The following is a 71097-nucleotide window of genomic DNA, read 5'->3' as shown; positions in this document are numbered from 1 at the left end:
GGTATTTTAACAAGCTCACAGCTGCCTGAAAGGAATATCTTTCAAGTTGTTGTGAAGGAAATGAACGCTACAGAATGTGACCTATTATCCTCTGTAAATATCCATTAGATTTCAATTGAAGGTGAGCTAAAGGTCGAGGCCTAGACTTTCCTCACCACCAAAATCTTCAGTTCTACTGGAGGGATGACAAAGTTCTGGTTCTACCGAGGGGCATCCTCCCAGTTCCCTACTGGCCCAGGACGCATCCTGACAAGCAACAAACCACCTGGACAAACCTCTCTCGTTGTGGTTCAACTGCGAGTCTCTCCTGGATGATTGAGCTACATGTAAGAGTCAGGACACATTCTTACTCCCAAGGTGTCACATATTGACCATTTTCATGTGGAGTTTTGTGTCCAACGTCAAAGGTTTCCCCTGGGGTTCGGACAATCCTGAGGTCCAATTGCTATTATATTATCACGATGTCTCCATGTTTCCAGTCTCCAAAGCGACATGAGTGCCAAGCCCTTTAACTAACTCATCCTCATTCCCATGGCGTCCAATACTGACACTAATGTCAGCCTTCAGCACTCCTTCATGTGTCTAAAATGGTCATAGATCCCAGTGTTTTGGAACCTCATTCTGACTTGACAGTCCCCTGAAAATACATACTCCTAGTGTGGTGATACGTTGGTTATAGGAGGGAAAGTGTAACCCCTAATCTGGCTGTCCTCCTCACTGATGGTCACCATGACTGAAACACACGGCTGTTGAAGCACATAGTATAAAAGGAGCGCCATCTCATGGCTTATCTAACTCCAACCTCCGTCTTTCTTTAGGAGTTGCACAGCTGCTTCCATTGGCTGCCTTCAGTGTCTGCATAGGCCACAAAAGTCCACTTTCCAACGTCAATATACGACGCCATGGGAGTGAGGATGTGTTGCTTAAACATAACTCCAACCTCCGTCTTATATCGCCAGGAAACGGCGTCACGTCCCAGTTTACTTGACGAAAAATAAAGGACCACAAAGAGCTGAAAAGCTGGCGACAGCATCACCTGAGCCCCTTCCCCCGTGCTGATGAACACATGGAAAAATGATTCCACCCATTCTCTTTTCCCTCCTGACACCTCCGATGATATAATTACATGGTTGTACTTAACGTAGCAAACGCACGGCCGCATGAGAACAGAGACATGAGGCCTTGCGGTGTCTCCCATCACTGGCCAGCTCATAAATCATCTTCCTGAGGGAGCCGTTGGGACAGACACGTTGTTGTGCAACACTGTCTGCTCGCCCACACAACTGCTTCAGCTTTGTCCACTTTCTCAAACGTAATTGTTAGCAATGGCGGGTGAAGTCACGGCCTGGTTACGGATCCCGCCTGGCTGGAATTGAATTCCCCCTCTCTGGTTCACATGTGATGACAAAGCGACGAGCGGCGGCAGAGAAGCAGTCGCTCGCACCGGTGGAATGTTTTTTCTTAGCGGACAAGTGTTCATATGACTCCACGCCGACGCAGTTTTATACCCCGGCTCTGCTCTGTAGGGAGCAGGAAGAGGCCCCGTGTGTCCAGAGCGCCGTCTCCTGAGCAGCACTAAGCACTCAGCAGGCTTCAAGGACGAACGTTCATTAGCGAGCCAAGTTTTAATAAGCCTGTAGACAGACGTGCTGCTAAACAGCCTCGAGTGCCAGGAGGGAGAGTTTACTGATCTCACTGAGCCTCATGTCGCTACATGGATACCTGGGTTGCAACTTAACTTTTATTTAACATTCAAGGACAAAGGCGTCCTGAAATGCTGGAGCTAATAGAGTTTTGAGTCTGAGAATTGGAACCGAAAATAAATCTAAGGAGTTAAACGCTGGGCAGACTGTCATCTCTGAGCCTGGCTGGTTTTATCTTTATCATATGCTGACATTTACAATTTCACTGTGGTCACTAGAGTTTCAAGTAGAGTTGAAACGGAGGCTTCCTGTTGGACAACATTACGTGTTATTACTATGTCTACTGTACATGGATTGTAAAACAATATATTTTGCTCACTTGGTGACGACTCTGGAGATACCAGTCATGCCGCTGCAAAACATCCTGACTTGGTCTGTGTTAAATATTTAGGCCAATATCTGATATTCTAGATACATGTTCCAAAACGGTTCGATGCCTTCAAACATTCATTATTAATATTGACAATGAACATCACCATGCACAGCAACATATTCTCACTCCAATGGCATCAAGTCAAACTTTTGTTGGACTGGACTGTGTTGACTCATGGGACAGAAAATCGCAATGGTGCAGTTGCAAATATTAACGCAACTTCAACCAATGTCTGAGAGATCGTGAGGCACTGCAATTTTGTACAATCACCGCAACGTTCGACCGATCACTTTAGTCTCCTTTCGTCCCACCCTCTACACAGCATGTTGTCATATCTACCGCCTAGCTGAGATGAAACGCTCACAAATATTACCACCAAGGTTCATGATTCCAACAACTCTGAATCGATTCATAAATCTCCAAATTCCAATTATTTCAATATTTGATATAAAAACAAATCAGAGGGACAGCACATGTGGTCAGGTGTTTAGGAGGCCAAGTCAGAGAGGCTAGATGGAGATGGTTTGGACATGTACAGAGGAGAGAGAGAGAGAGCCAGTACATTGGTAGATGAAGATGTTGAGATGTTGGAACTGCCAGGCAGAAGGTGGAGAGGAAGGCCAAAGAGGAGATTGATGGAGGTGGTGAAGGAGGAGATGAGGTCTGTAGGTTTGAGAGGAGAGGAAGCAGAGGACAGGGGGAGATGGAGGAAGGTGATCCACTGTGGCCACCACTGAAGGGAGAAGCCGAAGGGAAAAGAAGAAGATATAAAAACTAAAAGAACTCTCTGGTGCAGTCTTCACCTGAACACTAAACTGGGTAGATGTAAACAAACATGGCTGACCATGATAGTCATCTGTGACGCTTTTCACCTCGACCCTGTGTGACATATCACCAGTTACTGTTTTATTTGACAAGCTCATTTGCAAAGGTCCTTATTTCTTCTCATGTTATTCTAAAAACCATGAATGATTGCAACTTTCTCCGCAATGTTATTTAAGAATCTGCCTCAAAATCAGGCATTTTTGGCGGCAAAACAAAGTCTGCCAAATCCTGGAGGGATTGACTCAATAGGTGTTACAATTGAGTCAATTGTTTTCCCTCCTGCATGGCGTTCCAAAGTTTCTCGGGCTGAGGCATGTGAGGGACGCACACATACAGTAAGAACCGTCTGTGACTATGTGTGTTACTCATGGTACCTTCAGGTAGGCCTCATCAGTGGAACACATGGTTTGAGGTGCTATATATATATATATATACTGTATTAAGTGACACAAATGGCCATTCAGAGTGAAAACAGGACCGTCCTCATGGCCGAGCCCCACCCTCCGTCTTTCTTTTACATGGCACGCTACCCACAGGGATCTCAGCTGAAGGTGAAACATAAGCTTCATTTGAACGCCTGATGTGTCAACATGCAACACTGTTGCCCGACTTCTGTGTCACTCTGGCGCACAGATATCAGCAAAAAGTGGGATTAGAAAAATAAAAAATGCACCCACAATAAACATGTAGTAGGAGGCTGCAGAATACTATCCCTCAGTTGACAGTCGCTGTAGCTTTATTCTTGGCAACAGAACCCAGGAAAAAGACATTGATAAGAAGATACATATATGTCAGCATCAGTTTTCTTTGTTTCTAGTCTCAGTCATGGCTTGTGCGGAGCTGTTCAGGGACATTGTGTACAAAATTAAAGAAAACAAATAAATCCGGCCCGGCCCATTGAATTAAAGTGGAATGGCCCGAACAAAGGCGATGCCTTTGAGATGGAATAAGTGTGAACATCTGTCATGCTTTGTCAACAAACTATTCAGTAGGAGTTGCCGGGTAGTTTGGTATTGCATGGCACATTAAGTTCCAGAATCTGAAGATGGTGTCAGGTTTCTCAAGATATGTCACCTGCAGGTTGAAGGGACATCCGACCCACATGTGGGCACCCAACAACACCCAGAGCTTGGGTCTCCACTGCCTCCACACCAGGAAGAAACTGCTCCAGTACCGCGTTATTTCAGCAGCCTTAAGCTCAAGACACATTTTTAGGTCACTGTCCGCAGCGACCTCTGGGCACCTTCCCGATGCCAATGATGCGTGTGTCCTGACCTACTCGTGTACAGCAGAAAATACACCCTTGACTCTTTCCTGAAGTTTAGATCGCTGAGCGATATATTGTTTATGACCAAAGAAGCGTTCCGTGCTCCATAAGAACTTTCATTCGACATCCATACTCATCTCAATATCCGGCAGAGCAATGTACCAGTTACCAGGTTTGGGACAAGACAACTTCAACATCTAAGAGTTGACTCCTCCATTATTCCCCAACACTAATGATTTAATGTTACACAGAGTTCATTACTCAAATATTCCTTCCTCACGTTCTGGAAAACGAGACTAAATGTTGCGGAACTAAAGAGTGTATGTTCTAATTTTCTAATATCTTTGCCATCATTCATCATGAAGGAGAAGGAAGTTGCTAAAATGTGCTTTTAATGTCTTGCTAATTAAAACGTCCTCCTCTTCTGTTCTGGCCGGGCGGCGACTGGGTCATACTTTTCATCAGCCTCCTGGCTCCGCTTGTGTTTTATTAAACAAATTATGGGCCGACTTGACAACTGGAAGATAAGACGGTGCTTTGCATGAGGGCGCTCGCTGCGATTCAATGACAAATGCCGAGAGCCACGACACCCGTAATGCAATAATGAACGAAAATACAACGTTGCGCTCAACCTCGGTGCAGAAACTCGGAAGGTTAATTTTTAAAATGAGTCAAAACAAGCTGATGGCAGAGTAGAAAAACACACTTTGACAGTCTTTACTGAACTGGAAAAAAAGTAATAGAATCATCCATCAACTGGTTCTACTTTAAGGTGTCGGCAGAGAGATTAGATAAGCTGGTGGAATCAGTCAATTTTCGCTAAAACTGGCTTATACTTTCGCACATTGCGTTCTGTACCAGGCTTCGTGTTTGGAAGTCATCCACAGGGATTTCATAAGAACGGATGAGAGGAAAAATTCAAAAACAAGCAAGTCTGTTTGCTGTTAGAGAATATTTTAAGCCTCTGTATTACAAATAAAACCGTTGTTCCGTTGTCCTCTGGCTAATATTAGAGGTTACTCATGGCGCAGAAGTCTCCCTTATTGTTTCCCCTCTCAGTGTTTGGAGGGATTTGCTCATGATTGGCTGTAACTGCTTGTACAGGGCCCAAACCATCTGTCCAACATTTAGCATAAAGAATGAGTTTACAGCCGGTTAGATCACCATGTCGTCTCTTATGATGACAGATAACACTGGTCACTCTCTGCTGAGCCTCAGTTCATTCATCACGGATTCTGTTTGTCGCTACCACAGAGAAATTCCTTCTCTTGCGTAACAGCGTTTATTGAATCGCTTTTATCGTCCGACAGGTGGAAATGAGACTTTTTCTTGAGCTGGTGACACGGTGCAGGGCGTCTGGGCTTGAGGAGTTACACGTGTATTTACTTTCGCGGGACAGGATTTGTCGGTGATGTAATGTTTATTTTGCCACACAAAATGATGGAGCTGTTTCGCACTGGAATCACTGCAACAAGATTTATACAGCCTGGACTGTAGTGTGCCGGCATTTGCTTCCAAAATCTGTGTCCTGAAGTCGCCTCTGGAGAAATGAACAGAAGGTTGTATACATCTGATTGTGTCGGAGTTGGAGTCAGTCAAGGGGATAATAGTGTTGGTGGTGCTCCGGTCATATGGGCTGGTGCTGAACCTGATTTGTGGGACTAGTTTCTAGTGAGGCCTTCTCAGTTTGTAGACAGGGTCTTGGTTACCTCACTGGCTCCCAGTCAGGAATTTTTCTGAGAAGCAGCTGGCGTGGGGGATCAAGTACTCTAAGTCAGAGACCATGGTTCTCCATTGGAAAGGGGTGCAATATCCAGTCCATCTTGTGTTCTGGTTGAGGAATGAGAGAAGGATGGAGAGAGGCAGAAAGTTGGATCGTCTTCACTCATGAGGATTCTGTATTGCTCAGTCGTGGGGAAAAAAGAAGCACAGCCATAAAACCAAGCTCCCAATTCACTGGTTGACTTCTGTAGTCACCAGCGTTGTCATGACAGGATTTTAGATACTGGCTGGAGTCTGGATTCTTTCTTTGGCTGGGTAGGGAGCTGAAACTAGATTTGCTTGGCCATCGTGTCAGTGCATCTGCTTCATGTCTCCAAGAGAGGTGTTCAAGCAAGAGGGAGCCCTTGGGTGCGGGCAGTTTTGGTGAGCTTTTCTTCGGCTGCCCCCTCGATCTCACCTCACCACAGCAGTGGAAAGCAAACCTGAAGAATCCGGCTAAAGGTGTAAAGGTTTTATCAAGATTATTTAATGGGGAAAACACCCTGTCAGAGTGAACACTTTGTTGAATTTATAAAACCGCCTATCCAGGTCAAAGAACACATTGACGTCATGGAACATTCGGAATGGACGCACTAGCGGTGACACGGTTTGTATAACTTGGTACTTCATCACTCAGTTCATTTTTCACTTTATTCAGGGAGGCTTTAGCCCTGACCCTCGTTGGCTGGGCTGCCCGGGAAAACATGGCAGAAGATCTAATGTGAACTCTGCGTGTCCGTGGACGTGCCTTTCACCGAGAGCGAGGCAGTTCTCCAGCCTGGATTGTGTCTTCAATGGGCCTTGAACTTTAACTTAGTCCAACTAAAGCAAACAGATGATCACGATCCTCTAAATAGAGCGAGGCACCAGTATCTATTTTCTTATTGACCTCATTTGGACATTTCAAAGGAACAAGTCTTAAATCCGGAGGCATAAATAGGTCCCCTGTTTTGTCCGCGCCACATGACTCCCATCCTTGCGCAATTACTCTAAAAAGACCACGAAGTGTATTAGTGTGTTGATAGAATTGAGTCCTCTTTGAAATCATTTGAAGAGAATGAGTCATATTCTTCTGTCGTCTAAACAAACCTTCAGTCAAGAAAATTGGGCGAAGCAAAAGGTCCTTAGTTGTTCATGGTTTTCCCGGTGAAGCGGAGCGAAGGTATTTTCCTCCGCCAGGCCTTATGTTAAGCAAAAGAAAAATACACAGACAGATCCGTGCATGGCTCACGACCTTAGAAAAGCAAACATTTGGCGCTATGTCCGTAACCTCTCTTAGGTCCACACTTGTTTCTGCCCTTTAATGTGTTCTCCTGGATCGTCCTGGATGGTATTCTCATCATGCCTTTGGGTGGTTGACACCTGAAACAGGAAAGGACTCCTGCTGTGACCCCCGACGCTAACAGAGAAAGCAGAGCGTGGATGAGTTACATCACATCCACCTCGCATGCTTCCTCGCACCCGGGCGATAACTTTATGAGCCGTTGGCCCCGCGGTGCAGGAGTCTTGGGGAAGATATGTTATATAGCCTTTTCCCACTAATCACGCACGCTGAATCAAACTTTACACGCGGCGGCGGCGGCTGTCAGAAGGAGTCATGTGAATCTGCTATTCATGAGAACATAGCTGGGATGAATTCAAGCTGAAAACATGCGGTCTCTCTTTCAAAAGCGGCCGCATGCCATTATCTAAACTGAACGCCGGGCACGTTCGGAAGCAGCGGCTGATAGGAGGCCGTCGATCTGTTGCGGTGGGGCTCTCCACTTCCTCTCAATCATCAGTTTACAGCAGGTCTGTCATCCACATTTCCGTCTAACTGGCGTCAGTTAGCAGATCTTACTAAATATAAAGTGACTGACCCTCATCTGCTGAGGCTGTGCAGAGCGGAATGTGTCCATATTTTGGAATCTTGGCCGAACAGCCTGCCTTTCGTGCGTCCGTCTCCTTCAGCTCACCTCCTTGCAGAATGGAAAGGTGAAGGCGACGTGTCTCTCTGAGTTGTAAACACACACAATGCTGTACACAACAAGAGCCTGGCACATGTGTGGAGCAGATGTGGCTGCACCCTCCTGGTCACTCTCGCCAACAAAACCCTCTGCCTTTAACTGGAGAAGAGGGATTATTTTGACCAAAACTATGACCAGAGATTAACAACAAGGCTATTGTTGTGGTGCCGTCCAACCACAGACTGGAGTGATTCATTCGCGACTCCCGGCCAGTTTGTTAGGGCAGCACACAGAAGGATGTTAACACATCCAGCACGTTAATAAACACAATTGTGAGCTAAAGACAAACAGAGAGAAGTGTTTTGCACTCGACCCGTGTCGTTTCACCGCGAGATGAGAGTGTCATGAGTCTGGTAGCTGCAGGATAAACCCCAGAACATTCGGCCTCCAGGCTTGTGGTTGGACTCCGAGCCAAAGACTGACCCGCGGCACCTTTTTTCAATTCCTTTTTGAGAGACAATTTGACACTTTGCAGCGTGCCACACTTGATGCAAACCATGAGCGAGGCATAGGAATGGATCGCATGAGGTTGGCACTGTCGTAGATTACTTCAAGTTTAGATCTAACAGGGAGCTTTGGAATTTTTTAAGGGGTCCGCCTGGTTTTACTGGGATGGCTTGAATTTCTTCGTGCAAATCTCCATTTTCTTATAAAAATACGGAGCGATATATAACATGCCTGACCTTGGTGAGTGTGGCTTATTGTTTCTTAAAATAAACAAGTCGCTGACTACATGGGGTCGGGGTCACGGGGTCACAGCGACGTGAGGTGGGAGGTGAGGGACAGGTCACCAGTCCATCCAACAGGCCTTGGTACATGGTGTGCCTTGTCACGTAAGGTAGGAGGAGTGTGGATGTGTTGGACCATCAGAAGACATAACAGCTTTCACTCCACTGGAGTCAACAACCTCAGACTGTGTTTGGACTGTGGGAAGATCAGAACTGAACTTGACCTTTGTCTGATGATAATTTCCACTGCTGGATCTGGTCTCGTGGGTCATGAGCTGCTGTTCTGTCTGTCTCACTGAGTAGCCACCCCTTCCTAGACTGAACCCAGCTCACCTGGGCTTCAACCTGCCCGAATTCTGCCACAAGACACCACGCATCTGCTCGCCTCACGTCCTGCTTAAAACCCTTTGCAGAACCAGCCTCACTTCCCTCACTGTGAGGATCATCCCGCTCTCGGAAGTGTTTGCTGGCTTGACTCCCAAATGATGGAATGAACTCCCCATTGATTCGGAATAAAGATGAACCTCCTGTGACTCCAATGAAACGATAAGCCCTGAAAGGCGAAACAAATTCACTTGGAGCAACACTTCTTGTTGTTCTTAATTTCAACCTCCATGAGTGTGGCTTTCATGGTTATCAGAACTCAGAACTTGTGGGTGTTCTCTTCTTCTGAGCATCACTCAAGGCCTGTCGTTGTGTCATGGATGCTTTTGAGTCTCTCCCCTGCCTGTTTCCTTGAACATGTTCCGCTTTTTCCTGGTTTCTTCTTTGTGTTTCTCAATTGTTTTCTTTGCAGTTCCTTCTTTCCACAAAGCGTGATGGCCGATCATAGTGTGGGCCCCCTCCAAGACTTCAGAGAGAACATTTTAAAACATGAAGGTTTCTAACATGTAGATTGAATATGAATGAGCTTCAGGTCTCAGGAGGACAACTTGTCTTGTGAATCAACAACTTAGATCATCTCCAAACCAGGCAGGCATCAGCAGGGGGACACTTCATCTCAGTGTTTTGAGGCGGCTCGCTTCTGCTCATCCCTTGGTCTGAATGGAAGCTTCCAAAACAGAGCAGGTCTTTTCATCTATGTGTGGTCCTCCTTGAGAGACGGCTCGTGTGAGACTCGTGTTCATGTTAAAAAAATCAACCATCAACCGTTTAAAGTCGCTGCCAGACTGTTGTCGTCACCGTGATGCTCATTTCCAGCAGCAGTTTCCCTCACAATCCACAACAATCCATGTCAAAGACCGGGATGATAAAAGAGACAAACGGAAGACAGAGTCATTGAGAACAATAATGGATCAGCCATCTTGTTTAGATGAAGAGATGCACTGGCCTGTTGGAAGGAGGAAGCATCCAGCCAGAGAGCTGCCCAGACTCTCTGCTCGCCAGTCGCCTCGCCTGCCCTCGATGGGAATGGACCTCTAAACAAGGTCAATCAGCAGAGAGGATAAATACCTGCAGCCAATCCAGTTGGCAGTTAAACGGCGGCGTCCAATCAGGTAATGAGAACCTGCATGCTGGAATGGGAGTCAGACTTCCCCTTGGCCGCGCAGGAGAGGAAGCGCTTTCATGTTTGAGAGGTAGTGCCACACTTCTGTGCCCTGTGAAGACCCGCGTCTGCCGCCGATTATCCCTGATCAGAGGAAGCAGTCACAGCCACGGACATCTCCTCTGAGGCAGAGTCTGACTCAAAGACGGGAAATGGAGCACGGCATTTTTGATCATGGAGCCTCTTTGTTGCAGAAGAACCACCCACAAATCGACTCCCTGGAACCGCTTCAGTACCAGCAGAGCACAAAGCAGTAGGCCTGGACATGTTTATGGAAGATTTGTCGGAGAGAAATGTTTTTTTCCCCGGGAATTAAGAATCATCAGATGTGCATGCAAAAATGTCTTGTTGTTGAGTGATCTCTCGCAGGTTGTCCTGGGGAGCGGTTAACTCCGACATGACTCAAAGTAAGTGCTCGAGGACGACTTCCTCGTTCGCCCTCACAACGGTGAAAACCTCCGGAGGAGAAATTTGAGATTGATCATTATGCAAATGCACAGGTGCAGAAGAGGACCTGCCTCACCAAGTGCTTCAAGATGGCTCCTGGTATGGCTCATAGGAAGTGAGCCAGGAACATGTGCATGCAGACGCTATCAGGAAGCAAACACACAGGCAGGCAAAGTGTTTCCACAACTCTGGGCCAAACCTCTGGTGGCAGGAAACCTCTGAAGATGACTGCATGGTCTGGAACTTCCAAAACACGTCCATGACCGGACTGCAAACCAATGAGGCCTCTCTTTGTTAGTCTTTTATATAGACTTGAAAACATTTAAAATGAACCTCAGCAGAGTCATTGGATCAACCTAAGCAAGCTCCAGACTAGAATATTCTGGCGGCACTGCTGGGTGACGTACTATTTTATGGCATTTTTTTTGTCAATTTTGAAGTAATTTTTATGCTAAGTTCTGCACTGTGATCTGAAAAAGAAACTTAGTGAGCATGGGTAAGAATGAGTTTAGACAGAAGAGATCGTCTCTTAAAATGTTGGTTTTGTTGGGTCGAAAAAAATCTCAAAAGTTGGAACTAAACTCTGGAAACTGTTCCAGCCAAACTGAGTGACACCTTAACCTCACACTATGCCGCCACTAGATGAAGCCGTTTGAGTACAGACTGACTTCTTCTGCTCTGCAACTTTGTTATTCACCTATTTTAATTTAAACTGCTTTAATTTTAAGCGAGACAATGTACATTTTAAGGGCAAAAATAACTATAAACTTAATCATTATGAAACACACACATACACGAAAAAACTTAAAAAAAAACTAGAATGAATTCACAATGTATCAAATACATAATTTGTCATTTTGAAAAGGGGAAAATGGCCTTTGTTTGATGATAAATTATCCCACACAAGCAGTTGTGTTAATCCGAAATGATGGACAGATTTATATTTCATTTTGTTTTGTTGAACCAAAACAAGAATGTATCATCAAAAAAACATGTTGACAGCAGCAGAGAAATGCTGAAAATGTTTGGTATCGTGTATAAACCAAAACCGTAAACAGTCATTCAGGCTCACTCACACAAGTTTGCTCTCGCTCTGCTGTCGATCGATAAACACTTTTTAATGCTTCTCCAAGCGGGTCGATTTTGAGGGCTGCTTTGAAAGCTATCCCTGGTATGTGTGACCAAATGTGCCGTTCTCAGAGGATTTTCAATCTGCATGTTTTTCCAGGAATGAAGTTTTGACTTGAAAAAGATGTGGGAGCTTTTCTTCTTTGTACATTTACCAAAGTTTTCTCTACAGATTAATGTAATACACGGATATAAGAAGAGACAGAATAAAACAGAAAGTTGGGGGTCTCAAATAAACCCGGGCTAATGTCCACCACTTATGTGTATTATAGATGTGTCTCCACAGTTTTAACTTCAGCTCCCAACTACAATGGGACCCAAACTCCTGCGCACGTCTGCCACCTCCTGGACTGTAGAGAATAGTTTTAATAAAATATTTAGTACCTGTAGAAAGGAGTTTTTATAACATTTGAATTAAATTTAAATTATTAAAACGCGGAGTTTAATAACATTTACCAGGGAACGCAACTCCCTGGTGATAAATAACCCAAAGGAGATTCATATATAAAACAAAAACAACATTAACAATTGAACAACAATCGATATTATAGAAATAAGCATCCAACTGTCGATTAAACAGAACACAACAGAAGAGGAACAAGCCAACGTTTGCAAGGAATAGGACGCAACTGGAACGTACGGCAGTGCTTAAAAAAAATAAATAAATAAAATAAAATAAAATGGCGCCTCCATGCGGTGGACTTTAACCACTACCCTAAAAGAAGGAGTCTGAATTACTTAAATATGAAAAAAGTATCTCTGTGATTTTTAATAGTAGTTGTTATGTTATTGAATCTCGGACCATAAAAATGAAATAACATTTATAAATACATTATTTATTACTGCAGGATGTTTGTGTTTGTAGATTATAACAGGATGGCATATTTCAAAGGACAAAATTGTTGTATTTATTTCGTTCGACATTAATGTAAAATGCCCTAAAAAGGTAAAGATTGCCTGCTGTATAAAGCATCAAACATAATTATCAAGCTACTGTCTTCGTAACTTATATATTCAACTTATTTCTAGTGCTGTCATTTTAACACATTAATTCCATTAATTAATTACGCCGCAATTTAACGCGTTAAAAAATGTAACGCAATTAATTATGAGTATCAACGGTTCTTCATTTTGCCTCATTTAGATGTGTGTTATAGTTCTATTATTCATTTTTGAATTGCTATATTGAGCTTAAGTGCCTATTTGAGAAAGCCTTATTTTAATTCAGAATTGTATTTATTTAACTGAATCGCTGTATTTGTGTTACATTTTTGAAAACAGCCTTATTTTATTTATTTAACTGAATCGCTGTATTTGTCTTACATTTTTGAAAACAGCATTATTTTATTTATTTAACTGTATTGCTGTTTGTATTACATTTTTGAAGACAGCTTTATTTTATTTATTTAACTGTATTGCAGTTAAAGTTCTAGAACTCAAATTCTTTACCAGGAGACCTTTGGCAGATATGACATAAAAATGTGATTAATTCGATTAATATTTTTAATCGATTATGGTTAAGATCAAAGCCATATGGAAAAAAAATGCAACACATATCGAGCCTAGAATATTATCAACCACTATGTGGAATAAAACAAACCCTTTTAGGACCTTCTCCAATTCTAAATGAATAACACGGCATGATCACCGACAGATGTCAGTATTTGGGTGTGACTCTAAAGCTGCTGTAATTCACATTATGTTTGTTCCCTGTAGTTGCTGTTTGAATAACGCACTTAAATTACGATGTGTCATATGTGCAAAGAGCGTTTTTTGCAGCGCGTGTTGTCATTTGTCCCAGTTGGGTTGCCATAAAAACATGGTGCGATGCCACAGTTTATTGCGCATGCGCCATTCGCGTAACTTCTGCGCCTCTTGTATTGACAACTGCCACCGTGGTGTCCAGTTTTAGGAACTTTCTGGCTCGTTCAAGGGCTTGTTTTTCATACAAGAAAGCGCACAGGCGCTGCACAGAGCGGTGCTGCAGCAGCCATGTAGCCCCAACTGAAGAATGTCCTGTCAGCAGCCCCAAACACATGGGTCAGACGACCACTGGGCCCAGCAGGAGAACGAACTGGAGGCGCTCTCGTCGATATTCGGGGATGACTTCCAGGATCTGCGCAGCAAGGACCCGTGGAAGGTTTGTGGCAGTGTCGCCGTCACACCCCGCGTCTTTGACCGCGGGACCACTAACCACTCCTCCGTGACCGGAAACCTTCTGTTTACCAGGTTAAAAGACATCCTGAGGTGTATCTATGTCTGCGGCCCAATGGGCTGAACCAGGGCCAAGGGTGCTACGTGACCGTGGACTTGCAGGTGAAATGTCCACCCACGTACCCAGACGTGTGAGTACAGCAAATTCACCGTGTTTTTCTAACTTTACTTTCCAATCGTAAATGGCCCTACAAATGAAACAAACCAAAACAACATTGAACTTTCAGATATTAATATTGACTGTATCAAAACGAATAACTGTTATAAAAGAACAGAGCTGGGCCTTTTAAAGATGAGACAAAGGACAAGCAAGATGATGTAATCTTACCAAGAACTCACTGCTGCTAATATTAGTACTTCACTTCCTTGACTCCTTGTTTTGGGAGTCTCAGCTCAGGCCCATGGTTGACATTGTTTTCCCTCCTCCAGACCTCCAGTGCTGGAGCTTAAGAACGCCAAAGGCCTCTCAAATGAAAACCTCCTGACTCTTCAGAGTGAACTGAATAAGCTGGCGGAAGTACGATGTGGCGAGGTGCGGATTTTCCTCCGATCTGTTATCAAAGCAACGTGATTTGTGTCTTAACCCTCGCTCGCCTCTGCCTCCAGGTCATGATTTACGAGCTGGCCGACCACATCCAGGGCTTCCTCAGCGAACACAACAAACCTCCGCCGCGCTCCTTCCACGAGGAGATGCTGAAGAACCAACAGAGGCAGCAGGAGAAGCGAGACCTGGAGGAGCAGCGAAGGATCGACCAGCGAAGGAAACAGGAAGAGGAGATGGTAAGAAAGAGACAGCAGTCTTCCTTTGTTTACTTGAGTCAAGAAACGTGAATCTAAATCACTTCTGTCTCCTGGATTATGATTTAATCCCATTCAGAGCCAAGTCTATAGATCCGACATCCTTGTTTGTGTTTTGTCTAATATTAACAGCATCTATAAATACAACAGTGTTGTCTATGTAGAAGAAGCAAATCCTCCTGTATGAATACGTTTGTTGTGTTTGTATTTAAACTAGCATTTCAGATGTATTGTTAGTTTATTCATCTGTAAACAGGAATCGGTGCAGATCGATGCACCCCAATTGTTACCTTTTATTTACTTGGCATCTGTCGGCATTTTATCTATATTGGTGTTAAGTATTGAATGTTATTATCTTAGTTCTGTGAGCATGTAAACTAGCGTTATGATTTTGGTGGAATGAATTTCATATTCAGCAGCCTAAATCCTGTTTCAGAATTTGTGATATCCGTGTTTGAGTTTTGTGTGATGTTAATGACCTTTACTAATACAACTGAGCGTCACCTGGGTAGGAGAAACAAATCATGGCTGAAATCCAACGAAGAGAGGAGGAAAAACGAGAAGAGAAGCGGAGAAAGGAAATTGCTAAACAGGTGACGTTACAAAAGTTCCTCCTGCAGAAGCATATGGGGAGTTTTATAAAAGTCACTTTTTGTTGATCACACAGGAGAGACTTGAAAGTATAGAGCAGCCAGTTGTGAACTGCATTGTCGCAAAGAGTCCTCCTACTCCTGGCAACTCGATTCTGGACCAGCCAGAGGCGAAGAGGGGCATCAGCAGCCGACGCCGTACTACCTCTAGCACCCGTCACAGGTAAACAGATCTCAAGTTGAAGGTGGATTTGCACTGAAATGTGTCGGGGTTTTTTTGTGAAGACGTGACACATTGAATGAAGACAACCAGCGTGCACAGGAGCTTCTGCACTTCCACAGCAGCACTTTTGGAGAGCTTGTGGTCCACAGGGGGAAGAGTTTAGGTAGGTTAAGTGCTTCCAAAAGCTAATACATTTTGTTAAGTCTGTTGTTTCACTGACAGGGACCAGTGAAAGACTGGGACGCCATGTTTATTATGGATTTGAGTCCAACACTGGCGACTTTGCCGTGGTGTACGAGTGGTCGCTGTGTTGGAACAAGAGGATGAGCAAGTTCTTCACCAGCCAGGAGAAAGCTAAACTGGACAACTGTCGGAAGCAGGTGAGGAAATGATGGCCGAAATGTCAGATCGATGTCTAACTAAGCTCAGTGGATGCTAGCTTATAGCATCCATTTATGCAGTTCTGTTAGCTGTTTTACTAGCATTTAGCTTTGAATACCTTTGTCTTGTTTGCACTAAAACTAGCATTACAAATGGATGCATTATTCCATCAATGTTTACACTAGAAGTTACGTTTTAGCTCTACAGCTATACTTTATTCATGTTAGCGTACCAAGCAGCATTTAGCTGACGCTGCTGATGTGTAGCCCCCAGGCTAAAATTATAGCTGCATAGATACTGGGTTTACATGGGTTTATTTCAGTAGCATTTTAGCTGAATTAGCATACACATTCTGTCTAGACATTAAGTAATGCTGCGCATTTTGCTAGCATAATAGCTACATCCATGTGTTTTGTTATTAACACAACTCTCAAATCTCACGCATTCAGTGTGTGCAACACGCATTTTAACCGTTTCACACACTCGCACTCAAGAGTGGACTTTTCTCACGCACGAAAACATCGCCCACCGAGTGACGCTGCTAAATAGTAGAACATACAGCAAGGTTTTGAGGTAAACAGCGGTAGCACACTCACATTTGGGAGCCTGTTAAAGTGACACATGATTGGTCAAAATGCGTGTCTATACTGAGCAAGAAGGGAGGAAAGGGTGCCTGAATAGTGTCGTGATCCTGGTGCCATCGTACTGGTTTCCATGAAAGGGTGTTTCTCCCTGGGTATTTCAGTGAATTAGATTGAAAGGAATTGGTCAATGTGCCATGGAAGAGCACTGGAAATGCAGAAAACTGAGTCTCAGTGGGGTTTGAATTTCAAAATTGCCTCAGCAGGCAAGCTTTCATACCTTTGGGCAACTCCATGAATACTGTTGTGGAGTTCTGTTGTGCTGCTGTGATGCCTCGGCCATATTTCCCTCATACTGAGACTTTAAATTATTCGGCTCTTTGTGCTTCTTGTCAAATAAAACGAGATCAATGAAGTTTGCGTTGCTCCTGAACAGCAATACAGTTTATCAGATATGATCTGACGAAGCAAACTTCACTTTGGTTTAGATCCACGCAGCTGAAAACGAGCTGAACTCCCTGCTGAAACTGGAGCACCCGAACCTGGTCCAGTACATGGCTCTGCTGACCACTGAACGAGAGGACTGCATGACGGTCCACCTGCTGTTGGAGCACGTCGCTGGGACCAACTTGAACCAAAGTCTCCTCAGCCAGAGTCCCGTTCCCCTCGACAAGCTCTGCCTCTACGCCTCCCAGCTGCTGGCCGCCCTCGACTACCTGCACTCCAACTCTGTCGTCCACAAACAGCTGGGGGCCTCTAGCGTGCTGCTGGACGTGAATGGTAACGCACGGTTGACTGATTATAGTTTATCCAAGCGGTTCTACGACATCTGCAAGGAGGACATCTTTGAGCACCCGCACGTGCGCTTCTCTGAGGGAACAGTCATGCCTGTGAAAACGGGTAAAAAGGGGGACGTGTGGAACTTGGGGCTGATGCTGCTGGCGCTGAGTCAGGGCAAAGAGGTGAAGGACTATCCAGTGGTGGTGCCTTCCAACCTGCCGACGGACTTCCAGGACTTCCTCCACCAGTATGTCGCTGAATGCAATTTCTGGTGTCACCGAATGTGATTCTCCAATATGATCTGCCTGCAGGTGTCTCTGTCTCGATGATGCCAAACGCTGGACGCCTCAGCAGCTTCTGGAACATTCCTTTCTCAAGCCTCAGTCCCCTAAGAACCTCCTGCAATCCCGGGACACCAGCCCAGATGGTAGAAGCAAAGAAGCACGTGGCTTGGTGCCTTCATTGTGTTGATATATCTTCTGCTTCCACAGATATCGCAGTGGACTTTGCGTCGTCCGTCATCCCTCGCAGTCAAATCCTCAACGCTCCTTTCATCTCCGGGGTTCACCGGCAATTTTCCCGTTATTTCAATGAGTTTGAGGAGCTTCATCTTTTAGGGAAAGGAGCTTTCGGTGCTGTTATTAAGGTTAGCATTGTTTATAGCAATCCGCTAGTGATGGTCTGATGAGGCTTCATGAAACAGTGTCCACATTTTCGGAGCTGAGCAGGTGGCGCTCTCGGTTTAAATTGGAATGGTTGTTTAAAACCAAAGATTTTACAGTAGAGAGTGCGATTTTAGTGGGTTTTGAAAATGATGGCGCTGTTTCATGAAGCCTCATAATCCAACACTACAATCCGCTAACATTCAGGGTTGCATATACTGATAAATGTCTTCTTACTGTCTACCTTATAGGTCCAGAACAAACTTGACGGTTGCTATTACGCTGTGAAACGCATCCAAGTGAACCCAGCCAGTAAGCATTTCCGGCGCATCAAGGGTGAAGTCACGCTGCTGTCTCGCCTGAACCATGAGAACATTGTGCGCTACTACAACGCTTGGATCGAACGGAGTGAGATTCCATCCACGGGGGCGCTGAGCGTCACAGACAGCTCTGAGCCGCCGAGCACCGCGGACAAACCCCCACCTGTCAGAAACCTTCTGCCACGACTCAACGAACTGGGAATCCCCGACAACGTGGAGGACGCCGCTCCGCCTCCCACCCTGTCCAGCTCAGTGGAGTGGTCCACCTCCATCGAAAGGTCCACCAGCGCAAAATGCGCTGCTAATGAATCGAGTGATGAAGATGAGGAGGACGACGATGATGATGATGATGTTTTCGGGGCCTCTTTTATGTAAGCACTTTGTAGTTAATGTAAGTTGTTTCAGCAAAACTCAAACTATAGTGCTGTTCTTTTTATCTCCAGGCCTTCAGATAGTGACTCACTCAGCGGCATCGTATTTGAAAAAGACGAAAGCAACGAGATGTCTCAGGTTCGAGCTTCTGACTAGAGTATAGATGAGAAAGGTTCTCGTGTTGAGGGTCTGTTTTCCTGCAGGTGGAGTCAAACAAAAAGCCTGTTACAGAGACGCCGGAGAGCGCAGACTCGGACCAGTCTCCCTACATAGTTCATTACCTGTACATACAAGTGAGCTGCCATTTCACTCCCCGATCCTACCACTAGATGTCACTGCCACACATGCAATAACTTCTTCTGTTCCCGACAGATGGAATACTGTGAAAAGAGCACTTTAAGAGACACAATAGACAAAGGTCTTTATCAGGACCAGAATCGTTTATGGCGGCTATTCAGGGAAATCCTGGACGGCCTTGCCTACATCCATGAGCAGGTACGATTTAATCATGAACAGTACGTAAGAATAGACCTTGTGTTGAGTGACTGAAAAACTTATCTTTTACAAATAAGCACTCATCTACAGTGCAGTATTAAGATGTCTACTAACTGGTGTTGCTACTGGTGGCCTGTTTTAAGCATAGTGTTTGTCTGGTCTGTTGTTATTGTTTTTATTCGTTGCAGTCATGTCCTTACTCTTTTCTGTCACACAATATCTGTCTAAAATCTGAGCATTTTAGTCTTATTTTCTGATACTTGTATATCAGTCATCCATGGCTGTTTTCATCTAGTTTTGTCAACAAAAAAAAACAATTCTATTCTTTATTCTTTTTGATGACGGTACTAGGAAATTCCAAGTTGCATCACTTCATGTAGAATTTCGTCGGAAAGTGTGAGAATCCTCACCACCCCTAGTACACAATCCAAGTTTCGATTCAATGATATATAATGAGAAATGCTTTGTGACAAAGCGCATGTAAGAATAGCCCTGAATTTGGCTGTGAGATAATTCCCTGATGTTTTTTTAAAAAGAAACATTTAAGATTTATCTTTAAATGAAGTTATCTTAAACTATAGAATATAATTAGTGTCCAGAATAAAAATCAGACACAATACACAGAGACAGAAATGTTTAGGATTATACTTGCTCTTTATTGTTACGCCGTGTTTAGTTATGTCTTCATTTATGTCCTCAGCGTTTTCATTGTCAGATGCGACACTACTTGAAACTCAACAGATTTTTTTTTCCTGCACGTAGGGGATGATTCACAGGGACTTGAAACCTGTCAACATCTTTCTTGACTCGCAAGACCATGTGAAGATTGGAGATTTTGGTTTGGCGACAGGCCACCCTGCTAATGTGGTGAGCCACATTTATATCTGTAGCATTACATGCTGCCCGCCTGTTTCATTAATAAAATCTGATTCATTAATTTTTCAAAAATCTTCATGTGGAATTTATTGACGTCTACTTGGTTGGAAAAATATGTTTTTATTAATTGTTGACAGGCTGCTGGTAAACTAGAAATAGAGGAGACAGGCTCTGGATTGATACCCAAACTGGATCCAACTGGTAATATTATTCATTGAAATTTGAACTAATAGTATTTTGGCTAACAAGACTGTATACTTCAGGTAACATGACAGGGATGGTTGGCACTGCGCTGTACGTCAGCCCAGAGGTTCAAGGGAACACAAAAGCTACATACAATCAGGTAGTGGTGATCAGAAATATGTCTTTAAACCGTGCAACATTTCAGTGATCTTTTTGGACTCCATCTTCACAGAAAGTGGATTTGTTCAGCCTTGGCATCATCCTGTTCGAGATGTCCTACAGGCCGATGACGACGGGGTCAGAGCGTATAACGGTCTTAAGTCAGCTACGAACGGTGAGTCTCATGCCGTAAATTCTGTTTGCACTTGTGCTCATTTATTTCCTGCTTTTCTTTTGGGCAGGAGCTCATCTGTTTCCCTGAAGACTACGCCACGTACGAGCGAGGGACACAGGTGACCTATGTTAAACCTTCATGTAAACCCAGCATCGTCTGAAGACGGCGACACTCCTCCACAGAAGAAGGTGATCGAGTGGCTGTTGAAGCACGACCCGGTGATGCGGCCCACCGCTCAGGAGCTGCTGAAGAGCGAACTGCTGCCGCTGCCGCAGATGGAGGAGTCAGAGCTGCATGAGGTGCTGCAGCACACCATGGCCAACATCATCGGCAAAGCTTACCGCACCATGGTGGGCCAGCTGTTTGCACAGAACACGTCGCCTGTCATGGACTTCACCTACGACATCGATCTCCACAAGGTATCAGCTGCTGTGAGGCGTCATGAAACCAATTCTTGCGGACAGTAGAACTCTTGAGTTGAAATGAAAAAACCTTTTTACATGCCAGTAGCTAGGTGCCGCTGTAAACATGAGTGACAGAATAATGTCTGTGTTTGAGCCTGTGAAGGAGCAGCAGAAGGTCTGTTAGTGCTTTTCTCGCTGCCGTCTGTTCCTAACAGAGGTTATTTGTTTGCTCCCCCTCCAGGGCACCTTCAGTTTCAACAGTGCCAAATTGCAGCAGTATGTGCATGAGACAATCACCAGGATCTTCAAGAAGCACAGTGAGTACACTGCACAAGCAGTCCGCTTGGACTCCTGACCCACTGTAAAGCCCCGAGACCCCGACATCTGCTCCTCTGGGTGGCGGTGAAACAATACGTGCACTGTTGGGCGCCACAGATTCTCCGCAGGTGCTGCTGGTATTTTTCTGCTCACCGCTGATGATGTCCAGCTGGAGTTATTTGTTTATGCTCGGTTTGATTCTGCCGTTTTGTTTTCAGGTGTGGTTCATGTTGTCTTATGCAGATGCGGTTTCTTCTCGTTCCGTCAGGTGCGGTGCGGCTGCAGACGCCGCTGCTGCTCCCCAGGAACAGGAAGCTGTACGAGGGCTGTGAGCCGGCCTGCTTCATGGACCACAGTGGCATGTTGGTGACTTTGCCTTATGACCTTCGTGTAAGCCCAAAACACACACACAAGCTGTGCGTGTCCCTGCACGCACACCAAGTCTTAATTACACAACTATGTGCATGGACGAAGGCAGACAGCCACCTCTAGTGAGAGGCAGCAATCACTTCAGGAAACCCTGGGGACTAAATGCTTGTTTCCACACTGTGATTGATTACAGCTTGCTAAGTTCTGACGCGACTCAGTGCCGCACTTCTCTGTTCACTCTAGATGGCGTTTGCAAGATTTGTGGCCCGAAATAACGTAACGCAGCTGAAGAGGTAATGGTTTTAAACGTCCTCCTTACTGTCATTATTCCAGCCGTGCAGGTCTCTGACTCCACTTCTGACCTGCTTCCTTGGTATCAGTCTTTAGAATAGTCATATTCTGGATAGTGATTTGTGCTGCAATGACATGACGCAATTTCACATCTTAACATAAATTCTTCCTTACAGGTGGGTTTCTAAAGTTAAGCTTAAAACTAGTGCAGCTAAAATGTAAAAATAGTCAGTACTTATACCAAATTACTTCACTTTTTTAGACTGGCTTACTGGCTATCTCCTTAATGCGGATGTGTTGTTATTCATTTTTAATAATAATAATAATAATTCACCATTAGTGTCATCATGTATCAGTGTGAGCAACATTTGTACTATTACTATAATTACTATTGTAACTTCAGTAGTATCACAACTATCAGTAGAATTGTTAATGAACATACATTGACATTTGCAGTAGTATAATTCATTGTTGTATTATTACAGTCATTATTAGTAGAACCATGTGTATGACTATATTACGACTTGTTTTCTTAGTGTTTGTATATCTAAATATTGTCATCAATATTTTGGCATGGTATTGATATGAGTATCAAATGTCAGGTGTGATGTGTGACAAAAGGGTATTGCAAGTACTCACCTTTTTTTGTTGAATTAAAAAGCCATTTTGAACCTAAAAGTGAGGTCTTCACATTCCCATTCCCTCAGTCTAAGGTTCCAGAGAGTTTGTTGACGTCATTCACATCCATTTGAATCTTAAAGGAATTGCTTGTTAAGTTTGCAAATGATTCCAATGAATTCATACTCAAGAACAAGTAATAAAATCTTACTTTGTATAAGTCGTCTATCATTACTATTTGGTGTAGTATCACTCAAATTGCTCATATTGTCACCGCCTGCAATACATTATTAGCAGTAGTAGTACAGGTAGAGTCAGTATTTGTTCTATAAATGTTTTTAAGTGGTTTATTCAGAGTGTTTGCAACTCCTTGTTGCATGTCTGCTCATGTCTTGCTCTGCCAGGTACAGCATAGAGCGAGTGTTCCGGCCCAGAAAGCTGGACCGGGCTCACCCGCGGGAGCTCCTGGAGTGTGCGTTTGACATCATCACGCCCGTCACCAACAGCCTGCTCCCAGATGCCGAGACCATTTACACAGTCTCCGAAATTGTCCAGGAATTCCCAGCGCTGCAGGTCGGACTGCCTGTACAGGCAATAATCCTTGACACTTTGTCCTTGAAGCATTAAACAAAGCTCTTGTTTCCTGAAGACGCCGTTCCAATCCCTTGTTTTTTCCTCATTGATTTTCACACACATTCCCTGCATGCCACTGAGTGTGATTTACACTGTTTGTTGTTTTCAAAGCAAATCTGCGTTTGCCACTTCCGTTTCTCCCTTCCAGTTCAATCTATTTCCTGTCCACACCTCCCAAGTCCATTTTCAGCTTTCCTCACATGAACCTCAGCAACCCTGGTTTTTGGCCTCAGTCCCACACAGTTCCTGTTATTCAAGCCTCTCTCTCTTTGTGTGTGACCTTTAAGAATACATGAGTGTGGCTGTGTAACGGTGTCACAAGTGAACGCGGTGTGTAATCAGGGCTCCTTCTCTTGTCTTTTGCGAGTGCAGGAGCGAAACTATACCATTTACCTGAACCACACCAGCTTGTTGAAGGCCATTCTGTTGCACAGCGGAGTCCCTGAAGACAAACTGAACCAGGCCTCCAACATATTGTGTGACGCCATGGTGGGTGCTGGTTGCCTTTGAGGCTCTGCATGTTTTTTTCATTGACCCCAGATACACCGTACGATGCGTGTAAAATGTCATCTTGACAGTTAGCATTGTCGACTCGTGGATTATTCCTCTCCCATTAAATCATTTTGCTGTGTAAAAACCACTAAACAGCAGCTTAGAATGATTCCACTGAGGTTCAACCACCATGTTTATTATCAGTCTTAAAGCTGCTGCTTCCTTACTATGCTACATTTTTATGCTCTGTGCTATTAATGTTAGTTGGTATGTGTACTATGTCTGGGTTGCATCAACTGTGAAGGTCAATGAAATGACGTCTTGTCATCACTATCAAAAAATCATACCTTTATGTTGAGTATTTCTTATTACTGCATAACAACACAATGGTGTTCAATGAAGTCCCCCCTAAAAAAAAGAATAGTAATAGAGTAATAATTCTATAATAATAGAAACAATAAATTGAATTTTTGGTCAAGATTCATTTGGCTTGACGTCATCTTGTGTGGTAATTATAAATTGTCAGTTATATTTAACTTGATAAATCTTATGTTTTTAATAAATTAAATATATTTAAAAGCTGTAATAAATAGAGCTGGGATTTGAGAGATTTTTTTTATTATAGATAAAAATGAATCAGTTTTATTTTTTCTGAACAAAATATAAATTGTGATTGACTGCAATAAATTAATTATAACCACACCTTACACCATTTAACCCTGTAATAACAAGATAATAACTTCTTCATGTTCTGTGTAAGTGATGTATTTGTATTTTCTTCAGAGTGAGAAGCTGACCAAACGTGAAGTGGAAGCAAAGTTCTGCAACTGTTCCCTGTCGACCAACAGCGTAAGTGACCATGTAGCACTGAGCTGCGAGGTGACCCTCCTAATCTCTGCGGTGGCTCTTGTAGCTGCAGACCTTGTTCAAGTACATAGAGCAGAAGGGGACGCTGCAGGAGCTGGCGCCACTTCTCACATCGCTCACCAAACAGAAGACAGCCGTCACCCAGCTGGCCAAGCAGGGCCTCAAGGACCTGGAGGAGCTCATGGTGTTGCTGCCACAACTGGGGCTCAAGATGCAGGTTAGTTGGTGTCACTTGCAACAAGTTAAACAAGACCTGTTTAACTCGCCTGTTCGACAGGTCGTGGTGAACCTGGGTTTGGTCTACAAAGTGCTGCATCACTCTGGAGTCATTTTCCAGTTTGTGGCCTTCATCAAGAAGCGCAAGCGGACGGTACCAGACATAGTGGCTGCAGGAGGCCGATATGATCATTTGGTAAAAGCACACAGGGATGATCAATGTCTTTTCATGTTTGGACGTTTGGAGCTGTCAAATTCATTACAATCTGTTGTCACAGATCCTGGAATTCCGAGGCCCAGCTTCCTCAGTCCCGCTTCCTTCTGCCGTCGGCGCCAGTGTAGCTCTTGACAAAGTCTGCGCCGCTGTTGCCAGCATGGAGGAACCGGTGAGTTTTTAAGTTTTAGTCAAGTTTTTTTTTTTTCTTAAGTTTGTCAGCCTGACAAAATGATGAAGTACCACTGATGACGACGATACTAGCCAGGCTGAAGTCTACCTGGCAACCGCTCGGATTAAAAATGCGCTCTGTCTCCAGCCGTCCGTGAGCTCCTGCGACGCGCTGGTGGTCCCTGTGGGTCATTCATCACTGTCCAAGGCCATCAACGTGGTCCAGAAGCTGTGGAGCGCCGGCGTGCCAGCAGACATTACATACGATGTATCGCAGGTTTGGGGATTTTCTCATCGATTTGATTTTAGAAGCAGAGTATCTTCTGATTTAATAAAATAGTGAGCCAGTACAAGTTCGAAGACCCAGGGACTTTTTGGAGTTTACTGCAAGTTGCAAGTATTTCCTTGAAAAGTCCTGGATATTTTCCCTTGCAGTCATATTCCCAGCTGCTTCCCGTTAGTGACTCAAACCCCAATGGACACAATGCAAGAAAACAGCAAAAGAAGGAAGCAGAGTGTATGAAAAGGACAGAAAATATGTGTTAAAACAGCTCAGTACTTTGCTGAGATATGTCAGTTCGTCACACTCAAACATGAGCTGGCCAATCCGTGGTAAATGCACGATCCAACAGGAGTTTATTCAGAGTTTACGGGATAAAAAGGGTCGTTTGAATCTGAAAAAAATGTTTTCTCTAAATAATGATAAATAATAATTATGAAAAATTCATTACCAAAGAAAAAAATGAATTAACAGTAAAATAAAGTTTTGAAATAGAAGGGAAAACTGTTTTTATTGCATTCTGTTTGGAGGATGCTTTCCTGTTATGGGCTCTCGATTGAATATACATTTTGAATATCGAGTATGTATATTCAGTCAAATGTACAATTGAATATATATACTCGATGCCCCTGTATTTTAGGAACTACACTGGGGATCTAAGGATCAGGTCACTCACCTGTTCAACACACTACATTGAATAATTCTTGGGATTTCTGTTGTCATACAGTTGCTGGGATGTTGGGACGCATGTTGGGACCACAAAATTGGAAAACAATACAAGACAACGGGTCTAAACAATAAGACCTTATAAAGGTCCAATATATTCTGCAGCTGCACCTCCCTCTACATGTGGTTGTGCAGTTTTCTACACTCCCCCTGAACAGTCCGAGTGCCACTAAAATTCCCCAAATTATCAGCTATTGTCATGTGATCTTGGACCTGGAACAAACATATTAGAATTGGATCATTGTTGGGTTACTATGTCTGCACATTCTACCAGGATTGGTTGTCTAGAGTGTGCTAGGGTCGACCATGTTGGTGATTTAAATGCAGAACCAATGGATCCTGATTCAGGAAACTATTCTTAAGTTTCCTGAATCAGGATTACTCTTAACTATTCTTAACTAATATACTGTCGCTTTGCATGTGGACATCACTGACGACCAAAAAGCAAAAAGGGAAAATTTAGAATTGAAACACTGTGCCATCTTCAAAATAATCTTGTGCGATTCAGGTGACTATTGCACCGTCCCCACTCATTTCTGGGTTACACAGCTATTTCCTATGCAATTTCTCTGAGAAACAAACTTGGCAAAAACAAGAATTTCGGTAGTGAATCGTTGCCGATGGCAAAAATAGACGCACTGAATCCTAAAGATCTCTGTGGTTTGTTTTTGAGTTAATTCAGCGCTGAACTTTGTGCTACTTGTCTTTATAGCCTATTGTTGTGGTTGTGTTATTGTTGGTTCATTGTCTTTAATGTTGGCAGCTGTTTCTTGCGACTGGCATCCATCACTTCCTAGGCAGCACTTAGGGAAAGGTTTGGCTGCCAGGGATCCGTTTCCAAATTGTTCCTCTGTTTAAATTCAACGTTTACATAAGCGGCTTTCGATCATTGTGTGCCCTGATATTATTTTGTTTTCACATGCAAGCTTGCAAACTTGCTTGGTGATGTATCTTTACTACATTTGCATGTGTGGCGTCTTAGTTTTTTCTGAACACTATTGGGAGGACGCAAGAGCCATATACATTCAGGTGGTCTCGGGTTCAGTTCCGTTCATTCTGCCTGCTGTAAGCGTCATCTGCGCTGGATCTGTCTGAATGCTGGGATACGTCGTCCCCACACCTCATCATTGCCTTGTATTATTCATTCAGAATGTATACATATGTAGGTGGTGCTGGGAAAAGTGTTAGATCTGGTCTCCTGCCAAGAAAGACAACTGTGCTTCTCTGGGCTCTTGGCTAGATTCCCACTGACCTGACCTGAAGTGAGCTCATGCTGCAAACCTGGGGTCGTATGAGTCTGCATGATCTAAAGTTTTTTGTTTTTTTTTTCTAATTTGACATCGTCATGTCTAAAGTTTTGAGTCATATTTTTATACCCAATATGATATAATAAATCATAAAAAGTTAATGAATGTTTTTGCAGATACAAAGCATTTTCATATGGTTATGTTCTTTTTCTTTTCTTTTTCTTTATTTTTGATATTCAACTTAATTTTGTATACAATACTGTCTTTTGGGTTGCAAACATCATTTTTATTTTGAATTAATTTTAATTTAAAACTTTTTTATTGTTAAATATTATTTGTATTATTATTATTATTATTATTATTATTATTATATCCAAACTTTTATTTATCCAAATCTTATTTTCTACCATTCGTTTTTTATTCAATTTATTTCTTTTTTTTTAAATGCTTTTCGTACGGACGTTTTTTTGACAGGATTTGACAGGCAGCAGAAGACAATGGTTCATGCAGATTCCTTAGTCAGCCATCAGAACGACAGGCTCCTAACAGCCAGCTTAGAATAATAGAAAAATTCAGCTCGTGCTTTTAGCGAAATTCAATTTGGCAACTCCCTTTTGTAATCCATCATCTCAGTTACGTTTATATCCCTGAGCTGTCGATCTACATCCAGGTGACGACTCCAAGCACAACCCCGCGTTTGTCCTGCGCCGCCGACTTGTGTTCTAACGCAAACACCCGCTGTCATTGTTGGATTCACTGCCTGAATACACTCCGTTTTGGGTCCTGGGTTTTGACGCGGCGCACGCTCTGCTGGTCCAAGCCAAACTTTACTTAATGTGACCCGCTGCCATTCTAGAACGGGTGGAATGTCTGAGGTAATGGGTCTTTTGGTTCCACCACTCCAGAATGAACTTGGTATTGTCGAACAAAACCAAACCACTTGAGCGGAGAGGTATCGTAACATTCTGGGGTTAGCGCTCACCACAGAGACATAAACCAGTTCAGGAGCTCCTGCTTTTTTAAACCCCAGTGAAAGTGCTCATTTTTAAAGTGGATTTTTTTGTGTTTTTGTGCTTTGTTTGTTCAGTCCCAGGACACATTGTTGGATCACTGCCGGCTGGCTGGCATCACCTGCATGGTGCTGGTCTCGGACAAGGAGGGCAGCTATGTGAAGGTGAGCCTTGTCTGATCGTGGACAGCAACGTCAGGGAAGATCAAAAGGCTTCAGTGAGCTATCGACATGGTCAGCAGGGAAATCATCAGTGGCTTTAAAGTCAATCTGCCCGAGTGTCCGGATGTTTTCAGACTCCACGTGCTTAAGCAATTTTCCCGTTTCAGGTCAGGTCCTTTGAGAAAGACCGCCAGTCAGAGAAGAGGATTCCTGAGGTGGACCTGGTGGACCACATCATCCAGAAATGCCGCACCAAATTCTTCGAGGAGAGGAACATCAGGTAAGGAGATTTGCTCTTTGATGGTTTGCTCAGATTTCTCTCTCTTTTTGGTCTGAAGTGAGTTCCTCTCGTGGCTCTGCAGGGAAATACCCGACGGCTTGTCTCTTCAGAACCCCAAAGGATCGCTGCTCAACACCTCAGGTACTGATCTCAGGCCGACCCCATCCTCAGGTTATTATTTACTGGCATGCTGGCTTATCTCTGATGCCAAGTGTCTCGCTTCCTGCTCGGAACACTGACGCTCTTGTTTTTGCTGAACGGAGTGTTGAAATTTGGAACAGAATCCTTGTGTGCTGTGACTTACGATGATCAGCCCAAGAAAATAAGGTGTTGGATTTCACAGCGGTTCTGTCGAGAGTGAAGCAAACAGAGTTTAAGCAGAAGCAGATTTGGAGCTATAAACTACTCGTGGTTGAGTTGTTTTTCTGCTCACCAGGCTCATCGGAGCAGCACGGTAGCAGCGGCACTTTCAACGTCAACGTCAACGTCATCAGCGTGGAGAAGGTTTCTGCCAGTGTCAGACGGAGATATGAGACTCAGGTGACTCAGAATTGTTGTGTTGTGTCACGGTTATTATACAGTAATGACTTTTCAAAAAGTGGTCACAGTCTGACGCTCGTGTAGTTTATTACCTTTTGCCTGAATGTAGAAACTGAATTTCGCTGATGAATAATATTTTCGCTATAGTTACTGAATATGAAATTATGAGATCACCCTCCATTGTCTTCCACTCATGGGTTCCACGTGCAGGAGCTGAGTGAAGAGGCCCAGGCTTCCCTCTTACTGGCTCATCTGGGCTCAAATGCAAGACACAATCACTTGGTCCGAGGTCTGACCCGGGGCCTCCTCCCACTTCTCCAGATCCTGGAGCTTTCTTAGATTTTGAGGAGCAGCCCCTCTCCGCTTCCATGTCGCGTTCCATTTTGCTCTTCCGGCTTCTACTGAACGGGGGGCTGCACTTTTGATCGAATTCTAATCGTGATTTTGGCTTTTATGAGTAAACTACAGATCGATATTTGTATTTGTTGTATTTATAGGACCAGTTGTATTCATTTTTTTCCAACAAATTTTGAGACAGCGCAAGCAAACACTTCAATGAACGGTGGCTCGGAGGAAATGAACATGATACCCACCTGTGCTACTGTTGCTTTTAGCCACATTTATGCTTGTTTATTCAGCAGCTAAATGGCCATGCTAGTGCCAAATGTCAGGGAAAGTAGAGGGTGGCATGAGATCTGTATTCCTCCCTGTGTATTGTATTTGGCGATTGCGTTGTGTAGTAGTGTTTTCATTCAGCCACTCCATAGTAAATCCCAAAATAGTGCTAGTTTTTCAATGCATTTTATTAGTATCTTAAGTTTTATCATTCGTTTTTGCACTGCAGGCTGTTTATGCATTTTTTTTCTGGTAAGACAAAGAAAAAATACAGATATTTGACATCATGTTACAGCATGAACAATCATCAATAAGTCGTTGATTACAATATTGATCGCCCTGACTCAAACACTGCTGTTGAGGGTCGAAACATGGTGAATGGCGAGCTTCGACAGACTGATACGGAGTCCTCGTGATGATGTTACACTCTATTTGTCGCTCACTCGTGAACTGGACTCCCAGGTTTTTCTATGAAGATGCTGTGGGTGAGCTGTTTAGTGACCTAAAATGGCCGCACGTCTATGTTTTCTCAGCTTCCAAAATGAATTTCATCGATGGCGAAACGGAGAGCGAGTCTCACTTTTTTTAATACACATACAATAGCAATTATGAGGAGCTGGGCGGGGCGTCACTGTTGCTACTTTCTCTGAGTGTAAGTAGTACGTTGTGATATTTTTGCTAGATGTAATCTGGTGTGAGGGCTTCATGCTTCAAGAGTCATGTCACATATTTCGGAGCAACCCATTAGCCATCAAAGAGAGCTTCACCGTCCCAGAACCGTTTGTTTATCAAAGATACAAATATGGGTTTTTGTGATGTGGGATAACCGTTCCATCATTTGTCTCTTTGTTTTCCCTCCGGCTTGCAGATCCAGAGCAAGTTACAGAATCTGGGCAGCAACTTGCAGAACAAGAGCAATGACATTGAAGTTCTGGCGGTAAGTCATTTGTTTGTTTACTGCTCTCCCACCCGTTGGTCCTATTTTGGTTCTGTCTGCCACCTTATCGCATGAACTGCTGTGAAATCAGAGCGAGGATAGCCAACAGCAAACATCACCTCCAACACGCCTTTTATAGCTATTTGCCCGCTTCAGTCGGCAGAACAATGAAGGCAACACAGGCTCTGTGTCGACGCAGTGTTTATTTGCGCTCGCGCCGAAGATAAATCCCCAAAGTCAATCGCGCCGGCTCGTAAGCCGCATGTTTGTCATCTCTCGCCGGTCTGGATTGTACCAGCCGCACACTGGTAAATACCAGTTATTGAGAGGCGACGGGCATAAACACCTCGACTCTGGTGAACAAACGTCATTGCTATGCACTTGTCCATCATCTGGACTGGAACACAGAGGCGCTCAGTCTCCAGCCAGGGACCCACCAGGCAATTAGGCCTTTCCTGCAGAGCGGCACATTAAGCACTGCTTTCAAGGCCAGTGAAAGTGTCACTTTCTGCGGAGCGTGTGTCCGAACCTGCTGAGCAGTGGAGGAAGTGTTGCATATTCAAACATGCTAGGTTTTCAGTCTGGATATAAATAGAGACTTTGCATTTGTAGTGAGCCTATTCAGCGTCAAAAAGAGGGCTGCATAGGTCAGAGGTCATCAATGTGGGGGGGCTGTTTTAAAACATGTTTTGTACAGAGATTTTTTGATTTCCACAACTGAAGGCCGAGAATCAAAACTGTATGATATCTCTTCTCTCCTGAAATTTCCATGAACCAGTTCTACATTTTAAGCCCTGTAATGTCTGGTTAGACATCATGACTAAAGTCGCCCCGATACAATGTGGTCCCAAAGTTCAGTTGACGTCAGTTCAGTTGACGTCAGTTACAAGTTAAATAAAGACATCAAACCATTATTATAATATTATTGTTTATTTTTTCTTTACTTTTTCAAAAATATCTGACAATTTTCTTATTTTTTTTCCATCCATCATCAAAAAATGTGAATAAAATAGATTAATTTTAGCTGTGATTTTTAGCTCACTTTTGAAATAAATTTGTTAATTGCATTCCTAAACTATTTTTAATGTATTTAAAAGTAGCATTTTTTTCTATCAAGAATACACACGTTTTCACAGTAGACTTGTATGTATTTCTCTTTATTTCAGTAGAATGCTCCTAAAAATCACAAGTTTAAGTTATAGTAACGTCATTTAACACACATTTTGTTGCAACATTTTTTTATAAAATGCTATTTAAATTTCAATTTAAATAGTATTTATTTATTTATTAAAAAGTCAACATTTAAACCAGAATAATGCATTAGATTACATTTATTATATAAAGTACATTTTGATTGAGTGGACATTGTACTGTAACAAATAACTGAAGTTTGTTTTATTTTATTTAAACATATTGCACTTTTGTTATGATACTTTTCCTTAGTTTCTATATTCTTGGTTATGTTGTTGCTTTCTCTGTCTTCAGTGCTCAATGTTTGTCTGTAATGTTTGCTGCTGTAACAACCCATATTTTCCCCATTGTCAGAAGAGAAGACTAGTCTAATATTTACTGTTAAGCAGTAAATCCAATTACCCGAAGACTGGTTATTGAAAGTAAATGATCATTTGACCTGTCATGAAGCTGTTATTGGCTTCTGCCCCTAACTTTACTGCAGTAGCCGCTGAACGAGGCGAGAGGTCATGCTCTGTTTGTGTAACGTGAATGTGTTTTTCAACTCCTCAGGTGGACCTGCTGAAGGAAACCTTGATCAACTTCCTGTCCCTGGAGGTTAGTTCCTCCTGGCTACATGGAGACTCTTGTCGAGTTAATAAAGGGCCACATCCTGACAGTGAGAACGGTGGGGGCGGAGGAGTGGAAAGAATGGCCGTCACACGTCTCAGACAGGAAAAGGGGATCCCGTCTCCTTCCTCCACTGATGAGCAGTGCAGTGAGGGAACACCTTTTTTTCCAGGCCACTGTGAACAAAAGGCTCACTTAAGAGGTGTTAATATTCACATTCCAAACTCCTGACCGAGACTTGTAATAACCCGGGCTCCCCAGAGCCACGATTTCAAAGAGTCATGAAGAAAACTCTGGTTCTGTGTAAACAAAAGCCCACCTATAGCCGGACCTGGGCCGCACGTGTGGCTGAGACGTGCAGCGTATAGTCGCCGCACAATGGCTGATGTGTGAGCCAGACGGGCTGGAAAATGTCTGTTCGGAATATTCACTCCAGGAGATCTCCAAAGCTGACGTTAAGAGCCGCTGTATTTTTGGTCTTTGCAGTTTGACAGCGATGAGCAGTTCAACAGCAGCGTGAAGACTCTGCTGTCTCGACTGCCAAAGCAGAGGTACCTCAAGTCCATCTGTGACGCCATCCATGATTTGAAAATCACCAAAAGGTAACAGAAACTCGCCACTCTCGCTGACGTGTGCAACTTCCTGCGATTGATGCAAGTGCGATGAAATGAGACCTTCAGCCCGAGACCGGAAGCTAGTTCTAGATTTACAGACATTTTGAGAGTCTTCTGGCGAGTAGTAGCAGTAAAATCTCTTCATAGTCGGCAGTGACTAGCTACTGAGCCAAGTCTCCAGGTGTAGCGGTGACAGTGGGCCCTTCAAAGAGAAGCGTTCCTCAGATAACCACAGCCTCGGAGGACATCAAATCCCAGGCTGATCTCGTTTCCTGGGGTGAAATGTGGAGAAGGATTTGGCTTGTTTGCTCTTCTGATGTCTGGCGTTTGATTGACAGTAAGATTGCAGTGCAGGCGAGGGCGGGTGGACTCCATCCGTTACCGAGGTTAGAGAAGTTAATATTCCCAGGCGGAACTGCTCTCTCCAAGGTTAAAGCGCCCGAGTTTGAGCTTCTGCCGACGTGACACCAGCACGAGTGCCCACAGAGATGAGCTCCGGATGGCGGGGATTTTCTCTTTCATGAAGGAGATGGTTCCAAATTCTAATTCAGTCTTTGTGCTGTGCTTCTGAGGGGTTGCACTTGCTTTTCATTTCCTGTCTCTGCACTTGATTCGCCATGTAGGGGGGGACTCTGATTAGCAAACCTGCACTCGGAACGTGGCCCTCGGATGTTTTTCTCGTCTTGTTTTGACTGGATGAGGGGCCCAGAGGCAACCCCACACCAGTCACGAGAACCTGGAACGCTAGGATGCGTGGTTGCTTTCGTAACGTCACCTCACAAGACCGTGTGTATGTGTGATTCGTGAATCTGCCTGGTCCATCTCGCCGCTACTTTCAAGTCAGTTCTTGGGTCCCCTGGAAGTGCACTTCAGACTGCTGGCATACAGTAAGTGCTGGTTTATCAATACTGGTCTACGCACGTTTTTTTTTTTAAGTCCTTCCCAAATGGTCAGATGAAGTACAGATGCCCCGCTGAGAATTTTGGCCACCTGTAACCAGGTTGTGGCCTTTCATGACTTCCGGAGAGAGTAGGAACGTCGTAGAATTTGAGAGGTTTACATAAGGGTCCAAGAGGATTCAAGCAATTTGATAAAACCGCAATGGGACGAGGCGTGACTCTTGAGGCTTTCCATTTTTAACCCGCTGCTTCTTTTGTGTTCCAGGGTGGCTGTGGTGGTCTTGTACAGCATCAAGGACGACTACTACAAGACCCTCCTCTGAGGGAATCATGCGCAGGACCTGGTGTTTTATTTGACAAGCAGAAAGACAAATCAGGTCAATTTTGGAAACGCTGAGCCCCAAAGACATTTCAATGGTACCTTGTTGCTGTGACTCTGCTGGACTCCACTGCCTTAACAGAACTGATGTGAAGTTGTTTTTTTTTACGTTTGTACATTGGGACTGAAAGTAGAAATAAATCACTTTTCCCCAAAACCGTCTTCTTGTGATGTTGCCGAACACGTTGCTCCTGCTTTGGTGGGAACCTGACCCTGATGTTTGTTTTATGGATCCTTCCGGAGAAGAGTCCCCCTTGAAGTTTATGAGCCGGCTCTGACGGACAAGTCGGAACAACACGGCGGCCTGAACGGAACTAATCCAGGTTTTCCAGCTCTCGTCTTTAACTCCGTGATACCTTTTTGAATATTGGGCCGCAGCGGAGATGAGAGGGTTGCGACTCTTCCCCTGCTTCTGTGGAAGTCCTGGAGCTCATTCCTCAGTCTTCCTGGCTCAAGGCGAAGCTCTCTGTGGAGATTTAATGTTCTCTCCAGTGCTTGACTAAGCTTCCTTCGGGCACTTTAGTCCCCCAGACCCAAAACATCCCTCAGGTTTATGGTGGCTCTAAAAGGTCTGCAAGTGTGAGAGCTTGTCCGTCTTAAACAACTCCTGCCCTTAGGATTTAACCCTTTCAATACCAGTTGGATTATAAAGAACCGGCATTGAACGGGTTAAAACTATTGAACTGTATTTTAATATTAAAACTTTGCTGGGGCACCGAATGTTCTAGGTTACGTCGTTGCTGCCCCAAACATCTCGGGCCCTGTTGTCGCTCGCGAGAGCACGTTCGTCTCGATCGTGCCCTAAATGTTTGCTTTCACGACTTCCACACTTTGTTTCAGACGTTTATTTCCAAAAAGGTGTAAATGTTTCGGCCGCTCATCTACAACATATTTACACGCATCACAATAAATAAGGCTGTCGTGAATATCGCTGAAATGGTCTACAGACATACAGCAGCTTTGGCTAACAACTTCCAAAAGAAACTTTAAACTATCGTATTAATAAATAAATCTATGTGAAAAAATAAATAAGTTCAACTAATTTAAACTACGGTTTTATTCTTACACAAAAAAAAAAATTCACTCCCACCGACACAAATCTTCTAAACTTACTACAACACTTCAGTTGGGATCTTTTCTCGGGAGGTTTTGGCACTGGATTTAAGGTCCATTTAAAAAAATGTCCTTGTGATGATGGGATGTGACGTCGGTTCGCTCGAGTGGTTACGTGTCTTCTAATCTGTCCAGAAGATTCCCGAAACCTGAGGCACTGTAGTGTAAGTGAGTCAGATTACTGGCGTAACGGCAACCTTGACAAATCGGTGGGATTTTTGCCGCTTTATGAGGCGACCGGAAGTGAATATATTTGAACAACAAATCAATTTATCATTGCTTTGTCATCTGTCAGAGACTCAATCTAGATATAGAGGCCATCGCAATTGCAAACACTTATCTTCATGCAATGTATTTTTAGTTTTTGAAGAAGCTGCAGTGGACCAGTTGGAGGGTTTCCGAGCTTCTAGCCGATGTGGCTTTTGTATTCTAGCAAGAATAAGTAACAAAAAGATGAATGTGTGAATCAAGTTTTGGGTGGTTTCATTTCCTTCTGTACCGTGTTATCACACAATTGTTTTTCATTTGAGTAGTAACTCGGGGCACCAACTTGTAAATGGCGTGGTGCAGAAGTATTTTCAGTTTAAATAATTTTTTTAAAAAGGAATTATTTAATCCCCACTAGACGGCGCTCTCTGTGTCGAAATCATGCATAGCTTCCGACTATTTCACATAAAGCTGGTGGTCATAATGTTTTGGATGATACACCAGTAGACCACACGGACACACACTTGAGTTTGGGAGGCGTCCCACAGTCTTTTGTGTGGATATGAATCGATTCAACTCCGAGTTTGAAGTCGGTTTCCTGCTGACAGGAATGTGACGTTGGTCCTGAAGAGTCTAAAAAAAAAACTGAAGTGTAAAGACAAAAACTAAGTCACACAGGAGTCTATAAAGCTGCGTATGATTCGACGGCTGATCTGGAGTCAGCTGGAGTGTCAGTCTATTTGGTCCCAGCTGATGAAGATGAGGATGAGGATGACAGCACTTCCACAGGAGCAGCATCCTGCCAAAAATCCGTTCCACTGCCTCTCTGTTCCGGTCCAAAAGAGGTGGTGCGACCTGCTGGTCAAGCAGAAACTCGTCCATCCCAGCACAAAAACGTCCTCACGCACTTTGGAGTATCAAAAAGCCCTTAGCGCGGCGTCCACTCGTTGCACAGCTTGGCTCGGGGGATGGTCATCTTGTCCATGTCCGGAGAGAAGTGGATGATCCCGCAGTCGTTCTTCACATTCTGGAACTTGTTCTCCTTGGAGGGCTCCATGTAGACCACCGAGTTCTTGTTGACGTGCTTCTTTAGAATCACCGTCTGACAAGAGAAGTCCTTCGGTTCACTCTACAGAGCATTTGTCACGGGATAAAACCGGAGTCTCACCTTCTTGGGGGCGCTGTAGCAGGACATCTGCACCCACTTCTTCTTCTTGTTGACAAGCAGCGCCACGACGAGGAAGATGATGATGGCCATGAGGAGGCCGGCCAGGATCCAGGCTGCGGATTGGTAGATCACCGCCATCTCCGCCTGGTTGGGGTGACTCTCTCCAAGTCGGGTGTCATCTGGAGATCCATCAGATTGTTAATCATGAGCTTGACCACAGGTAGAAAAGGTCTAATTTTGAGGTCCCTCAGAGCTCCGTTCTAGATCCCATGATATTTTCATTGGTAACTCATAGCTGTTTAGCGTGTTAGCATCACCTGTGTTGGCGACAACTGGTGGCACAGTAGCTGTCGTGATCCAGGTGGCGGACTCCACAGTGGTGGTTCCGGGACGGCCGGTGGACACCAGGACAGGCAGTGAGGTGGTCATTTCTGCACAGACGTAAACAACCGAGTGATAAATCCGATGCACAACACGCCGCAGCGAAACATGTCAAACTTGTGGCGTAAAAGTTCTGTTTTCAATTTGGCCCTCTGCAGCGAACAAAGGGATCCTTTGCTGAGTTTCTCTTCAGAAAGGAAAAGCTGACACGGAGCTTCCTGCGTAGCCGCTGCGAGCGTAGCAGGACAAGGATACACGTGTGAATGTGCGGATGTTCCTGGAATGTTTTGTGTGTCACATGGAACACTGCCGCCTGGGATTGTGGCTCTCTCTGACAAAAGCTCCTGCTATCCCTCACTTAAGAAAAGGCTTGAAATGAGACGATAGTTGCCTTGGAAACTGGTAGTGGGCTCATGAGGCTTCATGAAACAGTGTTGTCATTTTCAGAGCCCACTAGGGGGCACTCTCTGCGCTGAAGTTTTTGGATTAGAACAACCATTTCATTGAAACCTCACAACATCCTGGTGACCCCACTCTTCTGAGGGAAGATACCTAATATATCTGCAACTACACAGCACTCGATTGCCCTTTTGTCATTGCTGAAATGAAACTATATAGGGGTGTGGGTCATAACGTAGCGGTTGACCCACTTGCTTCATGCACCGTGCCGAACATCGCCGGCCTAGGAACACTCACCCAGGCAATACGGGCAGCACTGGCCCTTGCGCAGAACTGGCACCCTGCAGTTGGCGGCCGGGCAGCGCTGGGAGAAACACTGAATGGTCCCGTTGTTGCAGGTACAGCTGGTGCAAGCGTTGGCCCTCCAGGACTCTCCGGCCAGCAGCACATCGCCATCGTTGGTGATGCAGTACTCCGGCTGGTTGCTGCTCTCCGGCAGCAGTGGGCCCCGGGGCTCGTCTGTGGTGGCAGCAAGAACAAGTTCAAAGTCGAGGAACAACTCTGTCATTATTCTCTTGTAAATACAAACAGATCATTGCCCTCGGGAGTCTTATCAGCTGCTCCTGCAGCACCGCTGTACAGTAGATCACCGGGCCGTCAGAGAGATGTGTGTTATTCCCACATTCCTGGTGACCAGAGCCATACACTTATCAAAGGCCGGCGCTGACAATCTGCTTTTGTCAAGGCAGATGCAGCGATAAAGGTCGGCATTCTCAAGGAGCAGCTCACGGGCGCAGTCATGCGTCAATGATGCCTGGGCCTCCTGCTTGGAGGATATGTTGTCTTTAAGTCTGTGAGTTGGGTGCAGCTGCGGAGCCTCTGCTCAGCTCCAGGTTAGATCGTTCTGAATCCACGCCACAGGGAGCGAGTGAGATCCTCGGAGACGCGAGCTCCCCGAGGGCTTGCTATGTAAACCCAACCAGTTGGCGCTGGTTCCTTTACAAGTCTGTGTGCCGGACATAAAACTGTCTGATGAAACACAACACTGGAGACCTTTCAAAGCTGATAGTAAATGCTTGTTGCGACTTCACTCCTGACCTCGTAAACCACTTGTGCATCAGAGATCAAACCCAGCGTGGCAGATAGAGCGTGCACACATCATCCAGCAGGGAACATTAGTAATTTGTTGTTGCGCCAAAAGCACCGGAGGAATTCCTGATATATGTACTGCAGTGTCACGATACATAGAGCCATTTCTTCAGCAGGTGTTTATGCTTCAGCGCTCCGTTACATTCCGAGCGACTCCCACACACTTGCGACATTTGCAATATAGTTCCCTCCAGATGTAAGCAATACAGAGACCCATCCGTTCTTTCAAAAGCGGCGTCCTGCGCTATCCCAAGCTTCTCGCATGGCTCCTAAGGACTACAGCCTTGTGAGACTGCAAGGTTGTTGGTGCACTGTGGACATTTAAAGGGATCCATACACAAGAAATGGTATTTTATTTGGCCAATTTTCCCTAATGTCTCACACGCTCTCAACACCAGCTTTGGTTATCTGATCGAATAAGCACTGTCCAGAACGGGAAATGACATCCAGTAAGCCTTGACCCTTCTCTCCTTTCAGGCATATAAACCTTGGAAACAAACCCAAATGATGTACTAGTCCGACACGAGCCACTTATTTTTAGGCACATACGAACAATCGAACCATCAGAGTGACTCATCTCCTGGTACTGTTTCACTATTTGATGTTTTCCCAAACTAAATGTTGGTGTACAACCACATTGTTTCTATCCGATATACCAAAGACATACCAGGGCAGACGTGGCAGCACGTGTTCTTGTTCTTGACGGGTGCCTGGCAGACGGCGGGCGGGCAAACTTCAGTGTCGCAGAGAACGCGGCCCTTCCTGCAGGTGCAGCGCGTGCACTCGTCCAGGTTCCAGGTCTCTCCCTCCACGTAGAACTCTCCCCCCGGAGCTCTGCACACCACCATGTCCATGCCCTCTGGCAGACCACTGCCAGACTCGTCTGAAGAAGGACACAAGTGTCGTCATCACAAAAGAGTTATCTGCAGCTCAGTGAAGTCCTTGGCGCAGAATTGACCACTACACATAGGATCCCAACGTCCCAAAAGGAGTCGAATGAGTCGCTCCACCATAAATACCCGTCTGGTGCTATTGATAGGGTCTGTGAAGCGGAAATGTTTCTGCTATTAACTCGACTTTTCTTGCCTGTACAAGCTTTACAGGACTATTTAAATTTAAACTATTTAAAATTTAGACGTCTCTCCAGAAGTGAAGAGGTGCCCGGTGCGTGTCCAGCTCTGAATGTGCGCTTCTGTGCAGTTTGGCTGTGACAAAGTCATAAACCAAGTCACGCTCTGTCCCAGACTGGCCTCATCCCTGTCCCAGCTCCAGCCCACAACAGGACATCAAACCCTGGAGTGAGCGCTCCAGCACCTCCCCTGTGACACTCTACCACGGTCCAGTGTGGAGACAGGAAAGGTTTTACACCTCAATATGAAGAAACAACAGCCAGTAAATGGAGCTAACGGGACACGTCTGCATACAGAGGCTGCGTTATACACAATAACAAAGCGCCTCGTGGGTCAGCTGATCGGTCCGCGCATGTTTTTTCCGGCTTTTTTCGGGGGCGTTTGAGTTCTAGATTTTTGTTTGAAATCTGAATAAAATCTAAATTTTTGTTCGAACTCCGATTTGTTCAAAGCCTGAGACGTTCGAAAACCGAGGTACCACTGTATTACTTTTTTATTGAAGTGTTTCCTAAGGTATTGTGTAAATGGTATTGGTGCAAACTATGACACATTTGAACTTGATTCAGTAATCGCTATGAAGTCTTCCTCGGTCCACATCGGCATCTCACCTTCACATGTTGGACAGCACTGATCCGGCCTCACCACTGGACTGGAGCAGCTGGGTACAGGGCAGGATATCAGGACGCACATCTCCCGTCCGGAATGGCAGTAGCAGTCACGGCAGCCGTCGTGCCAGCTGTCGCCCTCCTCGTATCGATGCCCGTTGGCGGTGAAACACTCGCTTGGAGCGGGGAGCGGGGCCGAGGTGCTCGGGACCTGGACGCTCTCTGGAAGAATCATAGTTATTGTCAGTATCGTGTAGTAATATGTCCGTCCATGACTGTAACAGTTTTAAAAGTCGGCGCTCTCACATACATACAAAACCCAAACACAGAGCAAAAGTAAGTAGCTCTGGAGTGAGGTGCTGAAAACAAGTGACTCATTCCTCTCTGGTCTTTGCGCATGCACTAAATCGCTCCGGCTCCTGACGCCATTTTTGTTAGCATTTAGCATTGCTAGTTCTTTTATTGGGATCCAAAACTGGGTGAAGTTAGAAGCGACCAAGCCCTGACACCTTGTCCCTATTTAAATATGGTTTCACGAGCACTTATATGACCCAAGTATGGCGGAGTTACACTAGGGAGCATGACGGCGCAGTAGTGTCGTCACTCAGCGACGGATATATCCGTCCGTTTAGTGGCGTTACAGGGGTGTCCGATCTGTTAGGCTGAGTTTGACTGGTCCTGAGCTACTGGATGAGTCTTGCCTATTGTTGCAGTCAGATCCTCTTTCCAACGTGCCGCTGTCGAAGAACACATGCAGACCCATCATGGGAATTAATAGTGTGCGGAGCATCTATTTATTTGCTCTGAGATAACTCCAGCAGACAGAAGGGCAGAGGATGAAGCAGATAAGCTCGCTCTGTTTGCAAAGTTGGGTTTGTGCCACGAAGCTGCAGCTTTGATTTCCTGTGACCTTTGGCTGCTCCGCAGAGGAGACTTTCATGTTTGCTTGTGTTCTTGGTTGGGCTTCATCCCTGGGCTCTGTGTGCTCCTCTCATTAGACCCCCGCCTTTCCAAATTCACGGCCTATTTAAAGGCTTTTTACGGGCCGTGTTTACTTTTGCAGGTTTTAACAGCATTACAAATATTTCAGCCTCAAATGTACTGCAGTAAGACGATCAGGGCAAATACCTCCACAAACAGGAAGTGGCCACCTCCTACTGCAAATAAGCTGCTTACCTGATCTTGAAAGTCTCTGTGTGCTCGTGGGCACAAGGCATCTTTGTTGTTGGGAACTTGTTTATGAGTGAATTGAAAAAAAAAAGGACGACTGAAAGTCTGGCATTTTTTTCGACCAATGGTTTTCCAGGTGATTGCGGTTTGTTTGTGGACGTGGCTAGAGGAGGGTACGCTCAAGTTTTAGACATCTTGAGGCAGGATGGGGACCAAATCAGTGTTTATCAGGACTAAAGTGAGCTGCACACTTTCAGTAGATGCTCTACTGCTTTCCGCCATGATTCTTGTTATCGCTGTGTAGGTGTAAAGATTCCTGAAAACATGAGTCTCAACGGCCAAAATCATTTCTTTGTTATAATGTATCATAATAAACCGTGTATTCAGAAGTATTAAAATACGATAGGAGACCACTGTGATTTAAAATACCTTAGTTTAACAATAGAAAGTTGCGTTTTATGTCTTTACATCAAGCTTACGTAGCTCTGAACTGCGCTCGATTTAGGAATGTTGCTGTTGACAGCGCTAGTGTGAAGTTAACATTAATTTAAATATTTCACTAATGTACTGGAAGAAACGTTTTTTTTTTTAGGACTAATATTTGACTACCGATTTGTGTTAGCTAAAAGCTAGTCGCGTGTATCAGCTAGCATGAACATTTCTGATTCACATACCCAGAAAGATTTCAACATCCAACATAAAATAGCTATAAATAACAGCGGTTGTATTATGGTGCAAGAGAGGCAGCGCATACCATCGATGGGCTGCTGAGGCTTCATGAAACAGTAAGTTCATTTTCTGAGCCAACTAAACGGCAGTCTTAGCCCTAAAGTCTTTGGTTTTGTGCAACCGTTCTGATGTCACCTCACATTAGTTTTCAACTGAGAGCGCCACCTGCTGAACTCTGAAAATGAGGGCACTGTTTCGTGAAGCCTCATCAGCCCATCACTAGCGCGTACCTCTGCTACATTCATACATCATCTTTGCCACTCTTCAGCTGGCAATGGTACCATGGTTTCCGAACTACCAGTATGATTTTGTGGCTGCCAGCTGTTGAATAGTATTGACCCAAAATAGACTAAATTCAATCCAGAAATAATCATTAGTCCCAGAACGTCCCGTGAGTTATCGCACTGGAGTGGCTTAAAAGCGGTTTTATGGCAGCAAATAAATGTCACAGCGTCTCACCCAGGACCAGCGACAGGGCGGGGTTTACCTTTGCACGTGCAGGTGAAGCAGCCCTTCTTGTTCTGCTTGTAGCCGTGGCTGCAGTGTTTGTCGCAGGTGAACGGCGGACACTTGATGCAGCGGCACATTTCACATCCGTGCTTGTTGCGGCTGCGGAGACACGGACGAGTCATGACACGGCACTCGTGTACATCGCTCGAACAACACAATAGTGTTGTGGCGAAGTCAGGTCCAGATGCTGAAATCGGATCTCATCAGCATCTGGACCTGCTTTGCCTCCTCTTTATTAGCTCTCTTTGAAGAGGGCCAAATAAAAGGCCAACATGTGAGATCCCTGCGGTTTGCACATCATACCAACCAGAGGAACAATCTGAAGCCGTATCAGATGCTTTCAATTTGACCCGCTGCAGACGCGGAGTGCAACCGACGAGTCCGATAAGAGCTAATTCCTACGCTTTGATTTAGATAGTTAGCCATATCAGCACTTTTCCAAATAGATTCACTCACATCTTTATCTGATGGAACCAAACACTACTATGTAAGGTCAAAGCCAATGGCAGTTTGAGCCAGTCAAAACCCATTTGTAGCGACGGTGCCATTATTTCCTCATTCATCTTCCACTCCAGTCGCTCCAGATGACACCGATTCACTGAGCCGATTAATGACTCTCTAATGACGCCGTATATCTGAAGCTGCCACTGAAAAACAGCCCACAGTCTTGACGTGGACTCCAGGAGACTCTGCTGGAACATCTGGAGGGTTTGGCTGAAGAAACGCAGAGCAGCGCTTTGTTCGAGGGTGAAACCACAAAGCAACAAGTCAGCCGTTGAAGGGTACAGCAAGAGGTGCAACTGTCAATTGTTGAGCAATTGTGGGGCAAAGTTCATAGTCTCAACCAAGACTAGTGTGTCCTTCCATTCCTTCTGTCGCACTCGAGATATCTTGTTATTACAGTATTTATTTTCCTAAGACGCTAGAAGGCCAACTGACCTGTGGTAAGAGCTTGTTCTTTTGATGCACACCAACCGAAACGCCCTCTGATATTCTACTTTAAAAGTAAATAAGTGAAAAATGTGTTTAATATCTTTGTGTCACTAGATCGCAACATGTGTGCGTGATGGCACCTGCCTGGTTCCCCCGAGAGAAAGGAGTCAAATTCGTACCTCTTGTCTGGCAAAGCAGGCCTAACAGAGGTAACTTTCACGCTTTATAAAGAAATGATGGTCTTCAAGATCTGGATCAATGTCAGGTACTGTAGGTCCATTGTGTTTTGGGTCTGAGCTGTTATCCCCACTCCATTGAGCGCGGAAAGTTATATGGGTGCGCTGAGTTGAAGGTGGCAGCGAAAGGAACAGTGAATGGGAAGGAAAATGTGAGACACTGCATCAATGCTAGCTACCGGTAGCATCATCGGCTAGTAACCGCGACCTTCCCGGCCGGTGACAAGGTCATGGCTTTGATTCTCCCAGTCTGTTCCTTGGTGCTACATTACTATTTTAATTCAGCGTAAAGCCAGAGCTAGAAATCGGTCCCAGGCTTGAATCATTGTTGTTTGCACACGGCTTCACCCAGTCATCTCCCCGTCTATTCATCTCACAGTGGGGGCCGGGACGTCCTCGGCTCAGGATATACATCACAGCGCTCACAGAATGTCATCAATACAAGCGGCATAAACAGAAAGCTCTTTTGTTTCCCTGTGATGACTCCGCGCTGGGGTCCCGCGAGTCAGAAGACAAGTCGGCTTTGTGAGACTGGCATGTTCTCTGAAGGGTTTTAAGTCCTTAACAGCTGCTTACGAAGGATCAAGTCGAGACTTCCTGCTCCTCTTTCCAGATGGGTGACCATAACCCGCGATGCTTTCTCCTGGGAAACTGTGCGGACGCATCAGGCTCATGTCGATATCATGAGTCCAGACCAGCGTGGTTGAAATACCAGAGGAAGCCCGAGTGTCTTGATGTGGCCCCGATGAAACGCGACAATGACTCCCAAAATGAGCGCATTGTCTGGGGACCACTGGAGCACTTCCAGATGTGTGATGGAGTATGAGATTAGGGGAATGGAACACATGGATTTAGGAACTTGCATAGGCCAATGAGGTGAGCCCTTTGTTTGTGTTGCCAAACCTCAGTCACAAAAGTGTTTTGTTTGCCACCTAACAGAAGCTATTGTGTGGGACGCTTCACCCTGACAGATGAGCTCTTTAGCTGTGTAGTCAAGATGCTACATTTTGCTCAGCTGAACTCTTTGAACCAGCAGGAACACTAATGGGAGCACGCCCTTGTTTGCCCTTCATACTTACACATATCCGTAGGGGCAGGTCTTGGTGCAGGTCAAAGGGCGGCACTTGAGCACGGGGACGTTGCACTCGCACACCTCGCAGCCGAAGTCGTCCCTCTCGTACCCCAGCGGGCACCGAAGGGAACAATATTTACCCAGGTCCGGGCAGGAGTCGTCTGGAAGAGGTGAGGAAGGGTCATCAGATGGAGGTGAGACAACCATCCGTCAAGGCTGCACTCTTGTTACGATGAACCTCGTAAGGAAGGAGGCTGAGACCAACATGGTTCTGTGGACTGCTGCTGCGATGGCCTTGTCTGACGTTTTTGAGAGAATCTACGTCATCTCTGGAGGTAGTTTATGGATAAAGTAGATGGTGTTGGCAAGAAAGAAGTAGAGGAAGACAAGCGATGAGGTTCATGGATGTGAGGACTGGACTGTTTGTCAAGTTGCAACAACACTGTAGAATGAGGAGGAACGTCAGTGAGTGTTCTACTCTACCTTGCAGGAAAGCTAGCTGTTTCCGATTTTCTTTTTTTAATCCAAACCACTATGTTCCGTAAAAACTCTTTCTATGTATATATTTTTATTCATGACTTTTCACCCTGGTATCAGCACCACAGTCCTCCACTTTATCTTACCTTCATGTCCACCTTCACCACATCCACTTATTGTTTTTTTTTGTTGTCCTTCTCATTCAGAACTTTTTTCCAGATTCAAAAAAAAAAAATTTTCCCTGCTCAAAAACTTTTGTAACAACTGACAGCTCCACACAGATGAATACAAAGGAGACTCCTAGCCTTTTGTCTCATCACCCTTTGAAGGGAAGTTCACGGTGAGGTAAAGGTTTTCAACTATTTTATCTACTTCTCTCCACCTCTGGTTCAGTGGTGATATTACAGTCGTATCTTGGAGGTAGTGGTTCCTCATAGGGACCAAATCAGAGAGGCCTCTTTCACTTTGTAGAGGACCGCTGACTGGGATTTGAACAGCTAACCTTGGACACTGACGTTCTCAGCAGTCAACCAGCTGTCACGTGAAACAATTGAAACAAAGAACACGTACATTCCGAGGTGCTTTTCATCCACATTGAAAAACAGTTCTCTTACTGTTGAGGCATTGACAAAGCAGACAGCCGTTCTCATCTTGATGGAATCCGTAGGGGCAGTCCATCACCGACAGGGAGCAGTTCTCCAGCGGAGGGCACAGCATGGGACTAACCGTTTCGTAGGAAGGTTCTGCGGGGCAAAAGATGGAAGGTGGATTAGCTGCCTTAAAATATGCGCTGCACATGATGCTCTGTTTTTTTGTTGAGAGGTTCTCAACCTTCAGGTGTCCAGCAACGTTCCCTCCAATGTTTCATGTGTCTGAGCAAACACACAAACTCTCTGAGCGCTCACCTGGACCACTGGGAGCCACCTGTCGTAGTCGGCTGTGGTGACAGCTGTAATAGTTTATAATAGTTTTGAAAAAAATATTGTGATTTTTTTTTTTTTTTTTTTTTTTACAATTTGCATAATTCACAACTCAAGAATCTTCCAATACAATAAGTAAACTAACCCTAGTCATTGAAGTCACATGACACCATTGAGAACATCAAAGAACTTCAAACAACTTTTACAAATATTTATCCATCCTCAAACGGATAAAGCTCATGAATCTGTCTGTTGTGAGACTGACTTTGTCCACTTGAGGCCACCGTATTCTGTGACCGCTCCTCACGCAACAGTGAGCCTGTGTGGATCAGGCTCAAACGAAGAAGGACCAGGTTTCCATCACAGACTCCACACTTCATTTGCTCACCTGACTAGCGTCTACTCTCTGTGTATTGGAGTCTGAAACCTGCGCTGCAACCATTCTCTCTCCTGTGCGTAACTCCGCCGCTCCACTTGGCTCAGTGCATGTGCACATTTGGACCAACCACCAGCGACTTTCAGAAGAATCGGCTCTTAAACATCAGCCAGCTGTAATAGTTCACTTCAAATAGCAGCTCTTCTAGTTGCTTTTCGGTCCATTGTGTATGTAGCGGTGTCACTCTGCGGACGGTCTTAAGCACCGCTGCACCGGAAGAATGGTGGAAACCGCCGGTTAAGGATACACACGGTTGAACGTTTTATTGGTCTAATGTCACAAAGCTTTATGTCTGGACGGCAAGACGCCCTGTAGTCCATAAATCGCAGTCATTTATATTCAATTCAGGATGATTTTTTGTCGCGCGGCGTAGATATTTTTGTGCGCGGAGATCGTATCAGCAGTGCGTAATCGCGCATCCGCATCCAGTGTGTTTTAGTAATAGCTACCGTCGTCTCCAACTGTGCGGTAAACAGCAGTTACAGATAAATGTGGAGCAATTTAACAAGGGTGTGTCGCACAGTGAGCTGCTTAAGAGTCGCCCGTGCCCCTCGAGGTGAGATTAAACCCAGAGTTTATAGACTGCGGGATTAGAAAGAAGGATCCGATTCCCGTCACTCTCGCCACGTTCGGTGGGAGGAGCAGCCAAACGAGCTGTAGCTAATGACCAAAAAAAAAGGATCCACTTCAATTACCTCGCGCTTTAAAAGCGCCTCGCACAGGTGGGTCTCATTTTGGCGGCAATGAGTAATAAAGGAACACAAAGAACCCTGCAGCTCCAAGAATGCTCGGTGGCCTCTCCTTTAATGAGCCCATGCCGACTCTGCCTCTGTGGCAAAGGCAGCGCCGCCACACCAGCCTCCGCCACGTGCGCCGGCGCACAGAAACCAGCCGCAAATGAGACCCCCGTCTTTGGAGCTGGTACCTTCGCAGAAGGGGCAGCACTCTCCGGGGATCTTGACCGGGTTCTGGCAGCTTTGTTTGCAGGCCATGGCAGTGCAGTGCGGGTCCCCGTCCACGCACTGGCAGAAGGTGCAGTCGTCCTCCTTCCACTGCTCCTCATGGGCTCGCAACTTGTTGTTCACCCAGCAACTGGCTTTGGTGCTGTCCACCGACAGCAACTCCACATCTGTGAGGGAGACGCAGCTTGTGAGACTTGGTAGTGATGAGATAGACTGAAGACTATCGCGCTAAAAACTCTTGATCCGTGACATGTAGACAAACCAAAACCTTGCCAAATGACATGAAAGCACGTGAAAAGTCCAACCGGCAGCAGAAGCAGGTCAAATTTACTAGAAAAAAAAATTCACTTGATGCAAACTGTCGACAAAATTGAAAAAACGGAATAAAATTCTGAATAAAATAAATATAATAAAACCATGTCTAAATATCATAAAATAAAAATATATTTTATTTAAACTCCAAAGAAGATATAAGTGAATAAAAGTATTGCCAATTAAATTTCAAAACTGCTTCAACAGGTGCTTTCATTAACAGTGTTTACTGTTGGGCACGACGACATCATTTTCTTTATCACATTTTCTTTTCAAGAACTTCTCCATAGTTGGTAACTGTCACAGATGTGCAGCTGTCAAGTCAGTTCAGTGACTCACCACTGCCACCATATGTGGCTACTGTATTAAAACTGAGCGTCTCACGACCCAGAGGTGTAAAACAAAAGAACTTTGAGGGGCCCTCTAGGGGGCGCTCGTGGGCCCCGGCACTAAGGTTAAGAGTCAGTGGTGTAATTGCCGTTGGCATTTGGCTTGTACTATTTTGTAACTCGTCCTGTTGCCCCAACAACCGACCGAATGTTATGAACACACACATCCCTCCTTGTCTCTTATCAGCTGGCAACTCAGGTTGAAACAGAATGAAACCTATAAAATACTTAAAATAAAACTGATTATTGGTTCAAGTTTGGATTGTTACAGCATGTAACGTTTGCAGTACTTTATTCTGGAAATGCAAATCAGGTTTTCACAGATAGTCAAGTCCACAGAAAGACAAACTCAGACAGTGACGCAACAGGAATGAAAAGGATTTGGTTGCACTGAGTTGAGGATTATCGTTTGAGAGACCGTTCTAAAGTCCTCACCAGCAGGTGGCGTCATACTGTGGAGCTACATGAGGTCAATATTTTAGAAAAAAGAAGAAGAATTCTATGTTTTAAAAAACTAGAAAACTAGAAATTTAACCAAAAAAAAAGTAATGAAATGGGGAAAATACTATTTTAAAACTGAAAAAAAGTGTTGAATCATCTGACTAACTTGAATATATTGAAGTGAGTTTAAAAAGTTGGATGTCTGATCTTGACCATAATATGTTGCAGATAATGGACTGGATAGAAGAGAGTGAGAAAAGTTAAGTTTCAGATGGAGAATGAATGACACACTCATGACAATGATAATAAATGAGGAGCAGGACATCCAGATTGTGGAGAAAGAGAACGGCAGCCCTCTGAAAGTGGGGGCAGTTTCTGGTAGAGGACCAACCTGTGACCTTTTAATTCAGCACCAGAAAATCTCTGGGGTGGATGGATCAAAACTTCCAGATATAACATCACAAACGCAGGTTTATAGCAGATGATTATGTAAAGTGCTGCCCCTGCTGTGTCGTAAGAATACAGTGGATGACCTCCTGATAGTCATGTGGTAAGCAAGACCAGCTGTCCATAAGCAGAAGATGAAAGCATTCCACAGCGAAAGCCTATAGATTCCAGATGTACCTCCACTGCTGACCTAGCATGATCTCTTACGCCGTCTTCGGCGAGCGTTGTGATAGAAGCCGCGCTGGAGGAGTCCAGCGTTTGCTACCGTCTTGGCTGTAATGTGCTCACCATATGCGCAGCAACTCCACTGGCTTTTCACAGTCCTGGGGCCGCAGCTCCAGCTTTGAGCTCATGAGTTTTAGAAAGTCCAAACTGCCTCAAGCCAGACCAGAGCCGCGTTTAAGCCCAGCAGTAGTCTCTGGGAGAAAGACGGGTTTACGCACTTAAGTCTCGGTGGAAATGAGTCCATAGCATGAGTTGGGCCTGGACTTCAGTCACTGTACTGTATGAAATAAGCAGGTCATGAAGGAAGGGTCACCGCAGCTGATGGTTTAATGTCTACTATCTTGACCACCCCTAAACAGTTACGGTGACAGTAGCTTAGATGGCAGCTCAATTCCGGCTGCATCCAAGTTGCTGTCGCGGTTTCTTTGAGCAACGACACCATCCTGTGACCTCATCTCAAGTGACTATGTTGGAAGGGTCCTTCGGCGCATGTTGGCGGCCATGTTGCCCTCAGTCTGCGCCAGGGCATCTGTGGGTACAAACTTTCCACCGTCACTGTGACCATGTCTGTGGCATGAACGGATAATGGTATCTGTAAAGTACTTGTGTTAGATAAATATAAACCAGCGGAAGAGCAACATAACTCATATGGTACGGTGGTCGGTGTGGGACTGAGAGGTGGCCAGTTCAGTCCCTGTTCCTTGTTGGAATGGTTGTTCAAAACTATGATGCTTCACGAAACAGTATCGTAGTTTTCTGTGCCCACTAGGTGGCACTTTCTGCTCTAAAATCTTTTACTTGGAACAACCGTTCCAATTACCCCTCACATAATTTTTCAAGAGCGCCACCTGTAGGGAGCTTTGATAAAGAGGGCGCTGTTTCATGAAGCCTCATCGGCCCAACTCTTCACGTCCTCAACGACCACATCCATCATCCTCAGGTGGAAGCACTCACCGATGCAGACAGGACAGCACTCTCCCTCTGGGATGTAGAAGTTCTCACAGTCCAGTTCCGCACACTCTGCCTTGGAGCAGAAGGAAATTCCTCCGCGGCACTGACACAGCCAGCAGGGGTCCATGCGGTAAACCTCCCCTTCTGAAAACTCCTTTCCATCGTGGACACACTTCGGAGAAACTGAGAGAAATGAAGCAGTTAGAAAGAGAGTCCAGACTGACCTCCTGGTGATCCAAACACCGCTGGCATGGTCGGACCACGACCCAGAGTAGAAGGACAAATGAGTAGCTGCTGGCAGAAGCTCTGTGGTCTGGCAACAGGTGGGTCGAATCAAAAGAACTTTCTCTCCGTGCTGATGCTAACATGAGCCAGGTTACATCATCGCTGTCCTCCTCTTGTACCGGGAAGGTTATGCATGGGTCCAGACAGGAAGAGCTCGACCCGATCAAAGCTCACGAACCACATATGGCACAGGAAAGATGAAGATTGCATGTTTGATCCTGATGGCGACTCTGCATTACGCATTTAAGCATTCAGCGGTTTTCGGTAATTCAACAATAGAGGTTCTGGGGTAACGACACAGTAAATTCTCATCAAGGGTGCTCGGGCATGAAGGACAGGGGATTATGTAAGAGCATCCGCAGAGCCAGTGTGGTCACCTAATGTATTCCACAGCTACCAGCAGATGTGGGCCCTGTGGATTTTCTGTAAATGAAGATCTGTTCTCCATACCATAATAGGACTGACTCAAAAGTCTCTCCCATGATGATCGCTTATCTCTGAAAAACCATCTCTAACCAAGAGCAGATGTGAAAAGCAGTTTTGGGGTCTGTTGCTCGTGCTCCGCAATATTTTAGCTTCTTGAAATTCTCCCTCACTTTCCCTGCTTTGCTAGCGTGAAGGCCACTGTGAGGTTTGAGTGACAGGAAGTGACGGGACTGACAAGTTTTTGTCTGAGGTCACTGTGATGGGAATCTCTCGAGATCCATCCAATGTCCAGGAGCGAGGTGCAGTACACAAGACGTGAGATGACTGGACCGCTACTTGTGTCACTCACTGGGTTGGAAGATTAGGAGGGAATATGATCAACATCCTGAAATTCTTCCACGCAACACCACTACTCTGTTACCGTTACTCATGTCCAATAGTGGCCAGGATTCTACCTAAGTCTCTGCTACTTTCCTATCCCGGAACAAAAGGATGACATCTGGGAAAGGGTTACGCCTCATGCCTGAACATCCACAAGCATTTTTTATTTACTTTGTTCTTGGCTAGAAATGAAACGTGTAATGAAATGACCAGGTTCTTTAAGGTCTTGAACATGCTGCCTAACAGCAACTGCTACCAAACCGAAAACACAGACTAGTACTTTCAGTTTTCTGAGGTCTATGTTTTGTGCAACAGCGCTATATTTAGCACAAATTAGCCAACATGAGTTACAACGTTTGTTACAATTCCAAAGCTTTGTAGTGGAGCGAGACGGTGACTCTGAGCCACGTCCATGTCACTGTCAGCGCCGCTTTCTGTGCGAGCAGTCATGCAGGCCTAACGGACGGTAGGGGCTGCACAAAAGGCATCAAGCTTTAGGCCCAAAGAGCAGCAGACACTTGTTATCAAAACACTGATCCCATGGCCCCCGCGGCTGCCATTCAGCCCCCGCCGGCCTGCCGGACTCGATTACCCTCCCTACTGGCAGACTGGAGGACATAAAAAGCATTCCCATCAATGAACTGCTGAACCTTTTCCCTTTGGACGTGTGACCAGACAGAAACCCTTTGACACTGCACTTCTGTTGAGCAAATTCATAGCCTAAGCACTTTTCTGGTCACTGGGCTTGTTAAGTCCATTAATTCCAGGACAGGGCGCTCATTTATACATGTGGAGGGGCCAGAATGGGAATTTGTTCTGTTGGTAAAACAACAAAGATTTGTTTTGTTTTTTTAAGCGCGCAGAGTAAACAACGCTGTCGGTCCTCTCCCGGTTTCTCCTGGTGTCATCTGAACCAGGAGATTGGCTTTGATCTAACTGGACGTATTCGCGGACAAATGTCATCGAACCACAGGAGTGCAGCCGGGCAAAAGCAGAGTAAAATGGTTTGGTCCAATTCAGTAGCATTGATGTGTGGACGTTAACCCAGCAGGAAAGTGCCACGGTGAGACGGATCGCTGTGGAGGTGTTGAGCCTAAAACCAACCGTGCGATCGCAGCCGCCCTCAGCAGGAGAGCAGAATGTGTAGTGTGCAATTCTCCGCAATTACCTTTCTGGCACTCAAAGATATCACAGCAGTCTCCTGGATGACCGCTAGCCTGGCTGACTGGCAGGGCTCGCTGTCCGCTTGGACATTTGGGCTTCTGGCAGGCACGTAGATCACAAGTGCACTGGGGCGGTATTGAAGGGCAGCAACCAGCAGGGGGTGTGTAAGCATGAGTCAGAACTGATCCCTTTGGACAGGATGGCACCTGCAGAGCTGGACATTTCACCCCAGCACACTTGAGTTCCTCTGGAGGACAAAAAGAAAGTACAGCTTTATGTTCTGTAGGAGGACACTGATGGAGGGTAAATACAACCACATACTTTCAGAGTCATCTTCAAGGCATGAAATTTTTGGGGGGGTCACATTGTTCACATTTCAAAAACCACCACAGTGGAGGGAAGTAAAAACGATTGCACAGATACAGAATTTTGCTCATTTTGGGGCAGAAACTTAGGGAGGGATTTCATACTTCAGACTCAGGCCAGTGTGTGTTGCCCAAAAAATTCAGATCAAACTGGACTTAGGTTCCGTACTGGAGTCCACAGAGAAGTGGATTTTGACCTCACAAGCAGATGCCCAGCAGAGGCTTATTTTGACAACAAAGGACAAGGTGTAACCTGGGGAAAGTTGCAGGAAGTTAAGTAGGGAATTCTGGAAATAAAAACAAACTCAATATAACACATTGTAACGTTGCAGATTTCATCCACGTCAAAGCTATAGCTCAGCCTCCCTCATAACCTCATACACACATACACTCTTTCTAAGTTCAAGGTGTAGGCGAGATCTTAAGAGACCGACGCGGGCACTTCTTCATTGTAAAATCACAAACAAAAATTCTCTAAACAGCGCCTGAAAAAATGGGACCAGGTCGGGTGAGTAGTGAGGGCAGGGACCCAAGAAGGTCACGTGAATCCCGCACAGTGAGGAGCGCAGCACAGTACTTGACAGGTACAGTTTGAAGTACCTGGACACCCTTGAACTCGGCAAGTAGAACCATGAACGAAGACGCCTCAACCTTGGTTCGACCTCAATTGAGACGCCAGGCAACCGTTTCAAGCACTCTTAAGAGCAATTGAATCCGTTTGTGTTTAACCGGGACTCCCCAGTTTCTGTCCCCTCGCATTACTTCAGTTCCTGTCGGAGAAGTGAGAGTGCTGCCGTCCTCACGACAAGGCTCTCCTCATATCCTCTGATCCCACCCAGCGTGGCCTGACAGTTTCTCAATCCAAACAGACCCTCACACTGAGAAACCGGGCCACAAGCTAACCCTCAACAGAGCCTTTCTTCACGTCAGTCTCGCCCCTTCGCTTGTCCATACATTTACCAGAGCCACTATAATAGCTCTTGTTAGGGGGGAAATTGCACGGTGCAGGGGCACTGGAAATCTGTGCAAGAGGGGCTTAGGGGTGTATTTTGGAGCGTGTTCAGGGAAAGAACGTGGAAAGCCCCTCTGCAGCAACATTGGATGAGAACAGTAGCTACCTTAGAAAGATTGGATTACCCAAAGCAAAGGGACGTGTTTATTTTGGTTCTCGGTGTCACTGTAATGTACACAGTGTCGAGAGAAGCGAGGGATTGAGGAGCGCAGACTCTTGCTCAGTCCTGTAATTGTCAATCACTTTTCAAGTCATTTCCAGACCCCTGAAAGCTGCGCACACTTTGTCACACCGGCGAGAGAGAGAGAGCGAGAGCGTGGGGTAGGCTCAACGGCTGCACAGATGATGGATGAGAATGAGGAAAATCCCATAATTGCACGTCCAATTTCAGTCCTACCTGCGGAAATGTGTCAACAAATGATTTCCTTAGAAGACGCGGGATTCGGTTGGAGTTCAGAGGAATAGCAAGAGCATTTTTGTTTGAGAGTTGGGGCGCTTTTGTGAACAGATGGAATATCCATTCGTCCATAACTCTCTCTCGGATGATCGCTGACATTTAAAGATCTCCAAGTGGAACCTTCTAAATTTTGCCAACAGATGGGAAAGCTGCATGATCATTTTAGCACCTTTATGGGGACATTCTGCCAGCTCTTTCCTCCTGAGGTGAATCTGTGTGCTGGAGAGACATTGAATAGAGCAATATATATATATTAATACTGTAGAATTACATTATCACTATGATAGTGTTGTCAAGGAAACATAACCGATCCTCTTCACCACATCCATCTTCCTCTTCTTCCATCTCCAGTATTCCTGGACCAACACTGTCTCTCCCCTCCATGTGTCCAAACCAAACACCATAACATCATACATGTCCTACACAACCCTCACGTACTTCTCAGATCCTCTTGAATGACGTTGGTCGGAGCTACCATCTCAACTGCTGCTCTTATAGTTGTTGAAGAAGCTCAAGAGCCCTGTTGACTAGTGCCACCTTGTACTCTTCAAGCGCTATTTTTAAGGTAAACAAGAGCTTTAAAAACGTTATTCAACGGTCTATGAGAAGCGTCTAGTCAGAAAAGCCACATCATGAAGAGTGAGTCCGTCTTAGGGCCACATGAATGCTGACTTGACTTCATGTTTAAACTGGCTGCATGTCCAAAAGGAGCCGTTGCCAAAGTCCTGTCAACCGAGCTTCCACTGCCGATTCTGTTTCACCACAAGTAAAAGAGGCACTGAAAAAGCACTTGACCAATTAAGACATGGATTTTTGAATCCCGCTCAATCGCAGAGGTTATTCCAGGCGATAATGAGGTCCACGCAGTGTCATCTTCAAGTCGTTTGGGATGAGATCTGGTCGGATTTGAAGTTGTACTAAAGCAGTTGTTCAATCCTGAGAGGGCACTGGGGGTGAGGGGGGGCAATGTTTCCGACAGACGAAGCGACAAGCGCTGCTAATGAACATAGCAGGAGTGTGAAGTTCACTGTACTGTTTACCCAAGGAACCTGGGAACAGTGGCGCCAGCCACAAAGCTTTCATTGATAAACCTTGTTCCTGAATGAAGTCATAGAAAATGAGAGTTTGTGAAGTGTTTGTACGATTTAACGCTTTTGGCCCACGTCCGACGGCGGAGTTAAATAAACTTCGGGCTCAGGCTTCGATTGGCCACCAGACTGCCGCTGCTCAGTCGGAGACCGGCTTTGCATATGAAAACATCAGTGCCGTCAAGAAAGCCGTGGGATGATCTTGCACAACGTTCTGCCCTGAAAAACACTCAAGGCTCATTGTACGTGGTGGTACAAAGGCTGATTAGCCTTTCACTGGCAGTAATGGCTGGGGTGTGCGTGCGCTGGGAACGGCAGCTGGCAGCCGCGCCATTGTCATTCAAATGAGGCAAAATTGGTATTTCCATTTGTTAAACGCGCCTATTCCCGCTGGTCTTATTAAAAGGCTTCTCAGCCGGCGGCACAGAGAAACCAGGAAAAGTCAGAAGCGAATCAATTATGTACAGTCTGAGTACTCTCTCAGAGAACTGCAATGAGTGAGTCAGAAACCACGGAACCCGCCCCCACATCGCAAACCAACCGCTCGCATCTTTAGGCTCCGAGAAGGACTGGACGGCAGACACCTGATAGAGAGCCGGGAGTAATGGGAACAGCTTTATCGCCTCAGAATGATCTCTTCTGTAAACGGCTCCTCTCACCTAAGAAAGAAAAACACCTTGGTTCTAAATGAGTTTTTCTTCCCCACAAACCGGGGTACAAGGAGCGCAGTCTTTCACCAAACCAGAGTGGCCCGGCCAGGCAGAGGAGGCTGTGTTGACAGCCCGAGTTTACTCATGGAAAAAAGTGCACAATGTGAGTTCTGTCCAACGACTGACTTTGGAAGCAAGTCAGCAGAGAACAAAGCTTTCTCAGTCCAGCTGCCCTCCATGGTTTTCTGTTCTGTCCTCAGGTCTTGTAAAGTTGCTCCACAAAGCGACACATCATGGCAGGGGCCTGCTACTGCGCCCGCTGGCACCGGAGAAAGTCCGCTTTATTTACCTGGCCTATCACTGTGGGAACGTGAGGCAGAAGCATGGCGCGTCTCTCTTGTGGTAATCTCTCAACCGCCGGGACCACCAGCAAGAGGAAGACGCCAGACCATCTGCCGCTTGCACGCTTTTCTCTTTCTAGCTTCGACTAAATATTTGCAGATGATAAACGTGATCCAATGTTCGGAACAAAACCGCGGCAGCTGCAAAGGAGCAGAGTTTGCATGAGGTAATGAGGAGGCCCACGTGTAGCGTTTGTGATAGAAGCATGTGTACATTCCAAGGACACACACCCTCCCCTTGCGAGTTTATATTAGGGACATGGCATCGGAGTTAAAGAAGCTATAGGAAACCTTTAAGAGCTGCACGTGAATACGTGGCTCAAATTCCCAGCCGAAACAGTCATATGTGAGTGAGCGCGAAAAGTTCTTCAGCAGCAGCATTCAAATTCATGGTTAAAAAAGAACTGACAACCTGAGGGAAATGCCTTGTTTAAATCTGTAAGTTTTCAGGACATCATGTGCTGCCACTTAGCCTACTATTCAGCTGACCTAGAATGGTAAAAAGCCTATATATATGTATATATATTTAAATGCACAAACAGAAACGAGCACCTAAAGTGAGGCCACAGCTTCCTCTGACACCACAAAATAAAACACCCCAGCGAGACGCCTTACACCTCTGCCAGCCAGCTGTGGTTTGGCGAAGCCCTCGATAGCCTTGCCGCAAAACGACCAACGCCAACTTGAGCTAACCATCTTTTCACACGGACGGCAAGGGAGGGAGACACAAAACAGCACTGTGAGGGCCGCACTGGTGAAGCTATCACAACACCAAACAAACCAACATAGAAGACCTGTTGTTTATCTTTAAGCTACAGCGCCGTCACAACATGATGCCAGTCATATGACTCACCTAAACACTGTTCATATCAGCAGTCACCACACGGGGAATTCCTTCACAACCGCCGTCTTATCCTGAGAGAAAAATGTAAACCATCCCGGAGTGCAGAACTACCATCCGAGGCCGGCTGTGTTTGGCATAAATACCTCAACAGAATGGTTGGCTTCCTATCTCCCCTTCATCTCTGGTCCAACAATTATCGCATCCTCGTGAGGGTACTGTGTCTGGGTATACTGGTTCACTGAATTACATCACTCTCTGAAGGTCCCACAAGCGGATATGACAGGAAGATTGAGAGGAAACTTGAGCAGAGGAAGAAGAGACCACAACAGAAGAAGCCCAGAGCCACATTACATTGAGTCAAGCAAACGCAAGACTGCGAGAGGAAATGTTCCAACCAGGAATGTGTCCTCAAGGTATGTTCACAACAAACTGCTGGGCTTCTAAAGTAAGTGGCAGAATTGTACATAGCGACTGCGACAGTGCGGTACATTTCTCTTCCATTTTGCTTCTTTATCTTATTGGTAAATTTTTCTTCTGTGGGTGCGTCGCTACAGAATCAGGTCCCTGATTGGTTGCAACAGTTTTCAATTTAACCTAGTGATGGGCTGATGAGGCTTCATGAAACAGTGTCCTCATTTTCAGAGCTCAGCTGGTGGCGCTCTCGGTTTATAAATGACGTGAAATGTCATTGGGTTGAGTGTTCAAAAGCAAAGACTTGAGGGTAGTGAGTGCCATCTAGTGGGCTTTGAAAATGAAGGCACTGTTTCATGAAGCCTCAAAACTAGTTTCAGCATTTGAGGCAACATGCATGGTGCATCCCCAACTTCGATATCATTGTGCAACAGTTATAGTGTACAGTCGTACATCGTGACCCGCACAGTGTGAGGACTGATATCGACGACAATATGACTCAAGACTCAATCACAGAGGGGCCCAAACCAAAAAATAAGTCGGAGTCAATTTTCTGAGAGCGATTTGTACGTGGAATCCAGGCGACGTGAGGAAGCACCTGACTGCATCAACAGCTCCTACTTTACAGCGTCTCTGGCCTTTCACAATAAAGTTAGTGACAGTAACTATGTGTCTCAAAGAAGAAGCTTCTATGTGACAAAAAATTCCGTCAGATTCTGTACAAAAGCATGAACTCTAGAGCTTTTTATTCGGTTATACTGTGATACGGGTTCAAGGAAGAGTTAGGATGAGTAACTCATTGATTCTGTCAAGTTCCCACATGACACATTCCGGTGTGTTTTTTATGATGGATGGCTCGACCGAAGTGGCGGAAGTCGGCGGTGGCATTTTAATAGCTGTTTGGATTAGGAACAAAAATGCCTTGCCAGACCACAGAGTCCGGTCGCGGAGGAAGCTCCTTCCGATGACAGACAATGGAAAATGTCTGCCGGGACATCCAGCCCAGCGAGATAATTATCGCACGCAGACACAAACACAGATGTGTCGAGATGAGGGCTCGGTCGAAACCTACGTGCCGGGCAACTTGGATCGCAACATCAGAAACATCCACCCGAGCTTAAAAACCAACTGTGTGAGAGTGAGGGGGTGCATGTGTGTGTGTGTGTGTGCACGCTGGATTGATAAGTCATAAGCCGCTGAAAAATGTTGTTTACAGTTTTCGCTTGTGTAAGTTTAGACTGTCATCTGCTAAGCTGAATGGGAGGGAAAGTGCCAGGAGAAGCTGGCCAGCTTTCAGAGAGATACGCTGGTGGGTTTGAGCATCACGGGATGAGCAGTGAAGCTACACCACAATAGTTCTGACCTTTGAATTCAGAGATGGAGATGTCTGTTTCCAGCACAGATAACAGCTGCCAATCTTCCACTAACCTTTGATATGGCTCAAATATGGACCTTCAAATTCAAACAGCTTCAATCTCTCGGATGCGTGTGACACTGAAAGATCGGTATCATGCATACATTGTCAGTTAACCAGTGCTTAGTCCTGTTCAGGGGCAGGAGGATTGCTGGAGTGTATCCCAGTGGTCATTGGGTGAGAGGCAGGAATACACGCTGGACAGGTCGCCAGTCCATCACGGGGCACACACGCCAATTTCAAAGTGTCCAATAAGCATGTCTTTGGGAGGAAACCAGAGTGCCCAGAGAAAACCCGAACTTTAACCAGAAAAATCCAGAGCCAGATTCGAACCCTCAACCTTCTTGCTGAGAGGAAGCAGTGACGTTTCTTCACTGTGCCGCCCAAAGATCGGTATCAAGACAGCTCCATACAAAAATGGCTGACAAGAAATTCACAGCATAAATGAATCCATTTCCTGTTTGAATATTAGCTCACTCAAAATAAGCGTCCTAAAGTTTCTCAAAGAAGCTTAAAGAATGGAAGCTTAGTTTAAAAAAAATCGGATTGGTCTGAAGAACCTTTTGAACCTTTTGCGACTGTAAGTAAAAGAGCGAGTTCACCACAGTAGATGTGAAAACTCTCCACTCAATGAATTTGTTCTGTACAAAACAAACTCAAAAATGAACAATAATAAATCCACCAAAAAAAAATGAAAGCGTCTGTTTGCCTTTCACACTCTGCTCATTTGTCACAAAACCTCAGTAGTTAGGGAAAAGAACCACAGGTCACAGTCACATGCTTCAGGCATAATCTGCCCGCTGCTTCCACTTCTCTGGCGCTGAGTAAGACTTGAGTAAGAGGAGGATCAGCGAGTTCACCCAGCAGTTACTGGCTTCTCTCGTCGGCAACAACATGATGATGAAATTAAACATCAGGGTGGTTTAACACCGACTACCTATGTGAACGGATTCTTGGCTCCAAACAGAGCTGGGCTTGATCCTGCAATATATACGTTTACACCCCGCGGCCACAAAGCGCCGTGGCTCGCTCCAACACTTCGTATTTCCATCATCAGTCTGGGCAACACCTTCCCTTCAGATGGTGACTTTTTTTCTACACTTGTTTCCCTTGCAGACTGATTTATCCTTGGGGTTTTGTCCACCAGACATTGAGTTAACAATCGGGACCAGACGTCATCTCCTGTCAGGAGGACTATCGTGTCATGGTGTGGAATAAACGTGGCTCTCGACTTATTGGTGAGACTGAAGAGAATCGAAGTAGCTCTTCTAGAGAAGCCACTGAGGTGAGCATTTGGTCTCCAGGACGCAACATTAGCGCGGCGTTCCAGGCTTGCCCATTAAGGAGGAAGCCATGGGGCAAGACCAGAGTTTTCTTGGCGTAACCAAAGAAAAAAATGGAGGCTGTAAGGACCTACTTGCTTGAGCTGCTCCCCCCAGTCAGACAATAGGAATTATTGGAAACAAATGCACTATTTAGATACAAAATATCCACTTTGTGGCTTCAATTGTCAGATAGAAATAAAGCCTCGCCTTTGTTTTCCGAGTCCAATAAGTGATGTTTTATGGGAAGGCGTTAGCTTGGGGATCAAAGTACTCTTTAGCTCTTAGAACACGATAATGGGCATTACGATTGTTTCAGGAATTGGTCGTGCGTGACGCAGCAAAAAGCAAACTTCTACACAGCCAGAACGTTTGGCAGTAGCCGCGCAACTGTCGTGTCAACATCCAAGTTCCAGCTGCGGGTCATTTGAAAGTTACCTGCCGCTTCCTGGCACTGGCTGCGGTTGATGTAGGCGAAGTGGTGGTGGCAGCTCTGGGACTCGCACACACAGCCCTCAGCAGTCAGGTTGCAGCCGGAGAACATGCAGGCGGGGTTGGAGGGTCCCACGTACTTCTCCCGGTGCCGGTCCCGGTGCTCTGGCTTCCGACTCTCTGGGAAGGCACAGTTACAGTCATTCATGAGTCACTGACAACGGCACCAAGCGCGGGAGATCAGCTCGAACATGTGTGTGTGTGTGTGTGTGTGTCATCGGCAGACTATGAATTAGTCACCTCAGAGACACATCTGCTACGGATTAGCTCCCTCAATAGTCGCCTTTATTCCGCCTTTGCGTGGATCGTGAGTGTCCTGTTTGATTCTAATTGAGGATGATCAATATTTACATGGACGACCAAATATTGGCTGAAGCGAAACGTTTCCTAATTGTCACTGTTTTTATTTCAGAGTCACCTCACATACAGCAACGGTCTGATAAATGCGCCAGTAAAAAGAACTGTAGGAGCTCAGCCAACATAACTGGCATGGCTTCTATTATCTTGAGACATTTCAGTAGTGCCCTGCGATGACCTGTCATCCGGCTCCTACCCCATGTAGCTGGGACAATCTATTCCCTGTGACCCTGCTCAGGCAACACATGCTGACTATTGTGCCAGAGTGACACAGAAGTCAGGCTTTGTTTTGGTTTGAATTCACGTACCAGAACGTGCTGACTCACCTGTGCCACTGGCTTTTGCGCAGGTTTCCTGGTCTGGGTAGGTGAAGGAGCCCAAACAAGAGTGGCGGGCGTCGCACACACATTCGCCTTCCACCTTTTCGCAGCCGGTCATCAGAGGACAGCGCTCGTCTTCCAGTCCGGCCTCTGGATGCTCGGGGAAGACTGTCAGGGAAATAAGGAGCCATTAGCGTTGGAGCCGGGACCACACCACAGCATTACATCAAAGACTTGCCAGAAAGTGAGATTTATTTAGTGCAACCACTGAGGCCAGCCAGCTTACACGCTCTGTTGTAACACATTGTCCTGGCCTGACTGTTGCTCAAGTGACCAGCCCAATAGTGCGCTCCAGATTCTTCCTCCCTTCTCGTCGTGCCATGCTCCTTCAGCCCAGTGGGCTGGTTTGTTTGCTTTTGTTTCTCAGCATGGGGCCCTCCCAGGGTTTATATCTCCGCCGACTGCTGCAACGCCTCTTCTGTACCAGGGCCACTTTGTATCATTCCCATTCGACACGCTGTCGCAGACACGACGCCACCCTTGAGGGGAACTTCGCCAAAAGACGTACAATACAAGGAAGCGGTGTGTGTGTGTCGCCCCGACAATACCGAAAAGTGTGGGATTAAAAGGGCCCCACATACCATCAGTGTCCCTTTCGTGTGTATGCATGAATAAACACAAGTGCTTATAGAAAATTACCACCGTGGTCCAAGATCCAGGGAAGCAGAGTAAACAGGATAAGACAAACTGTAACACATGGGTAACCCCATTCCCAAGACGATGGCCCCCCTAAGATTGGCTCCGTCAGCAAGTGTGATTGGAGTTTATGAAAACAGCCTGGAATTCGTCTCTCAAATCAGGAACAACAAGGCCACGATGAATAACCTGCAGTCTGCGAGAAGCAGAATGGTCCAAAATCATTGGAGGACATTCATCTTTGTAACGCCTCTTGCTCAAGCTTTATTCAGTGATGAATGTCGTTCTCAAACTAGAACTGAAAACTTTTGTTTGGGAGTAATCCGTTCCTGAAGTTTACGCAGTGGGTTGTACAGTACAGACCACGGGTGATTTACTGAGATTCTAATCTAAATAGATGATCGCTATATAAATGCTTGAGTCGTGACAATCCAGAGCGCCACGCCGTTACGTAAACCGTACCATAGGATCACGCCAAGTATAGACGTCATTTCAAGGAAGTGGTAACACCCTAAATTGTATATTAGCACAAGCTAATGTGTCGCCTAGCAAATGACCATTTTGTGCCGCCGTGATAGTTTTTAGAGCAAGGAAACAAGATTGCTCAGAATGTATAGGTCTAGAAGGCAAAGGTTGCGGTGATGTTGCAAGCAACTCCGCCCAGAATGTCACCAAATCTTATTGGTCACCAATGAGATTGTCGGCTCCAGCACGCCGGGAACACTTCCGCATTCAAGGGTCACAGAAGTAACCCAGTTCCTGAAAAGGCATTTTGACATTTTTGCAGCACAGCCATACGGAAGCCGCTTTCTAGTTTTGATTTACTTTTTTATGTTTCACTAAGTCATGTTTTTTTTTTTTTTGCAACAGTTCATCCGTTAATGCATCCGATATATACACAGGAGCCAGCCTTCCATGTTGCCTTTTTGATGGGTGTTTCAATGGATTTGGGGTTGAACCGAGGGGCACCTCATATGCTAATACTACTGTGGGCACTGACCCTCTTTTTCAACGTCACATTCAACGCAGACGGCTGACTTCTTGGATGCTTAAGTCCATTTGAGAATAGTTGGCGCCTTATAAATGTTATTTTGCAACACATAGTCAGTGACAAATCCTTTAAAACACTCCCGAGATTCTTATCCAGAACACCACCAAAATATAATCATCTGTTCCTTGTTCTATTATTCTATTATCAAAATGTCCTGAACATTTTATTAAAATCAGTGCATAAGTTATTTTGTAAACCGACAAGTCCGCCAGCAAAAACCACCATGGTGGAGAAAACCAGTGTGACAATTGACACGCTCCCACTGGCAAAGCATAAAGTGGTACTAACAGCCGTTACTTTGCCTCCGCTAAAGGTGCCGTTTTGTGCTGACCAGGATCACACCATCCGCTGTGTATTTCCGCTGACTCTCCGTACTTTACAAAGACTGACTTTATGGTAGGTGAAGGGAGCCTCGCTCTGATGATGAGCCGGCGATAAAGGATGCTGACAGCTGAAAGTGCACCTCTTCGAGGAAGAAGGTAACGTTATCTGCGCCATGAATAGCTCTCCTGGAAAGACGGCCAGACAAGCTGAAGCAAAAGCAGTCTATTCCGTAAAACCACGATTTCCCTTCGCATTACTGTGATCCTTACTTCCACGTCTTTTTTTCCATCCCGAGGCTTTCCTGTCCCTGGCGCACATTCTTTAGCCGTCTCTCCGTGAAGGCATTTTCTGACAGTTACACTTCATCAGGATATTCATACTCCAGACGGCGCTCCGCGACGGCTGACCTCTGAGTCGCCTGTGGACCAGGGGGCCTGGCACAGCTCCTGTCCAGGGCCAGGGGGAGTCCTGGGTCAGCCACTCAGACTGCTTGTCTTGGCATCCTCAGTCGGACTGGAGAACCTGACCTCTGGAGGCTCACTGGCCGATAGCAGGCTAAAAAGGAAGTCTTTGAAATGTTAGATAATAGCTGAGGAAGGGAGACGCTGAAGGACTACGAAGGAGTGAGTTGGTCATAAAACCATTTCACCATGACTCAAAAGCTGAACACAAACTGTGAAAGCATAAGAAGCCAACAACTCTTTTCCTTAAGCAGGTCTAGTCTTTACCAGTCCAGTGTTAGCTCCTAGTTTACTTGCTTCATCCAATAACTATCCAACACATCAAACAAAAACTGATCCAGATCCCAGGTCATTTACCAAACACTGCATGACGCACGGCAATCTTCACAGTTATATAGCCGGAGTTTATAGAAACAGGAAGTTCACGTAATAAAACAACAAACCTTCAAAATAAAACCAAGTAGATACAATAACACGCTCACTTGCTCTACAACCTCAACCAAGTAAAATAAGAACGAGTTAAAAAACTTGATATAAAAATGTAGAAATTGAGAAAGATTAGTGTAAATGTTAGTATAAGTTAGAAACCTGGCATCTCAATATAATTTCTCATCACTTCGCTTTGGCATCAATGATGTTGCTGTACGCTTTTGTTGTACGCTTTTGCCTTTTCTCATCACATTGGTTTATTCTTTTAAAATTCCGATAATTTTCTTTATTTCAATAAAAGTTGTATCTTGAGGTTAAGCCATTTTTTTTTAACTTAGTGGTTATCACGCTTGCCTTCCAGCAAGAAGGTTGTAGGTTCGATGCCCGAGTCGGGCCACCTTTCTGCATGGAGTTTGCATGTTCTCCTGGTGTCTGTGGGCTTACTCCGGGTGCTCCGGTTTCCTCCCAAAGACATGCTCACTAGGCTAAAATTGCCCCTTGGTGTGAAAAATAAAAGTCAACAAAATCTTTTTTTCAAGTAAGTCATATCCAAATACATATATTTTTTTAAACTCGACTGAAAGGAAGACGTCCACCTTCTTCAGTAGCATTACCGCACGGCCACCCATCAAACTGCGTGTAGAAGCAGGCGATCAGAAAGCGGAAACATTTTTCCTCCTGTGCTGATTGCGAGTCTAATCACTTTAAGACCCTTGCAGCTTCAAGAGGGAAGCAGGGGATCAGTCGCCGACAGGCTGCCTACCGTGGCCCCCGCAAACACACGGGAGGTGTTGATTTACCCCCCACCATCTGAACCCTCGGGGACCTTGAGTGTACGTGTGTGAGACTCAGGGGTCAGAAGTCTGCTGCCTGGCCCCTCAAGCCACAAGAGCAGAGCCATGACCCAATCTGGAGCTCTACCGCTAAGTCCAAACCTGTTTGGAGAAAAGATGTCCTCCAGACACCAGAATAACCTGGACATAAAAACACTGGGTCTCTTGGGACGGCTGTAGGGCAGGAGACCCCTGACTCAGACCACCCCATAAAGAGATGATGAGAGGGCAAGGTCACAGAACCCAGACACCCAGCGAGAGCTCCTCACTCCCTGTCAGTCTTCCTCATGAATCCCGAAACAAGCCGTGCAGAGTTTCACTTGACAGCTTGAGGTGGTCCTCTGCTACCTGCAGCTACGGTGTGAGGACCTCGACCACCACCGCTGCATGTCTTTCAAGCTCCGAATGCCATTCAAATAGTGCGTAAAATGAGCACATCCACTTTTAAAACAGTCCTGCTCCACTTGGCAGGGGAACAGTGTTGCATTGTGGATGGAAAGCTGCTGGGGAGTTTCGCCTTCGTGCCGCCAAATCATTACAGCTCTTGAGACCCACACTGCTGGTGTAAACAATCCAGACCAGGGAGAGCCGTCCACTTATTAAAAGACAGCTTATTCCAATCATAACGCTTCGTCATCTCGTATTGTTTTGTCGTGTCGTCCCCTAATTGTCACTTGGAGCGGCGAAGCGCTGGACCTACGGGGGCTGAAGTGTGCCAAAGGTTTTGGTCATGCTCCGCAGCTGAAAGAAGCTTTGAAAGAGGAGTTAAACATGACTCCTCTGCTGGTAGTCAAGAGCCCCTTTAGCTGCTCGGAGCCGCCAGGCAGACACAGAAACTGGCTCTGTCTGTGAAGTCAGGCTTGAACTGACGTCTGAATGGTGATGCCCGCAATCCACTTAGAGCAATAATACCAGCCACAGAGGCTCGCTGACTGTCAGAGTGGGGGGGGGGACAAGCCAGGATGAAGACACAATCTCGCCACCTGGTTTTACAATCCATGAACCACCTCTTGAGGGAGGCGACTGGATGACAAGATGAATAGATGCTTCAAGGAATCCACAAAGACACTCATTCTACGCCTGAAAAAAGCAACTCAGAACGTGAAGTTCAAACCGAGGCTGAAAATGAGCTGCGAAGATTGTGGTGAACGCCAGAGTTTGGCAGGTTGGATTCCCGGAGTTTGTTTCTTCATGAAAGCAAAACACTCCACGGAATCATTCTGACTGGGTTCGACCTTATCGGTATCAAGTTCTGTCTTCAGGAAAGTTGGCAGCGGTAAACCAACAAGCAAGAATAAATCAATAAACCAACTAGCTCCAACCCGACACCTCGAAAACACCCAAACTGCGATGGAATGAGAAACTGCTGCTCACGGGTTGCCACCTCCATAAAATCCTTCAAGAGAGTCCGGTGGGTCCCTGCTGGATGTTACTTTCTGAATCTGAATTTTCCAAGGGGATTACAATACATTCCTTCACCAGAGGTTCTGATCCAAATGATGACTCAGCAAACATTCTTGCCTGAAACCTGATGATCCGAGTTTCATGCTTCCATTATGTTACACGCTGTTTCGCAACCTTCCATTGAGAAACGGCCATGGATGAACTTGCATTCCATTTTTCACAATGTTACTTGAATGCAGTTTTCTTCTTGGCTGGTTTTGAACCCCGTCCTTCAAAGGCGTCAGGCGTCTCAAAGTCAGTCACACAAGAGCCTTGACTTCCAGACATAAATCCACCTTCAGTCCCTTCTGCATCAGCTTTTAGGTTTTCATCCTTGATGTTTAGAGTCTATACTTGCAGGAAAATCCACATAAACATTATAATCTCCGTGGGTATCTACATGCAGAGTAGAAGGTTTACTGTACTGAGTTGAGTACTTCCACAGAGAATTGGAACTAAATTAGAGGAAGCTACAAGCTTCTGCGGTCCATTCGTAGACACTTGGTGGGACTGATTCGGCCCCCGAGCCTTGCATTTTACATGGTACACTTCTTAAGAGGTGTTTGCCACTGCTCAATTGAAGCCGTCCATTTCTAGTTTTATTTATTTATTCAACTATTTTAGCTTTAAACAGTGAGATTTTCACGTCACTGTCGGATTGCGCTTCTGCGCGCTGAAGACTGAGCAACCAAAGCTCCATAAATCAACATCAAGGGCAGCCCCCAGGTGTTTTCTATTTAAATTATTAATAACAATATTTAAAAACAAATCTAGTAATTTATTGAAATTTGGTTTGCATTATTTTATTTAAGCGTCATAAAAAATATCGTCAACCAAATAAGTTATTTCACAATTTCAGAATAAGATAATAAAATATTTTCAGAAATATGTGACTGAGACGCAGCTGAGGTCAGAAAAACACTGGACCCACCTTTACACACTCCGATTTCGGGCACAATCGCGGCCGCTGTGGCGTTGACAGAAGCGCAGGTGAGACCCAGCGCGCAGTAGCCGTGCGTCCACTCCTCTCCCCCGCACGTCTCCCACTCCAGCCGGCTACACTGAGGGCAGCATCCGCATGGGTCTCTGGCTACCGTCCGACCGCCTTCGCAGCTGAGCGGGGACTTGGCCGGGCAGGTCCTCTGCTGACAGGGCTTGCAGTCCTGGGCGGACGCGGTCTGCGCCAGCAAAGAGACGCTCAGGAACCAAACGCAACACTTGGCGAGCATGTTTCCTTCAAAGCGCGCTCCACGGGGAAGTTGTCCAACCACGCGCCTCGTGTAGAGAATCCGAGAAGTTGTGCAGAAGTTTGATCAGGGTTTAGATCCAAGGGCTCAGTGGCGGGTAGCGCCACATGGGAACGTGGGAGTCCAACACCGCGCGTCAGTGGAGGTTTCCTCCGCTGCTGTCAGCGACACACTGGGACCCAAATTGACTTATAGTCATCTAGAAATTAGCGGTGCCCCCCTCCAGCTGACTGACACGCGCGGCGACCAATCACGGGGCGAGACAGGAGGGCGGATCCATCCCGCCACCGCTCCATGTGTTGCGCAATGATCCTGCGAGGATGTTGAGCGGTAACATCTCAGACGAGGAAAAGGGTCCTCTAGCGTCCTGTCTCGCGAAGGCAGGTGATCCACGACATGCATGTAATAAATATAACCTACACGAGCACTAAATATAGTGGAAAAATCCAAACAAATGGTGCATTAGACTGATAATATACTGTACAATGAACGAATTACTATTCCAGGTTGACTTAATAACCAAATAAATGTCTCTAAATTATTCATCCCTCCATCCATCAATCCATTAAACCATCCATCCATCGATATCTAAGTCAAATATTGTTTTTTAAGACTGAAATGTAACTCAGTTTTTATAGGTTTGATGCGCTCGTCCACCGCTACCTTCCCTCTCACTCCTCAATAAAGACACATGTTTTCATCTGCACATATCCATCGACAATCGCTGTCGTGAAACTGGCTGGTTCCCAACGTCTCAGTTGGAACAGGGAACACGATCATTGTAAGAAGATGCATCACCTCAGATGCTGCCAGATGTTTGTCAACAACTGTCTTCCTTTTACCCAACTTAGTCTTTTGACAACGGCGTCGCTTGGTGCTCACAGTACTGCAGGAAGCACAGCAACAACAGCTGTCACAGACTCGCCATCACATCCGTCGCATCAATCTCCTGCTCGCTTGTGTTTGCAGGCCTTCGATTGTGTGTGTGCAGGTGGCTTTCGCACGGTGAAAGGTCACCTGATGTTTGTCGAAGCCGTGTTTATGTGCTTATGTTGTTGCAGATGGTTTGATGGTGTGTGTGGTCTCACACCCAGGACGCCAAGGGAGAGCAGCAAAACTTTTCTTTGACTTCTGTTCCACATCATCTCCACTCACTGTCCCTCTGTTGTTTTTGTTTTGCCACGTCTGTTGATGTGAAACACAGCAAATGATGTAGTAGCCACTCCAGGCCTGTGTGTGGCAGTGTAATGCTCTTGCAGAAAACGAACTAAAGCGAACGTGCTGTGTGGGCAGCCTAAGTCCCGCCCATCTACTTCCGCCTCATGGGACCTAGTTGACCATGAGTATGAATGGGAGTCAGTGGAGAGATGAAAGTTATTTTCTGATCCACGTAAGCTTGAAATATGCCATTGATCTCACATGTGATGTCTGTGGAAAGACTCATTTTAATGCGGTGAGAGCACTTGTTTTCAACCGGCATCAAAACTTACGTCAGGTTTTGTGTAATGTGTAGTAGCGAACTACAACGCTGAGGACAAGCTCTTCAAGCTGAAGTTTGCTAGCCTCCAACTTTTGATCGTATAGTACCGTTAGCATCTGCCGTCGGATTCTGCTGTGACATCATACCTGCGACGTTTGGTTTACAGTCCAAATAATTACGTATTTTCACCAGCGAATAAATAAAAAATGACACAAGGAATGAAGTCGACTCTCACGTCATTATTCATTTCACGTCATTTAAACTGAGATACAGCAGATGTGTGATCCAAGACAAAACTGGACCAGAAAATGACTTTCATCTCCCCATAGACTTCCATTCATTTTTTTCTTTTCCATGGACCGAGCCCGACGGGCAGTGACAGAAGACTTTGTGCTATTATTTCCCAAAAATCTCAGCAGTTGTGAACGACTACGATTGTTGTGGTTTGGTCATATGGACGTAGACCCTCCAATACTTCCACTTTGCGACTGGATATCGCCAGCTCCATTTTGAGTGGGCGGACCCTAAGAGAGTCCCTGTGGATGGTCAGTGTCTGTGTGATCCTGTTCTTCCTTCCAGTGACTATTCAAAGCTCTCGATCACAGGCGGGAGGCGGGGAGAGACATCGCTAGAGAAGGTAGGAACGTAGATTGACCGGTAAATCCAGGTACACAGATGGTGAAGTGGAGCTGATGCAACCAGCCACCA

At 45.5% G+C, this 71097-nt stretch overlaps 2 protein-coding genes across 5 annotated transcripts; one reads left to right on the top strand and one right to left on the bottom strand.

The window, feature by feature from the left end:
• Positions 1–13649: 13649 nt before the first annotated feature.
• eif2ak4 (eukaryotic translation initiation factor 2 alpha kinase 4) lies at positions 13650–37276 on the top strand. 2 transcript variants are annotated; one of them, XM_053846095.1, is made up of 39 exons: positions 13650–13924; positions 14014–14129; positions 14428–14530; positions 14605–14778; positions 15309–15389; positions 15464–15609; positions 15672–15772; positions 15832–15989; positions 17060–17598; positions 17663–17778; positions 17843–17997; positions 18265–18704; positions 18777–18843; positions 18909–18998; positions 19078–19200; positions 19963–20067; positions 20214–20277; positions 20340–20419; positions 20492–20593; positions 20661–20711; positions 20779–21012; positions 21239–21314; positions 21584–21705; positions 21928–21977; positions 22998–23166; positions 23599–23715; positions 24502–24567; positions 24632–24802; positions 24863–24997; positions 25080–25187; positions 25335–25463; positions 28527–28613; positions 28778–28890; positions 28973–29031; positions 29327–29430; positions 30914–30982; positions 32726–32770; positions 33269–33384; positions 34561–37276. In XM_053846095.1, exons 1-39 carry the CDS (start codon positions 13796–13798, stop codon positions 34616–34618), a joined length of 4968 nt encoding a protein of 1655 aa, XP_053702070.1. In that variant the 5' UTR covers positions 13650–13795; the 3' UTR covers positions 34619–37276. The 2 variants fall into 2 exon arrangements, with proteins under 2 accessions (XP_053702070.1, XP_053702069.1); XM_053846094.1 differs by having other exon boundaries at positions 20776–21012; positions 34561–37275.
• On the bottom strand, positions 35505–69094 carry crim1 (cysteine rich transmembrane BMP regulator 1 (chordin-like)). Of its 3 annotated transcripts, none has more exons than XM_053846096.1 (15): positions 68594–69093; positions 62432–62593; positions 61695–61868; positions 53297–53539; positions 51040–51219; positions 48235–48438; positions 46568–46696; positions 45484–45637; positions 43213–43334; positions 40830–41048; positions 39759–39974; positions 38240–38461; positions 37480–37593; positions 37163–37341; positions 35505–37096 (listed from the first exon to the last, which is right to left on the bottom strand). In XM_053846096.1, exons 1-15 carry the CDS (start codon positions 68889–68891, stop codon positions 36923–36925), a joined length of 2790 nt encoding a protein of 929 aa, XP_053702071.1. In that variant the 5' UTR covers positions 68892–69093; the 3' UTR covers positions 35505–36922. The 3 variants fall into 3 exon arrangements, with proteins under 3 accessions (XP_053702071.1, XP_053702073.1, XP_053702072.1); XM_053846098.1 differs by lacking the exon at positions 68594–69093 and adding an exon at positions 64904–66719; XM_053846097.1 differs by lacking the exon at positions 53297–53539 and having other exon boundaries at positions 68594–69094.
• Positions 69095–71097: the final 2003 nt, after the last annotated feature.

The sequence above is a fragment of the Synchiropus splendidus genome, chromosome 16 (genome assembly GCF_027744825.2).
Source record: "Synchiropus splendidus isolate RoL2022-P1 chromosome 16, RoL_Sspl_1.0, whole genome shotgun sequence".
Classification (NCBI taxonomy): domain Eukaryota; kingdom Metazoa; phylum Chordata; class Actinopteri; order Syngnathiformes; family Callionymidae; genus Synchiropus; species Synchiropus splendidus.
Note: the sequence above shows the minus strand (reverse complement) of the source record. Positions and strands in the feature narration are given on the sequence as shown.

Excerpts from the sequence above, each read along its gene's own strand:
- eif2ak4 (XM_053846094.1), top strand. The coding sequence starts at position 13,796 with ATGTCCTGTCAGCAGCCCCAAACACATGGGTCAGACGACCACTGGGCC. Across the intron at positions 24,803-24,862 it reads AACTGGGGCTCAAGATGCAG|GTCGTGGTGAACCTGGGTTT; the intron begins GTTAGTTGGTGT and ends CCTGTTCGACAG. Across the intron at positions 24,998-25,079 it reads GAGGCCGATATGATCATTTG|ATCCTGGAATTCCGAGGCCC; the intron begins GTAAAAGCACAC and ends CTGTTGTCACAG.
- crim1 (XM_053846096.1), bottom strand. The coding sequence starts at position 68,891 with ATGCTCGCCAAGTGTTGCGTTTGGTTCCTGAGCGTCTCTTTGCTGGCG. Across the intron at positions 41,049-43,212 it reads CTTCACCTGCACGTGCAAAG|AGAGCGTCCAGGTCCCGAGC; the intron begins GTAAACCCCGCC and ends TGATTCTTCCAG. Across the intron at positions 38,462-39,758 it reads GTGCTGCCACGTCTGCCCTG|ACGAGCCCCGGGGCCCACTG; the intron begins GTATGTCTTTGG and ends CTGCCACCACAG.